Source organism: Vigna umbellata, chromosome 3 (assembly GCF_029865625.1).
Source record: "Vigna umbellata cultivar VRB3 chromosome 3, Vumbellata_1.0, whole genome shotgun sequence".
In the NCBI taxonomy this organism is placed as follows: Eukaryota; Viridiplantae; Streptophyta; class Magnoliopsida; order Fabales; family Fabaceae; genus Vigna; species Vigna umbellata.
Genome location: NC_142167.1, coordinates 25,425,966 through 25,497,560, shown reverse-complemented (window position 1 = coordinate 25,497,560; position 71,595 = coordinate 25,425,966). Strand labels below are relative to the sequence as shown.

General features: G+C 37.1%; 1 protein-coding gene, 1 long non-coding RNA gene and 3 pseudogenes across 8 annotated transcripts; 1 reads left to right on the top strand and 4 right to left on the bottom strand.

The window, feature by feature from the left end:
* Positions 1–3,020: 3,020 nt before the first annotated feature.
* On the bottom strand, positions 3,021–4,450 carry LOC148202101 (protein BOLA1, chloroplastic pseudogene; annotated as a pseudogene).
* Positions 4,451–10,989: 6,539 nt separating this feature from the next.
* On the top strand, positions 10,990–21,056 carry LOC124841702 (pentatricopeptide repeat-containing protein At2g41080 pseudogene; annotated as a pseudogene). Of its 3 annotated transcripts, none has more exons than XR_015784770.1 (4): positions 10,990–13,433; positions 19,728–19,790; positions 20,450–20,566; positions 20,655–21,056. The product of XR_015784770.1 is annotated as a pentatricopeptide repeat-containing protein At2g41080 pseudogene, transcript variant X3 (transcript). The 3 variants fall into 3 exon arrangements; XR_015784769.1 differs by having other exon boundaries at positions 19,880–20,566; positions 20,682–21,056; XR_007029130.2 differs by having other exon boundaries at positions 19,880–20,566.
* Positions 21,057–25,225: 4,169 nt separating this feature from the next.
* On the bottom strand, positions 25,226–30,204 carry LOC148202100 (uncharacterized; annotated as a pseudogene).
* Positions 30,205–38,159: 7,955 nt separating this feature from the next.
* Positions 38,160–48,655, bottom strand: LOC124837901 (uncharacterized). Of its 4 annotated transcripts, XR_015784940.1 has the most exons (8): positions 48,212–48,655; positions 47,645–48,041; positions 47,368–47,536; positions 46,815–46,939; positions 45,233–45,283; positions 44,617–44,759; positions 40,698–40,853; positions 40,603–40,617 (listed from the first exon to the last, which is right to left on the bottom strand). It is a non-coding gene; the product is annotated as an uncharacterized LOC124837901 (long non-coding RNA). The 4 variants fall into 4 exon arrangements; XR_015784939.1 differs by lacking the exons at positions 40,603–40,617; positions 40,698–40,853 and adding an exon at positions 38,160–38,874 and having other exon boundaries at positions 48,212–48,653; XR_007028782.2 differs by lacking the exons at positions 40,603–40,617; positions 40,698–40,853 and having other exon boundaries at positions 44,509–44,759; positions 48,212–48,651.
* Positions 48,656–58,015: 9,360 nt separating this feature from the next.
* LOC124837900 (cuscuta receptor 1-like) lies at positions 58,016–62,533 on the bottom strand. Its single transcript, XM_047313373.2, has 9 exons — positions 62,179–62,533; positions 61,930–62,085; positions 61,691–61,849; positions 61,443–61,592; positions 61,194–61,340; positions 60,929–61,003; positions 60,664–60,819; positions 60,430–60,579; positions 58,016–60,282 (listed from the first exon to the last, which is right to left on the bottom strand). Exons 1-9 carry the CDS (start codon positions 62,531–62,533, stop codon positions 58,130–58,132), a joined length of 3,501 nt encoding a protein of 1,166 aa, XP_047169329.2. The 3' UTR covers positions 58,016–58,129.
* Between the last annotated feature and the right edge of the window lie 9,062 nt (positions 62,534–71,595).

The window sequence follows — 71,595 nt, the reverse complement described above, 5'->3', positions numbered from 1 at the left end:
GATGCACAGTCTGGACCCCTTCAAAGGCAGCATCGCCTCTCAACTAAACACACCAGAACGACGTCGTTCCACCAAAGGAGAATTAGCCCATTCCAATGCTTGCAACAACAGCGTTTCAACAGTGGCTTCCAACAATTTCAGTGGCCCAATTCAAATGTGGCAGTAGCGGCCCAAAGCTTTTTCCAATAAACCAAATCTGCATCAACAACGTCAGCCAGCCCAAATGTTAGTGCACTCAACACTTTACAACAGCAGCAACCCAATTTATTCCATATCTGCACTAAGGAAAAAAAAACAAATCAATATCAAATTAAAGAAAAGAAAAGGAAATCTAACAATTAAGAAGAAATATTTTTATCAAAGATTTCCTAAAAAAAATAAAATTTTCTAATTATTAACAAAAACTAAAAATTATATCTAAAAACCTAATTTTAACTAAATTTATACAAAACTAAAGAATTCAAGAAAAAACCTAAAACTAGCCTAATCCTAAATAATTAAAAAGAAAATAATTCTAAGAAAAGATTTTTAATCTAAAAAAATATGCAAATCTAGAGTGTTATCACTCCGTCAACAGTAATTTTGAAGTGAGTTATTTGTTCTCATTCGCTTGCAAATCCATTCTTGTCTATTAGAATCCCAAGAACACTCAATGATCTTTCCAGAAAAATGCAAGGAGTTTGAACCTTCTACAGGTTTTAAATTTCCGTTAAGTATTAGCAATCAACTCAACTAAGATACTCAAACACACTTCAGACATAAAAACTAACCATAATCGTGCATGTAAAAAAATATTAACAAAGCATTAACCTCCAAAACTGAAACACTGCTTCCTATATATACTTTTATGGTGAGCGATAGAATTTGGTTATACGGATAAGAAAATACTAACCAACGTAAATACAAATTTGGACAAACTTCTCCATTAATACTTCTAAGAATGAAAAATAAGACATCATGTAGATATTTAAGTTTTTTTTGTTAAGATTGATTAATGAGTTGATTGTTAAATTTGCTGTTATAATAAATTTAATTTAAAATGTACTGTTGTTTTGTTTGATTGACAAATACAATTCTTTGATATAGTAAATTGTTGCTGAAGAGTTTAAGTGTATCTCAAAATTGGTAAGGAAAGTTAGTTATTTATAAATTGGTTGTGCCTTTGAGTGGAAGTGTGGTTTAATTTTGGTTTGGGTTAATTGGATTTGATGTATGATATGAATTGATTGGTTGAGAATGTTAAATTAATTTATTAATTGGGAAAATGTCATTGTGTGAAATTTGTGAATTTAAGATGGTTCTGTTTTAGAATTAGGTAACTTTAGTTTTTTTTTCTATTGACAAGGGATTCCCTACGAGACATCTGATTAATTAAATCAGTGCTTCTTGAGCTAAGATAATTAAATTGTAATTTTATAAGATCTATTTAGTAGTGAATAGCTCTAGAGAAGTCAAATTGATAAAGCAAAACTCAGAGAAATGTCAAACTTTTAGTGGACGCCTCTACAATGTTGTTGGATGCCAATCGGGCAGTGGTCACTCACTTTGCTTGGCATTGGGTGCCACCAAGAGACCATCATGCATAACTCTCGAGTGAAAATGATAAAGAATCCTTAAGAGAGGCGGATTTGAGAACAAATTCTCTTTAAGAAAGAGTGTATGATCGATGACTATTTCTTAAAACATATATAAAAGAAGTTGAGGAAGAACATTTGAAATTCAAAGAATCTATGACAAGGTCCAATATCAAAATACGTCTCCTTGAATATTATAATGTTCCATGAAGGAGGGAATTTAAAGAACAAAAACATCATAAGCACAATTGAACAATAATTTAGGAAATTAAATAATTTGTAATTTTATCTTAACTTTATAGAATGTTAAATTTATTAGGCAAGCGAGCCTTACTAGGCAAAAAGTCTCGATATGTAATTTTCATATTTTATTATTTTTGTGTTTTGAGCTTGTTTATTTAGGGTTCTAGGTTTTATTAAACTTATGTGCCTTTATCTAGAGGTACCAAAAACTAATATAGATACTTTTGAGTCATAATATATTCATTTGCATTTTTTTTAGAGTGGACTGATGAGTCAATATTTTCTTGACTTCACTTAGTTTAGTGTGTTAGAATTAATCAGGGAATTGTGCTTAAATGTCCGGTATTTTTTCGTTTTTGCTAATTGTGCTTAATTTGACCAAAAATTCTTATTTTAATTAATTGGTTTAATAGGTTCGGAGGTCCCTATATTTGCGGGTTCGTTTCAATTGGGTCCTTCAATTTTGAAAGTGATCAATTGGATCCCTAATTTAACAAAATTGAGTCAATAATACCCTTTCCGTTAAATGCAATGGACGGTGTTAACTTTTTAAACAGGTGGCATGCTGAGGCATCTTTTTATTTGCAGGTGGCACAGTTTGAGCTGAATACGTGGATTTTATATGATTATTCCCAACGTGTCGTTTGTCAAATTTAGTTTTCCTACTATTGCATTAACTTTTATTAAATTTAGTTGAAATTTGCAACAAATTTAAAAGCTAATGAAGGCACCGGAGTTGATTAGAAAATATCTTAAATTTGTGACCCATCCACAGGAAACATACCAACAAAAAGTTTCAATGAGCACACATGGTTCTTACAGCATGAGATCCAAAGCCTCCTTTGAAAATGAAGCCAAGGCCACGGTGAAAGAAAGTGGGGTAAGTCGATAAATAAAGAAAAGCATAAAAAGAGATTAAAAATAATAAAAAATATATTTTTTTGTAATTATGGTTGTTTTGAGTGTCGAGAATGTAATGATGAAAGGTTGTTGATATTGTGAAAAATTGGAAATCCAGGGAGGAGGGAGTGGAGGGAAGAGCGGGAAGACAATGTCCTCCAACAGCAAGGAGAATCTGTTCATATGTTTTCTGGTGACACTTTGGTACTCTTCAAACATTAGTGTGCAGACGAACTTGTTTTGACAATAGGAAGATAGAAGCCTCAAACTCACATCCGAAAAGTTTCAAGCTTCCGCAACGCGTCATTTAAACGAACTTGTTTCGTTGGGCGTCTTGGCGACAATGGAGGGGGCGTGCAGGCCGGACTCAAGCTCGTCGGCGAGGAGGTCATAGACGAGATGATGTCGTTTCACGAGGCTTTGATCCTCGAACTTGGACGAAACGATCTTCACGTTGAAGTGGGTCTCCTTGTCGGAACTTTCTCTCACGGCAGCATGACCCGCGTGCTGGTGCGACACGTCGTCCACCTCTAAAACGGTGGCTTCCAACGCAGACTGAAGCTTCGTCCACCTCACGATAGCACCACAGAATGCTGTAAATTTAGGGTTCTGATTTGGGAACGAAGGAGTTTGCAGACGAAAACAGGGACAAATACTGGAGAAGGATGCCTTTATTACATTTGACCCTAATTATGCTTTTATTACATTTTACCCTAATTATGCTTTTATTACATTTTACAATTTGAAATGATATAAAATCCACAAATTCAGCTTAAATTGTGCCACCTGCAAATAAAAGGATGACTTAGCATGCCATCTGTTTAAAAAGTTAACGTCGTCCATTGCATTTAACGGAAAGGGTATTATTGACTCAATTTTGTTAAATTAAGGACCCAATTGATCATTTCCAAAATTGGAGGATCCAATTGAAACGAACCCACAAATATAAGGACTTCCGAACCTATTAAACCTAATTAATTTGAATTATTTGAGCTAATTATTTTCATTATTAATTGTAGGGAAATTTTGGATAACCTTTTGGGACTTCAAGAGAAATGTGACATCAATTTTATTTTAAGCTAAAATGATAGGAGGGGTGAATTTCATTTTTTTGAAGGGAACTTCAATAGGAGTAGGTGTTGTCACGTGATGGGCTGGAATTGGAGAAGTATCTTGGCTTTTCTTTGTGCACAAAAAGGCGTTCCAACAGAAGCACCAAACAGGGGTGACATCCAACAAAAAGAAAGTGGTGTCACGGTCCAGCACAATAGCGTCTAGGAGATGCCACGGCTTGCACACGCTCTTTCAGCGTTGGAGAGGTGCACATAGGTCTTTAGCTTTTAAAAGAAATCCCACGGTCCAACTAGGATGAAGCAAGGGAGGTGCAGCCCACACTTTTTCACGTCCAGCAGAAGGAACTTTGGCAAGCAAGGGGTTGGACACGCTGGCAGCAGGGAAGGTCTGTCATGGTTGGAAGCATTGGAGGATTCATTACTAGGCTCAAAAGAAAGGAGGGCTGCCACGTGTTTGAAGGGGGGGTGTAGCAAGAATTAATTGAGGAGCATTCATCAAAGAGGACTGGTTCATTAGGGCTGCTGCACGTGGAATTTTGGGGGTTCATCTTTATTTTAATGAAAGCACTTTCATGTGAGGAGGCAGCCGCCACTTACGCTTGCTGCTGGGGCTCCAGCAGTGTTGGGTGTGTCTCGGCCTGGAGCTGGTGCAGCCACCATCCTCACGTAGTTTATTTTTTGCTGGGAACGTTTTTATTAAGGAAAAATGTGAACGTTGGTTTTCATTGCTGATTTTACACACTGCCATTTTCGTTTGGTTGCATTTCTTTCCGCCTCTTTCATTTTCGGAACAACATTTGTGATCTTTTTTTTTTAAATATAGTGCAATTAGAACAAGTAGAAGTAAAGTTGGGTATGACAGGAGAACCCAAAATCTGATCACGGACATGAGAAACATCTTTAGAGAGTCCGTATGATGCCAACAACATGAAGAACTTTGATCGTTGTTCCAATTCTTCAGCAGGAGTGGAAGCAGGAGGTAATATATCATTAAAGTCATGAAGAAGGGCATGAATTTTACCCAAATATTCTGCCATGGGACCAGGATTGCGCGGACCAATAACAGTTAATAGGTCTTGACAAACACCATAAAGATGCTGAGTGTCATTTGTGTATAACAACTTCGCTTGTGCCCATACTTCTGAACATGTTTCATAGGATCGAAACATTTGTTTCAATGAGGAGTAAATGGTGGACTTTATAACAATGCATAACTGAGCATCAATTTTCATCCAGTAGGAAGTGTCATCTATGGGAGCAGTAGTCACATTTTGAGTAAGATGATCTAAGTACCCCTGACTCTTCAACCAAAGTTTGATGTCGGACGCCCATGTTGCATAATTTGTGCCATCTAACTTGTCAATGGACAAGTGTACATTCACATAATTGGTATATATTGAGGGATCAGAAGATGAGCCATCAATAGAGGTGTTTGTAGACGAGGAAGACGCCATAGAGAGGGAGAAACCCTAAAAAATCAAAGTTCTCCGATTGACGCAACGACCACAGATCCAGAAAGAGGGCGAGGAGGCGATCACAACGGTGCTGATCGGCGGCGGAAAGCTTCGGCGACGCGCCGGCACGCGCGGCGGCAGCGGCGACTCTTGCGGCGGCGCGTGGAGGCGCGTGGGTGGTCCGTTCGCCGCGATCTTCGTACCACGGTGGTCGCCCGGCCGAGACGATTCCGATGATGTGGTCGCCGGTTGATTCTGGAACTCCGGCAACGGTGGCGACGGCGGCAGCGGCAACGGCAGTGGCGGCAACTGCGACGACATCGGCAATGATGGGTGCCGGAGACCGTGGAGTTGACTGGAACTATTCCTGTGCTCTAGATACCATATGAGAAATAGAGAAGATTGGGAGAAAATATCCCTTGTGTGTTTAGCATACACATAGGGTAGTTTATTTATATTGTAAGATATGGGCCAATGCCCTTAATACAGAATAGACTAAGCCCAAATAACAGAAACACACATCTTAACATCTAACAGACCCAAACCAGAAATTAAGGACAGAAGAAGGTGAATTATTCTCTGATCCAGAGAGGTATAAGAGGCTGGTTGGTGATAACAGTTGAAAAACTGTTATTTTCATGCTTAAAATTGACACTAAAAGCAACCTTTACACTTAGAAACTAGCTTGAAATCATGCTTTTCTGCATATTTTCATAAATAAGAGAGTCGAACAGGTTTATGCTTGATTTCAGTGTTTTTGTGCAGGTTTTAAGGTGAATTTAGTGAAAGAAGTGAAGAAGGAGAGAGATGAAATCAGAAAAGACATCAAAAAGTGCAAAAGGAGAAGCCGAAGTCACCGCTCAACGGCAGTTTACCGCTGAGCGGCACTCATGAGCTTACGGGAGATCCGCTGAGGGGCAAAATGGCCGCTGAGGGGAGAAAACAAGTCACACACTTACCGCTGAGCGATATTTTACCGCTGAGCGGCACTTTAATGGGCTTGGACCTAATTTTTTGTAATTTACGAATGGTATTTAAGCTTTAGGGTTTCCTAGGGTTAGGTATCTTTGGCTGGAACGAAGCAAACACTCTCTCTTCCACCCCTTTGAAGGAGGATCTTGGATGCTGAGGCTTCCTCTTCACCTTTTTAGGGTTTTATCTTTCATTCTTTCATTGCAATTCATCTAGGTTCACCATGAATATGGTGAACTAAACTCTGTATGTTTGTTGGGGAATCAATGTAATCTTTTGAAGCTCTCATATATGGAATCTGTTTTTACATCTTTTAATTAAGACTTATGCTTTCTTTCATCATTAGTTAGGGTTTTTCCTCTTTGCGTAATGCTTGCATTGTTTAACTCATTCGATGAATGATTATTGGTTTTGTCGATACGGGCGCGTACGGGGAAGTCTAGATCCGGGGAATTTCTCCCAATATTATATTGGTTGTCGTTAAGCTCCTGTACTTATGAACTGATCATTAGGAATGCTAGGAATTGTATGAACTCGTGATTAGGGAGAAGCCTTCTTGAAAGGTACTTTAGAGAGTGGCATTAACAATGATGATTTGAATGTTGAATTCCTAAAATATATGAGAGTGGATAAGATGAAATTGACCCCCAACATATTCATACATAAATTTCATTGAAAGTGTTTATCTTTTGCTTTTTGCCATTGATCAAAACTTCATGCATACATATTTAATTTTCGTCTTTTGCATATAAAATCCAAATATTTCTTCTTTAAGTCTTAGCTAATCAAGAAACCACACAACTAAACTAGGCCGTGAGTCCTTTGGGAAGAACGATACTTGGTCTTACCAAGTTTATTACTTGAACGATTCGGTCATACTTGCCGATTGAAAAAGAAGTTTGTGACATCATATTTTGGTGTTCATAAATTTGTCCATCAGTTGGAAAACTGATTTATCTCACTATTACAAGGCCAGATCTATCCTTTGCAGTTAGAGTGGTTAGTCAGTTCATGCAGGCTCCATGTGTTGACCATTGGAATGCTCTGATTCGCATTCTAAGGTATGTAAAGAAGGATCTCGGGCAAGGATTGTTATATGAAGATAAAGGAAACATTCAGGTCTCTGGGTATTGTGATGCAGATTGGGCAGGTTCACCTATTGATAGACGATCTACTATAGGATATTGTGTTTTTTTGGGAGGAAACATTATTTCATGGAAAAGTAAGATACAAAATGTAGTAGCTAGATCAACTGCGGAAGCCTAGTATAGGGCAATGACATCACTAACATGTGAACTTATATGGTTTAACAATTCCTTCAAGAGGTTAAATTTTGTGACATCCATACTATGAAGATGTATTGTGACAATCAAGCTGCTCTCCACATTGCATCAAATCCAGTGTTTCACGAGAGGACTAAACATATAGAAATTGATTGTCATTTTGTTTGTGAAAAGTTGTTGACTAAAGAAATATGTACTGAGTTTATTGGGTCAAACGATCAACTCGCAGATGTATTGACCAAGTCATTAAGGGGTCCTTGGATTGAGTTTATTTGTTCCAAGCTTGGTTCATACAATTTGTATGCTCCAGCTTGAGAGGGAGTGTTAGGATATTTATCCTATTTTATCATCATTATATTGTGTTAAGGGTTACCCTATTTATCATGATTATATTGTGTCTAAGATTACCCTATTTATCATGATTATATTGTGTCTAGGGTTACCCTATTTATCATGTACTTTTGTATCAATTTATTCTTATAAATAGAAGATTGTGAGAGAGATCAATCAAGCCCTCTAGAATTATTTTACAGTTTAATTCTCAAGTCATATGAATAATGTTCATTGATTGTGGATGCAAAATAAACAAAACCTTGTGGCATATTTCTTGTTGATTTATGTATCTTTTTTTTGTATAATGATAATATTAATGGTGAGGCAATGTTCTAGAAGTTATACTATTTATTATATAAAAACACATATTGTAACATCCCAAAATATAGCATAGATACTATATATGAGTCATCACATGAAGGATAAGATAGAACAGTTAAAACTATTATATAAAGTTTAACTTACAGTTATCCAAAAATAACCATAAAATTTCAGCTTTATAAACAACTATTCTATTACAAAATTATTTACAATACTACTTCTAAAACTACTAAACAGCTAGATCCTCTCCATGAAGAGCGTGCTCCACGGAGATTGTATCTCCCTCTGCTCACACAGGATGATTATTGCAAAGGAAAAAATCACACATACAAAACACAAATCAAGCAGAAGGGTAAGCTAGTTTAAATAAAAGAGTAATCATATAATCATTATCTATACTTCATACAATCATACACATTCGTTCACATCACACCACCCATTATGCGTGACACTATACTGACTTTGACAGTCCGGACCTAGAATAAATACCGAGCTTTGACGGGTTGTGCACTTGTGGTGGCCTCTACTGCTTTGCAAAGCCATTGCCATGGGTTTCACCCTACCACACACACAAGGTTAGTCCGTTACCGCGCAATAGGCCTCCAAGTAGCGCCTACACTAGGACCTCCTACTACTCTCACCACATGAATCAATCCTCTCTATGTGAGAATAAAAGATCATTAGAGTGTTAGGATAACCCCCAATACTGAGCTCCCTGTATTTATCCTAAACATACAAGTATCTCACTAAGAGATTCCACTTTGATACTCACTTACACCGCATTGAAATCATACTTTCAAGAACAAACCACTCAAGAACAAAGAAGGAAAGAACAACATAAACCTAGACCAGTTGCTCAGTGCATACACTCGCTAAGCGACCTTTGATCCTCTTGCTCTGCGAATCCACAGATAGTGGCTCCAACCTCTAACCCACTCGCTCTGCGACCCAATTCGTTGAGCGAATTAAATACCAGTGGTACCAGACCTCAACCACTCGAATAGCGCCCCAGATTCGCTATGCGAAAGCCTAGACAATGACCAAACCCCTCAAACACTCGCTGTACGCACCCCTTCGCTATTCGAATAAATCTGGCAGTGAACCCAGACCACAACCAAGCGCTCACGCACCAATTCGCTATGCAAAAACATAAGACAGAGAGCCAACTCCTACTACCATTCGCACATCACAACATCTCATTGTGCGAATGCTTTGACAGAGAGCAACCTGCCAGGACTACTCGGTGTGTGAAATTATTCGCTCAGCGAGTCTGCATAATCTGCAGCACAAAATTCTGCAGAATTATGCAACTCAAACCCCATTTACCAATTCTAACTATTTTTCCCAACTTCTAACACTCCAAAATTGTGTTATATACCTAATTAGACTTAACTAAATGTTCCTAAACCTTTCTAACATCAATCTAAAGTTTTTATGGATCAATTCCTACTTCAAAACCTCTAAAATAACCACTTATAGACCCAAAATCAAATCTACCACTTTTAACACACTTTTGACCAGTTTAAGGGTTCAAACAAGTCATATTTGACTTACCAAAGCTACCCCAACAAACCCATTTAGCATCTAACCTCTAATTCTCATTTTCACTAACTCACTTCCTCATAACTACCTTAAACTACTACAATTTGACTCTAACCACAACCAAACAACCTCCTCTGCAGATTTCTAACCTCTTATACGACCAATAACAGATCAAAATCATTCAAATCAGATCATCATATTAGTTTTAAATAATCACAATCCAAAACATCAATTATCATCATAATTATATACCACACAACATCATTTCAATTCTGTTAGAATAATTACTGTTACATATCATCATTAAGGCTAGTCTGCTAGACCAGTAATGATTCGTACCTAGTTTTGTACCTAAAGGTCTAGTGTAGACTCTTGGTGTTCCATGTACTCTTGTGTTTTCAATATATATAGAAGATAATGAGAGGGATCTGTTAAGCCCTCAAGAATATATTTTATCAGTTTTAATCTTAAGTTGGTATCAGAGCAGGTTCATCCTACTCTGGTTTTTGTCCTAGGTTGTCCACCAGCATTGTCATTGCTGTTCGCATCTGTCCGGTGCCCTTTGCCTTTGTCCGCGGTTGTCTTGTCACTATCTGCAGCTGTCAACTGCAGTTTGAAGCTCTTCATACTCAGTAATTTAAAAAGGATTTAAGAATTTCCTAGCTTCCCTTACCTCTATAAAACTGCACAGCTCAAGAATTACACCGACATTTGCTTGCACCACAAAGAAACTCTACAAAAACCTACAACTCACTGATTGGTGATAGGAAACCAACCTTAGAACCTAAATTGAGCTAGAAATTGAAGAGAAAACAACTAGATACATGCAAACAGAAATCGTTGCATGATCACGCTCCAAGAACGTACGGAGAAAGATAGGAAAGAACTTACCGGCTCAAAACAAGAAATTGATCAGTAGAGATTGTCGCCCTCGATGCCAGGATCGTCTAGGTACTCCCTAATCGTCGAACAGATACACTGAGAGTGAGAACAGGTAGAGAGAAGTGAGAGAAAGAGAAGAGAACAGTGTTTTAGAGAGATAGAAGTATTTTAGATAATGAACCGAGTTTTAGAAAGTTCTATTTATATTATAAGGTTATTTTATAATAAAATACTCAGTCTCATTATTTTAATACACCTATCTACTCTAATACTCCATTTTCTAAGTTATTACACATATTCGTTTTATCATGACTTAGTTATAATCTGAACATTTATAAAGTGACTGGATTGCACTGACATTCTGTTCATGTAACATTAATTCAAGAATTAATTCAATCAAGATTTTAGGATGTTCTTTGCTTATTTTCATTCACTGAAATCATCGAAGGACATTGGCGTGTCCTCTGGGCTTGTGTCTGTAATGTTGCATTCATACAATGAAATGCTAGCTAATTGTGTCATACGTCATGATTTGCGCCAGCAATTTGAATTTCTGAGATTCAGAATCGAATTCACTATATTCATTGCAAATTAATTGAAATTTTTACTACTGAGTGCAAAAAAATCAATCCACTTTATGTCCTTTATGTGAGATGATTTCTAGTTACCTACATTTTTTAATTTCCAATGAACCTCTTTGCAGCACTTGTTTTGATGGGCAACTTGCGGTTGAAGCTCCATGATGTGTGCAATGCAGTTGGGAGATATTTTTCAATACATTGTTAAACTCAATTTTTACAACATCAAAAACAACTAAACAATAATTATACACATCCCTTAGCCCATATTTCATGCACGGTCAAGTTTGGTTTTTCTTGTACCAGTTTTTTTTGTGGGTGCGTGTGTGTGTTCACCAGTTTTCCAAATTGCAATCTCTGGCTTCTCCACAAATCCACTTGCAAAATGACCACTTTTCGAAAGGCAAAAGAACAATTTGCCACCTTGTGTTCAAGAGGGCACGTAAGAGAGGCTTTTGAAAGCTTTGTATCAAAGATATGGGCAGAACCCCGTTTGTTCTCAAACCTCCTCCAAGCGTGCATTGGGTTGAAGTCTGTTTCTTTAGGCAAGCAGCTTCACTCTTTGATATTAACTTCTGGTTGTTCCTCAGACAAGTTCATTTCCAACCATCTCCTCAACCTCTACTCAAAATTTGGGGAGCTTAGAGCCGCTGTAGCTTTGTTTGATCGAATGCCCAGAAGGAACATCATGTCATGTAACATCATGATCAAGGCCTATCTTGAAATGGGCAACATCGAGAGTGCAAGGAACCTGTTTGATGAAATGCCTGAGAGAAATATTGCCACGTGGAATGCGATGGTAACGGGTTTGGCCAAGTTTGAAATGAATGAGGAGTCTTTAGTCTTCTTTTCTAGAATGAATGAGTTAGGGTTAATGCCAGATGAGTACTCTTTGGGTAGTGTGCTCAGGGGATGTGCTCATCTAGGAGCTTTGTTTGCTGGCCAACAGGTTCATGCCTATGTTATGAAATGTGGGTTTGAGTTAAATTTGGTTGTTGGATGCTCTTTGGCTCATATGTATATGAAAGCTAGAAGCATGGACGATGGGGAGAGAGTTATCAATTGGATGCCAGATTACAATTTGGTTGCTTGGAATACACTTATGGCTGGAAAAGCTCAAAAGGGATCCTTTGGGGGAGTTCTGGATCAATACTGTATGATGAAAAAGGCTGGTTTTAGACCAGACAAGATTACTTTTGTGAGTGTGATTAGCTCGTGTTCGGAGTTAGCTATCCTTGGTCAAGGGAAGCAAATTCATGCTGAAGCAATCAAAGCAGGAGCTAGTTATGAAGTTTCTGTAGTTAGTTCATTGGTTAGTATGTACTCTAGATGTGGATGTTTGCAAGAGTCTTTCAAATCTTTTCTGGAATGCAAAGAGCGAGATGTTGTGTTATGGAGTTCAATGATCGCTGCTTATGGGTTTCATGGTCAAGGAGAAAAAGCCATCAAACTTTTCAATCAAATGGAACAAGAAAGTATGCCAGTAAACGAGGTCACTTTCTTGAGCTTGCTTTATGCTTGTAGTCATTGTGGAATGAAGGATAAAGGACTTGATTTCTTTGATATGATGGTGAAAAAGTATGGACTCAAGGCTAGACTAGAACATTATACTTGTGTGGTTGACCTACTAGGGAGGTCTGGCCGTTTGGAGGAGGCAGAGGCAATGATACGATCCATGCCTGTAAAAGCAGACGCAGTTATATGGAAGACATTATTATCTGCGTGCAAACTCCACAAGAATGCTGAAATTGGAAGAAGAGTTGCTGCAGAAGTTCTTACGATCGATCCTCAAGATTCAGCTTCATATGTTCTACTTGCCAACATTTATTCTTCAGCTAAGAGATGGCAAAATGTTTCTGAGGTAAGGAGAGCCATGAAAGACAAGATGGTGAAGAAAGAACCAGGCGTAAGTTGGGTAGAAGTGAAGAATCAGGTTCACCAGTTTCATATGGAAGATATCTCTACTCATCTTGGAGACTTTCATAGTTGAACAATAACAAGGCATCGAAAGCATTTTCCGTAAGGGCATCCTTGGGGGAAATGCAACAATAAGGGAGAAGGGGGTTTCTGAAATTATTGCTCGGAAATGAGGGAGTTGGATTACTGTACTCTATGAATTTGAATTACTCTGAAAGAAGGAATTACAGTTGACCGCACATGCTCGTGTGACTGCACAGTTGGATTCATAGAGTTAGTAATGCTTTTGAATTACAGTACTATATGGATTTGAATTACTCTGAAAGAAGGAAGCCGTTACAGTCTGATGTTCACTTTCCTGGTGAGCCATTTTCCTTTAGTTTATCTTCTGAGATTAATTAGTTTCTAATCCCAATTATGACTTTTGTAACACACCAGTTTCGATTCTTAGTAAATAGGTATTCATTTATGCTTCCTTTTTGAGTGCGAAAATCCAATTATTCGGTTCTTGTACATTATTTGATTAATCTGTGATTCATCTTCATTGACATATGTTTTGCATCTTGCATTGATTAGTTGTCAGTAGAATATACATAATTCACGACTGTCATAACCATGAGTGTGTTGTTTGCTGCCAAACGTGGTTCTAATATGTGTTTTTTATTCTTGCATGCATTTCTTGCTATTAGATCACGTCTTTCATTCATTTTCTTCATTTTAGATTTGTTCCAATCATTGCATACACATTCTGCACATTCACTTCATTGAAACATTTTCACAAACAGTTTGGTAAAACCTGTCTTTTATTCATACATTTCGTCAAACAGATTTGGAATTCATTCATATGCATTGTTTTAGGTCATTATATCCTTGAATAGAATTATTGGTGAATGTTGGGTGCAAACGCATTGAAGGTTAACAGGTCATTTATTCTCTGGCACCATTTAATCAATTTTAGTAATTGAGGATCACAAGGACTACTTAATTCAAAATTAGTTCTTGCGTTACTTTCTAATAAATTTTTGCATCATAAAAATTATAAAATCCATACATCAATAAGGGGGACAACTTGTTACATTTGGAACATATAAAGCACCTGATTCTTTTTTTGTATAATTAGCTTTCGCTTAATGGTGCTTTTACTTACTTTTTGGTGATTCTTTTTTTGTGATTCTTTTTTTGTATAATTAGCTTTCGCTTAATGGTGCTTTTACTTACTTTTATTTTTCTTTAGGTAAATATGGTTTTATAAAGCACCTGATACAAGTTTCTTTTCAAAATTATCTCAGCTTAAGGATGATATTGAGTTTAAAATAAGAATGATTTTGTTATTTTCAGTTTTATGAATTATATTCTCCTTTTCTCTATTTGTAGCAATATCTAATCTTCTAAAATAGGAAAATAGGGAAACAATATACTAAAAAATAATCTAGAAGATCATACATCTATTTTCTCTAATTAAGAAGATGCTATAGATATTTTCTCTAATTAAGAAGATATATTTCCTCTAATTACAACACTCCCCCTCAAGTTCGTAAACAAATATCAATCATTCCCAACTTGCCTACAAGATCTTGAAATCTACCCGAAAGGAGTTCTTTTGTAAAAATATCTGCTATATGAAGTTCTCTAGGAACATGAGTTGTAATCACAAAGTTTCTGTCTAGATTATCTTTGATGAAATGTCTGTCAATCTCAATTTGTTTGGTCTTGTCATGTTGTATTGGATTATGGGCTATGTTCATGGCAGACTTATTGTCACAGTGTAGTTGCACAGGGTTATTGTTAGGGTATAAGGTGAGAGGTAATAATAAGGGTTGGAAAGTATATGAGAAGCAGAAGAAAGGTAGGAGGGAAGTGAGGCCGAACGGTATTGACCGTAAAGGCCAAACGGTGGAAGGCATGGAGAGGTTAGGCCGAACGGTGGCAAAAGGGAACGGTTAGGCCGAACGGGGGACAAGACCAGGCCGAACGGTGGACAACGGGGAGTGACCAGGCCGAACGGTAGGAGGCAGGGAGCGACCAGGCCGAACGGTGGGAGGTAGGGAGCGACCAAGCCGAACGGTGGGAGGTAGGGAGCGACTAGGCCGAACGGTGGGAAGCAGGGAAGGAACTGAGCCGAACGGTTGAAGAATCACCATCTTAACTACGCAACAGTTAGGGTGGGCGAGAGCTAATTATAGTAAAAGAAGCCACAATAGGAGAGAATATTCAATATAAGTTAATTAGAGTAAATAAATATATATCCTAGGGAAATTATTCAATATAAGATATTTATAATTAAGGATATATGCTAGGATAATATAGGGGGATATTTATATTAAATGCAGATATATTCTAGGGAAATATTTAGTAAGAGATGGGCATGAAATAATTAGTATAAATAAAGCTAGAGTCTAGGGTTAAGGGCATGCTTTTGATTATTGAGTTTTGTAAAGGAGGTTATGCTCCAAAATAGTTGATGGAGGTTATGCTCCCAATTATTAGAAATAATTGACGGAGGTTATGCTCCCAATTATTGTTTGTTTTCTATTTGATTCAGTTATTCTTATCAATAAAAGAGGTTTATTCATTCATCTTCTATTGTTCTTTGTCTGTGAGAGTGTGTGAGAGATTGTTCTAGTTACGTTCCATACTCGGATACGTAGCAATTATCCACCTTGACTTTAAGATCATCCAAAATGATTTTCATCCAGAGTCCTTCACACATTCCTTGAGCAAGAGCTCGAAATTCAGCTTCTGCAGTAGAACGAGATACTTTATCTTGCTTTTTTCTCCTCCACGTTACCGGACTATCTCCAAGAAACAAACAATACCCAAAAGTAGATTTTCTATCAATAATAGAACTTGCATAATCAGCATCAATATATATTTTCATAGTCAATGTGTCTTCCCTTTTGAATAATAGCCCCTTTCCTGGACTTGACTTCAAGTATTGAAGAATTTTGTCAATTGCTTGCATGTGTTTCTCTCTTGGATCATGTATAAATTGGCTTACTACACTAACTGCATAAGCAATGTTTGGTCTTGTGTGTGATAGATAAATCAATTTTCCTACCAATCTCTAACATTGGGCCTTTTCTACAGGAGCACTTTCCTCACTTCCAATTCTGTGATTATGTTTCTGTAGGAACTCTTGAGGTTCTACATCCCAACTTTCCTGTTTTTTTGAGGAGATCAAGTACATATTTCCTTTGGGAGATGAAAATCCCATTCTTGGAGTAAACAACCTTTATTCCAAGAAAATATTTGAGTTTTCCTAGGTCTTTCATTTCAAATTGAGCTACTAATTTGTCTTTTAATGCCAATTTTTCTGTTTCATCATCTCCTGCAATAATATCACCCACATAGGCAAACAATAGAGTGAGTTTACCTGTAGAAGAGCTTTATGAATATAGTATGATCTCCTTGGCTTTGTCTGTATCCCAAGGAAACCATTGCTTTTGTAAATCTTTCAAACCATGTTGTAGGAGATTGCTTAAGACCATACAATGCTTTCTTTAGGAGGCAAACCTTGTTTATTTCATTTTTCACTTCAAAACCTGGGGGAATCTCCATGTACACTTCCTTTTCTAGATTTCCATGAAGAAAGACATTCTTCACATCTAGCTGGTGTAAGTCCCATCAAAGCGAAAACAACTCAAATTGTATTCATCTTTGCCACTAGGGAAAATGTCTCCTCATAGTCAATCCCATAGGTTTGGGTATATCTTTTTGCCACCAATCTAGCTTTATATCTTTCTATTGTCCCATCTGCCTTATGTTTCACTGTGAATATCCATCTACTACACCCTACTGCCTTCTTGTCTCTTGGTTTATCAACAATCTCCCAAGTTGAATTTCTTTCTAATGCATTCATCTCTTCTTTCATGGCTTGATTCCAATGTTCCAGTTTCATGGCCTCCTGGATTAAGGTAGGAATTTCTGTGGTATCAATGGCAACAATTTAGCTTCTGTGTTTATCAGAGAGAGTGTTAGTGCAAACATACTGAGAAATAGGAAATTTAGCACATGATCTTCTTTCTTTTCTCAATGCAATGGGTAAATCCTCAGTAATACTTACCTCCTCACTAATATCCTCAGGGATCCTTACCTCCGGATTAGACAATTTTTCTTGCTCTAGAGTCGAAGTGGGTTGTTTTCTTCATATTTTTTGCCAAAAAAATTGTCTTCTTCCTCTTCTTTCTCACCGTGGACTATGGTAGCTTCATTGCTCAGATCTTAGGCATCCTACAAAGACAAACATGGTAATGACAAGGAGAGTTCATCCACTTCAAGTGCTTTCTCCCCTTGAAGTGATGGACTGACATAAAAGGATTGTGTTTCATGAAAGGGGACATCCATGGTGATAAAAACGTGACGACTTTGAGGATGATAGCATTTGTACCCTTTTTTATTAGAAGGATACCCAATAAAAACACATTTAAGAGCTCTAGAATCTAATTTACTACGATTAGGATGATGAGAGTGAACAAAAGCAACAGATCCAAAGACTCGACTAGGTAGACTCGTTAATAGGGGAGAAGAAGGAAGAAAAGACAATAGAGATTCTATAGGACTAAGGCCATTTAAGATACAAGTGAATAATCTGTTGATGAGATATGTGACAGTTAACACAACTTCTCCTTAGTAATGTTTTGGAACAGACATTTGAAAAAGAAGAGCTCTAATTACTTCAAGAAAATGATGATTCTTTGTTTCTACAACCCCATTTTATTGAGGGGTGTAAAACCTCAAAAATGGTATTTTAGAAGTGATGATAGTTTAAAAATAGTGCGACTCGGTTATTTTAATATTAAATAGTTTAGTTATAAATAGTTTTATTATAAACGAGTTTCACTATTTTAAAACGTACCATCTCTCTAGAAACCACTTTTCTAGAGTTCTCTACCTTCTCTCTTAGTGTTCTTGCTCCTAAGTAATCTGTTTGACGATCAAGAGGTGTCTAGACAATCATGACGTCAATGTCTACAAATCTAGCTGATCAATTTCAAGAATAGAGCAAGTAAGTTTTTACTCCTTTTTCCTCTCCCGTTCCTAATCTGTTTTTAGAAGTATTGTTGCATGCGTAATCAAGCTTCTCCTAGTCATTCTTGGTTCATCTAGAGTTCTAAAGACTCTGTCCGTTTCCAATTTGGTGTCTCATAGGTTCGTCTAGAGATTCCTTGCATTTCAAGCAATCGACGGAACGTTTCTGAGTTGGACAGTTTATTGCAAGGTAAGGGAAGCTAATTTGCTTTTCATAAGTGTAGTAAGATGGGTTAAATCGGTTAGTTTGTGTGTATTGTTTATATAAAAATTGGTGGTGTTAAATTAGGGAAAAGTGTTGAGTGATTGTAAATTTAGGATGTGTTTTGAGAATTTTGATTGTATGATTGTTGTTGTGAGTTATTGCAGGAGGAATTTAATATGTTGTTGAGATAAAATTGTATTAATAATGATGGTTGTGAATATATGAAATTATAGTTCAGATTGTAGCTTGAATTGATGTTATAAGTATGTCAATGTTGGGATAATGAGAACAATGTGAAATCTGCAATCTGGTATTTGTCTTGGAGTGTTTTGTGATTTGTTAGTATCATTAGATGGTCAAATAAAGAAGGTTAAGGAAGGGAGATAAAATGAGTTCAAATCCTACTTGTTTTGGAGTGAAAATTAGGGGTTTTGGTAAGTGAGTTTTTGAATAAGCAGTTGGTTAGGTAAAAGAGAAGTTTGGGGACTGTTTTGAACAATAGTATGTCCAAATCTTTTACCGTATGAACAATAGTTCCCATGAGTACCTTTTTCAAACAAATTTCCCCCAACATTCTCCTTTTCTCTATTTGTAACAATCTAATCTTCTAAAATAGGGAAACAATATACTAAAAAATAATCTAGAGGATCATACATCTATTTTCTCTAATTAGGAAGACTCTATAAATGTTTTCTCTAATTAAGAAGATTCAATAGATATTTCCTCCAATTACAACATATTGCATAGGCCATCTACACTCCAATCATCAAATGCAATTCATTGAATCCAAGGCACAAACATTGCATATTCATGTTCAACTCAGTCATTGGTAAGGAAAGTCCTAGAAGAAAGTTTACAAAAATTGAAGTAAGAAACCACTAGACACAGAAAATCTATTAGATGGGAGCTTGGGGCATGTTGGGTACAACATTTGCAAAATCAAGCTACTGGGAAAACTGAGCCAAAAAAGACAGAAGAGGGTAAGATTGAGCCAGCTGTTAAAGGTATTGGGAGGCAAGGTGGATTACTAAAGGAATTAAAGAAAAAAATTGATAACAAAAACTCCAAAGTTGAAGTAGGAAAGGATATTTCCCCATCTAATAATGGCAATGTCATAAACAAGCAAGAAACCACGAAACAGGAATTAGAGAGACAAGAGGAAAAAAAGGAAACTATATGGAGAAAGCTACTTTCTGATGCTGCATTTACACGTCTTAAAGAATCTAAAACTGATCTTCATCTGAAGGTTCATCTGTGCTTTTTGACTTAAATGATGCTTTATTTTTCTGACGCTGTAACTGGAATGTTATTCTCAATAGGAATATGTCAATTTTATGATTTCTAGCCAGCAATGTGCTTATTAATCTATGTACTCATATTTATTAAATATATTTTGATTTGATATCTTCTCCATTTTCCCAGTCACCTGATGAATTGATGGACATGGCACATAAATATTATGTTGATACTGCACTTCCAAAGCTGGTGAGTTTCCTAACATTGAACTTATTTGTATTTAAACTGAGTTATTTTGGAATGTGTTTATTTTAGTGATTGTTACTTCAAATTCATAGGTGGCAGATTTTGCGTCCCTTGAACTCTCACCTGTTGATGGAAGGACGTTGACTGATTTCATGCTACAAATGCACCTGCACATTGATTTCCAATAAGAAAACCATGTTATTGATTCCTTACCCATTCCCTAGGATACTAAAGAACTTTTTATTTTTTAATTATATATTTTTTTCTGCAGCATTAGGTTCATAAATTAAGTAGGGGTTTTCACAGGTCTGTTTGGACCAAATTTAGTTGAAAGTAAAATCTTAACCAATTAATTTTAATTGGTTTGAATTGTTTTAAATTTTTCGAAAAAAACAAATTCAAAATCAAAATCTAATGATAGTCTCGATTTGGTTCAGCCTATTGGATCCAATAATATATAAGTATACAAAATTTTGTTTACCAATAATTCTATGATTAACCTTGAATAGTTTTGTAAGCAAAGTGTTATAGGTCACTATATCCGGGTAACAACCCCTTGACATCATTATTTCCAAATACTCAATTGCTCTATCCATCTTTTTTCTCTTGACAAAACCCATGAAGCAATGGATTGTAACTCAAGGATAACACTCCCTCTGCAGCTGCCTGTTGAGAACCTCCATTGCCTCCTTCAATTTCCCACTGCTACACAAACTACGCAAAATGGTGTTATATGTAACAACATCAGGAGCAACACTCATTCTTTCCAAAACCGGCAGGTCTTTATCTATATCTCCTGATTTGCAAATTTTTTTAGTGTTTATTGTTTTCTTAATTATTCTCCATTACTTCTCTTTGGCTCTACAGGAAAGACTTATTATGAATTTTTGTTAGGTCATGGAGGCAATGACAGTTTGATACTTGATCAGTTAAGGATTTTGAGATTATAGTGGAGTATCCATTTATAGAGGAAATTGCAGCCTGTATTTACTTTCACAAGCAAAATGCCAGCGCGAAGATTTTAGAAACTTGTACAAAACTAGGCATAAATTATTATGTATTAGAAAGGTATTTAATTTCATTCCTTTCTTCTGGGTTTTGAGTGCAAATTCAGAGTTGTCCAGCAAAGATAATGAAGTAGATTCTATTGCTCAGTATGATTACTTTGTCCGGATAACTTTCTATTTTGTTGAAAAATCTGGTTATTTGTGGTTCAAACTCATAAAACTTGTAGAGTTACCATCTTATCCACGAATTGTTTTACTTTCACGTTCCATGTTATACTGATTATTATTTCAGTTATAAATCACATTTTTTTTCTTTTTCTATAATGTATGAAACATTGTAAAGATTGTGGCTTTTTATTATTTGTTTGCTTGTAAATATTGTTGCTTTTTATTATTTATTTGCTGGCTTTATTATTTATTATAGGCTTGCATTAGCAAATACTCCAAAAAAAACTTGGTGGAGTTCACAAATACTATTGGAAGTACTTACTAAACAGTAAAAGCATAAGAAACTTCAATAAACTCGGAATCCAACATATGTTGGTTTGAAAGTTGAAACTGAAACAAGATGATGTCTAATGATTTTGTTTAGGTTATAGTCCATGTTTTTCAATTAGTTGAGTTGCTTTCGACCATATCATATTTTTAATCAATCTTGCAATGTTTTTTTAAACATTATGTAATTTAATTTTATATTTATATTATACTTTATCTTAAATCATTTATAAAAGTATTTTTATATATATATATTACAATTTTATTTATTTTTTATTATAAAAAAATATTTTATTAAATTACGAAATTATTAGTGCAGGTGAGTAATTATAAATAAAGAAGGTTTCAGATAATAATATTATAGAAAAGGTTAACACTTTCTACAAACATTCTTCTATAATATAATTTTGATATTAGAAGTTATGAAAAACTTTCAAATCGACTACACTAACTGTGGGGTATAAAAAACTTTTGGAAATCAATTTGCAGAGGTTTGCAATAAAAGACTCCACTAAATAATATTCTTTTTTGCAGTGAATGTTGACTTTGCACATTAGAGTGCCCAAGAAGATTTAGGTTCTCTTCTGGCTAACCTGATTGGGAATCTAGCCTTTCCTTTGATCTTGATTAGAGGTTTGTTCCTTCTCTTAAGACGATAAAGAGGAATGGGAGGTCCTGGTGGACCATGATTTCCTCTTACTTTTGGCCAATCTAAAGCCAAGTTTCAAATGGAACCAAACACTGGAGTGACATTTGATGATGTTGTTGGGGTGGATGAAGCCAATCATGACTTTATAGAGGTGGTGGAGTTTCTGAAGAAGCTTGAGAGGTTCACTGCTGTCGCATACTTAAAGGAGTTTTTCTTGTTGGTCCTCTAGGAATTGGGAAGACCCTGTTGGCCAAGGCTATTGCTGGTGAAGCTGGTGTTCCATTATTTTCAATATCTGGTTCTGAGTTTGTTGAGATGTTTGTTGGTGTTGGTGCTTTTCGAGTTTGTGATTTGTTCAAAAAGGCCAAAGACAACGCCCCTTTCATTGTCTTCGTTGATTAAATTCATGCTGTTGGAAGACAAAGAGGAACTGGAATTGGTGGAGGGAATGATGAAAGAGAGCAGACCCTCAACCAACTTTTGACATAAATGGATGGTTTTGAGGGTAATATTGGCATCATTGTCATTGCAGCAATTAAAAGGGTAAACATTCTTGAGTTTTCCTTATTGAGACCAGGACGGTTTGATAGGGACTATATTATGAAATGCTTACTTTTTGTTAAAGAGTAAATTATAGAACAAAAATGCTTTTTGTGCACTCCCAATTTGGTTTCAGCACCTAAAAAAAAAAAAAGGAAGCATTATGTATAGAACTTAAGTTTATATTTTGAAGATTGACTATAAGTTATCTCTTACATGAGAGAATGATCAATAGAGTGGGAGTAGACGAAAAACTCATCCAAGAAGATGAAGTTGACGATGAAGTTGACATTGTAAGTGATGTAGTGGACTATTATCAACTACTATTATCAACTTATATACGGAAAAATCCGTATGTAACTTATATACGGAAAAATCCGTATGTAACTTATATACGGATTATTTTGTATGTAACTTACATAGAGATTTTTTCGTATGTAATTTACATATGGAGTTTTCTGTTGTAACTTACTTACGATCCTTTTATATATGGATTTTTGTTTGTATATAATCTGTATGTAACATCATTTTATATACGGATTTTGAAGGTTACATACGAATTTTGGCCGTATGTAACTGTGATTTTAGTTAATGTTGGTATTGCTTTATGTCCAATGTTAATTAACGTCAATTAACGTGGAGTTTTTTTAATCTGACGTTAATTTAATCTCTCTTGGTATGACATTGGTATTTTCTTAGAAGTTAAAGGCCAAAAAACACAGAAGTCAAAACCTTTTTGCAAACGTTTACTTAAATGTTTGCAATATATGAGACGTTAATCATGTCTATTAAACACTGTTTACTTCAAAGTGCTATATTTATAAAAACATTGTGAATGATTATTTCGTTCAACACTTTGGATAGATAATTATATTGATAAACACTTTATTCAGTATTATTCCTTAGCAAATATAATTTGTTAGACACTTCATTCTATAAACAATATCTTATTATGTATTGTATGTTAAACTTTAAAACATGTGTTGCTAGAGAGTCTAGTCTCTCTAGACGATCTTGTCTTAACAAATCTTATCCATAAAATAATTTTTTTTGTAACACAATTTCATAACATTTATAAAAAGTTATTGTGTATATAAATTTTTACATATTCAAAATGAAGAATGATAAATTTAATTGAGTTTAGTTTTTAAACTATAAATAGAAAAGAAAAATAGTTTCTTCCTTCATTTAACTTGTTTCACTGTTTCTATAAGTTGTTTCCACTTCTTTAGAAATTTTGAGTTTTTGTATTCTCCTTTGTGTTTCTTGAGTCAGGAACTGGCTTAGAACAAACAGAGATCAACTCGTTCGAACTTTGTTTAAGGTAAGTTTTTCTTTTTTTGGCTTAATTTTCAATTTTTTTTCTTCTTCTTTGCTTTCATGTGTGGTTTGATGGGAGGAAATGTGGTTGTATACGAATACGAGGATGTTGTAACGTGTGTGTTTGTTTTGATTGCTTGAAAGTTATTTAGAGGAGCCTTGAATATCTATCATATAAGTTTACGTATATTAGAAATAAAAACACGTGTATATAAGGAAAGCTAATTATATTTATAAGTTTTTATTTGGTTAAATTTAATTAAGTTAGTAAATTCAGTAAAAGTATTGCATCTATTGAATATATACGTAGACTTTTAGTTTTTTTTTCTCATCCTTATAAATATAAGTCTTTTAAATGTTTTAATTTCTTTTTATATATTAATGAGTTGTTTCTCAATTTTTTAATTTAATTTTTTCCGTCTAGATAGTAAGTAAATATGTGAAATTGATTTCTTTTTACCTTCTCCTAATATAGTTATAAAGTTACATGTTGTTTCACATCTCTCTTTGATATAAGGTTAAACCCCTTTAGTTGTTCCTATTTTTGTGCGTTCTTTCCAGTTCAATCACCGTTTTATTAGAATTTCTAATTTATTCCTAAAAAGTGCTAATTTGAATCAATTGGACCCTTGCCATTAAATTGGATTAACGAGGTTAAGTTTTTGATGAGGTGAGAGATTGACGTGACAAGTTTTTTAAATGTGGCATGCTGAAACCTTTATATGTGACATTTCTTAAAAGATTAGATTTTAATAATAGGGTTTTTGAAATGAGATTTAATAATAGAATTTTCGGTAAGTCGATTTTGCCCTCGTGGCATGCTGAAACCTTTATATGTGACATTTCTTAAAAGATTAGATTTTAATAATAGGGTTTTTGAAATAAGATTTAATAATAGAATTTTCGGTAAGTCGATTTTGCCCTCGCCAGTGCTTCTTCTTCCAGTGAATCACCACTTCCAACGGATCCTCCATGCGCCAATCATATCGCGGCCTGGTGCGATCTGGTGAAGACCCCTACTTAGAAACGCCATAGTCAGGAACTTCACCAGAGAGGCGCAACCTCAACCTGACGACGTCATTTTCTGGGACGAGGAGTTTCCACGCTCTGCACCCTCTCTGCCTACAAAGACAGTGCCTTTCACCCTTGGGAAATCGTTATCTCTCTCTTCAATGTCTGTCTCTCTTTCTCTCACTCCCTCTCTATTTAGTGTTTTTTTCTCTGCTGTAATTTTAGAATTTTAGATTAATTTTGTTTTGGGTTTTTTTTTTCATATCTCGTAAATTGATTGGAAGGACGCGTCACTGATTTGCTCATTATAGAGAGAAGTCTCTGTTGAGGATTGCGAAGGGATTTAACTATATAGAATCTATGGCAAGAAAGACCAAAAGGAAACATGAACATTACTGTTAATGGTGAAGAAGGATTCAAACTGGAACAAGACTCTCAGAATAGGTAAAGGGAACATAGAAAAACTCGTCTCTATGAGATGAGAGTTTCTTGAGTTGCTTACTGAGAGGATTGAAGAGAGCCAAAACAGTTTCAACTATTGTCAAATCATTCTCCTATCCAGACAACTCTTCCCGGCACACAATTTCATCTCCCCAAACGCTTAAAGGATACATAATCCTCAAAAATGGCCCCACAGTGTACATCTTCACCCAACTCTCCCAAGAAACATCGCATGTATTATTATGATAATGACCATGAATGACCAAAGTAAACAAATCCCTTTCGATGTCAAATGAAACCACAAATTCAGAATCGGTGTTAAAAGTAGAAGTCATGGTGGCAAGCCAAAATATAGTTCCAGTGATGGCCACAAAACTAGAGACAATACACAAAGGTTGCAACTTGGCGGCGTCGATTTCCCTCCAGGAGCCGGAGGCTAACGAATAGACCTCGACCCGATCAACCCTAACGTTGTCGAGAACGACCACTTGGTCGTCCCGGGCGAAGACGCACATGGAGATTCAGACAATCTTGTAATCGTCGGCAAAGGGGTTGAACCCGAATCTGACATAGTTGAAGGACAAAATGTTTGCGACGGGAACCTGTTTGATTTGACAAGTGGCCATGTTGAGGATGGATATGGCAGTGTTGTGGCTGAGGCAGAGGAGGCTGTTGCAGGAGGCAAGGATCTTGGTGGTGGGGGAAATGATGTGGGAGAGACGAGATTCGTGGATGAGGTCGTGGTGGGGTCCGATTATGTAGGTGGAGAAGGGTTTAAAATGTTTCTTTTATAAAATGAGACGAAAAAGGATTATTTAATAAAAAGCCACGTATAAGGTATGTGCAAGCCACGTCTCAAAAAATGTCCACATCAACCTCACATATCATAAAAACTTAACCCCGTTAAGTCAAGTTAACGGTAGGGACCCAATTGAGTCAATTTTTCAATATAAAGGATTAAATTGGAAAAACTTATAAGACGAGAATCTAAGTGGGAAAATCCCACATAAATAGGGACTTCCGAAGGGTTTAACCTTGATATAATAGACAAGAAAACCAAATATTCAAATAAATAATTAGGATACTTAATCTAGTGCATATTTGACTTGATGTTATCTTTTTTTTGTCAATTGTTTTTTTTTTAATTTTATAATTTTTTTACTTCTAATATTGTTATAAATATCTATACTCATAAAAAAATCATTAAAAAAATAATTAATACTATATATATATTGACTAATTTAGATATTAATTTATAAACAATAATTATTGATAATTAAGATAGTTTATATTATAAATAAAAAAATATAATTTATTTGTGAATTGAAATGTATATTAGTACAGTATCTAATATTAGTTATCAAATATTTTCAGACAGTGACGGTTAATCCTATGTGTCTGATATGTGTTTTATCTATGGATTCATTTGCAATTATCATCAACTACATTTTGAGAACCCCGTTTTTGTTTGAATTGCTTCTTTTCCCTCACTAATATCATCATTATCCGGTTTCAAATTTGATTCTTTGTTTACCTAATGTTTTCATAAAATTTTGATGTCAATAAATAAATGTGATCCACTTTTCTTCCCACTCTAAAATCTTCAAGGTCTCATTTCACTCATGTTCAACAACATCCAACTTACAAAAGTAATTACTAAAGCCGACTTAGAAACATAACGAGGATTTTATAAGTTAAAAAAGTAATTGCACTTTGGTGGATAGGAAAATAAAACCAAGGACGAAGTAAACTAAGATATATTACTAAGGACATCTTTGAATAACAACATGATTATTTACTCAATAAACAAACTTTGATTCCACATATAGAAACTTATGATTGAATAATCTTAGGAAACAAGACAATCCCAAGACATATAAAGATAATCTATATTAAATATTTCTACAATTTGAAAACCTCCTCCAGCTATCTTCCATCAAGTAATAACAACTTAAGATGATCATTTTCATACAGAAAAACCATGCTCGACTCCAATAAGGATTAATGTAGAGAATGACAATAATTACGGTTGATACGGGAGCAATATGAATGCTAAACTCAACTCCTTATATGGTTTTTGTTTTTGATGATGACAACACATGTAGTTGCTTTTGATGATGACAATACATATGTTTCCATGACTGCAACATATTTTGTATGAATTGGTTGATATTCATACTTATTATGATTATGCATGTGTTAACATCTATTGTATGCATACTCATACTCTGATATGTGAAAATCACTTGCACAATGTATTATCTATATGAAGTAATCGATTACAAAAGTTATGTAATCAATTAAGTTCATTAGATAGCCATTTGCTTAAACTGGTGCAAGCTACAAGTTTTAACTGATTACATTATGTCAATAATTGATTAAATCTCGTGCCTTTGCAATACATCTTTCTAGATTGTGCTGTGATGAGTTTTGTGTTGAAAATGTTTTCGAAATTCCTAAGTGTTGTATTAATCAATTACACATTTTATGTAATCAATTAAGTTTGTTATACATTGAAAATTGTTTGTTGATAAGTCTTAACTGTCTCAACGGTCATATTTTCATATGTTTTGACTTACTTGATATATGTAACCGATTACATTATTATAGTAATCGATTTGATTGCGTTTGTTATAAGAAAACTATATATTGACGCATTGCACACTTGTTAAGATATCGACAAGTGTACTGAATCGTATCAAGTAATAATAAATGGTAGACTATCATGCAATTACTTAACTAATTAAGACTTTGAAAAAAAAATTTAGGGTTTTGAATGCAAAACAATAAAGTAAACATGAATGCAAATTTGATCAATTGAAGAACACACAAAGATGAATGGATGATATTGAGTATATGAGATGATTATGTTGTTGGGGGTTTAGATTTCACCTAATTTACTCTCATGCATATATGAATTCATCTTCTTCATTAATGTTAATATCACTTTCTAAATTAGTCAAAACCCGATGTCTCGGCGAAGAAAGCCTATCCTTAATTACTAGATCACAATGTCTTGTATCACTGGTAATTAATTCTGCATTACGATTATAAGCTTAATATAACCAAAACTCCTATCCCTATGTCTATGCAATACTGCTTTTGGGAGAAAATTCTCCAGATCTAGGTTTCCCCGTATGTGTTCATATCACGAAAACCAATGATCATGTCATGACTGAGTTAAACATAACAAGCATAGAGCAAAGAAGAATAACCCTAACTATTATTGAAAGAAGCATAAATAAATTGGAATCAATTCAAATACATGAGAATTCACAAGGTTACATCATCCCCCAACAACAAATTGAATTTAGTTCCCCCTTTTCATAGGGAAACTAGATGAACAATGGAATGAGAATGAAAGATAAACCCTAAAAACTGAAGAGGAGAGCTTCCGCATCCACTTCTGCCTCTAGAGAGTTGGAAGAATATGAATTTGTGTTAATTTTATCAAAAGATACCCCCTCTAGGTCGAGTAAATCCTTAAATAGGACTGAATTGGATCATGGGCCAATGTTGACACCGCTTAGCACCCCTACTTAGGGCGCCCAGGCGTAAAACGTTACTTGAAGACTGACGCTCAGCATCCCTAAAAGGGCGCTCAGGCGTGACTGCGAGACTCCTGCGCTGAGGGCCCTAGAAAAGGGCGCCCCAGCGTCTTGTGACCTTTAGCAACCTTTTCTTCTGGTACTCTTTCTGTCCTTTCTGAGTTTCAAGTTCTTGACGTTTAAACTCCTCTTCCAATTCACCCAATTTCCTACAAAATCAAGGGAATTTAGTGATCAAATCTTCAAGTATAACCTCAACTCTCTTATTCACCAAGATAAGCTAAAAACAGGAGAATAAGAAAGTTCCTAAGTAAAAACGGATTTATTTATTATCAAAATCTAATCCCAAATAACGGTGAAATCAACTATTATCAACATTGCACAAATAGACTTTTGATCATTCTAAACTTTCATATATGATATTTCTGAATTGAGAAAAGAGTTACAAGCGTACTAAGACGCTCCAAGAAACAAGATACACAGAAGTTGATAATCTTGAAGGTTTCTTGAAGAACAAATTTGGGTTTTCATTGCTGATCAACTACTGCACTACCGAGGTGTACTCTTGACTGATCAAATTTGGTTTTTAGCAATCTTGGATTGTGTTGTTCCCTGTGCGTTGCGGCTAAGAAGAAGAATGTAGAGTTCTTAGTTCTTTGAGAGGTGTCTCAAAGGGTGACTGCAGAAGAGGATTGTTCTTGCTGCAGGGTTGTGTTGTTGGCTATAATAGATTAGTGAGTTAGAGAGGTGGTTACACTTGAGAGGTGGTCTATGTAAAGCCTTGTTGTAAAAACTCAGATCTTTATAGTGCAATTGGCTTTCAATCTCAGGTTGATTGAAAGGACACTGGATGTAGGCATTGAGGTTGTAAGACCCGTATAAATAAAATGTTATTTTATTTTAATTATTTCTATTTGGTGGTATTAAATAATAAATTGTGATGAGTAATAGTATTGAGAAATATTTTAATAAATGAATAAAATTAAAGTAATATTGATGTTTAATTTTGAAATAGCTTGAAAGAGTAGTTAAATATAAATGTTTGCATTAATGTTTCGATGGATGGAGGTTGGTTTAGGGAGATGTATGTGCATGGTCTCAAAAAGTTCAAATGTCTTCCCATGACAAAAAGACTCTTAGTTCTTTTTATTTTCTACTTTGGCATGTGCGGGTCCACCATGAGGTAAGAAAGAGGAAAATAAAATTTCCCTTGGCGGTGAGTGGTGTGTAGCCTTCCTTTCTTTTGTTTTTTTTACTCACAATTAAGATGAAAGAGAAAAGGTGTAGCGGTATATTATTTTATTGGTGTCTTTATGCATGTGTTCACTAGTAAAAAAACTTGATTTGAAATCGTACAATACACTTCGGTTGAAGCGGAACCGAAATCTATAGGAAAGCGGTGGCATTTTCGTAGTTTTAATTAACTTTTTTGACCCGGTTTAAGGGGGAACCGAGGCATATAGATAATATGACCTCGGTTCAAACCCCACTCGATGCCTAAGATCCTGATAACGCCTCAGTCCACTGGACTCGAGGCAATATACCCTTCGCGCATTTCACCCTCACATAACCCTCTCCACCACCTCCGCTTCTTCTCCTCCACCTCCGTATTTCACCCTCACATAACCCTCTCCTCATCCAACAGCACCCCCTTCTTCTCCTCCTCCCCAAACCCTAACGACTCCCACCCTTCGCCGTCGCGTCACGTCCATGGCAATGGTGTCTCCTCCACCTCCGCTTCCTCCGCCTCCTCCAGATCCCTCAAAACCCCCTCATTCCAGACCTCGGTGGAACCACGTCGTCGCCATCCTCGACGCCCTCAACCTCAAGCCCGCCGCCTTCTTTGTCGCGTGGTTCTCCGTTATCTTCACCCAGCTCGTCTTCTTCTCTCCGCCTCCTCCTCCCTCCTCGCCGCCTTCAACTCCTCCGTCGTCGTGGCTGCCATCGCCTATTTCCTTGCGCCCACACCACCTTTCTCCTCAGCGTCTGGTCCTCTCTCTAGTTCAAGTGGCTCCTGCTCGAGCGCCTGCTCTTCGCTTGCCTCCCTGTCTCCGTCGCGGCGCCTCCTCCTGCTGGTCGACACCGGTAACGACCTTGTCTGGGTTAAATGCTCCGCTGCCGTAACTGCTCCACCAAGTGACCCAGATCTGCATTCCTTCCCCGACATAGAAGCTTTCTCTTTGTTATGGTTTAATTTTGCTGCTCTTTGTTCTGGATTTTTTTTGTCTGTAGCAAAGATGGGAACTTTATGGTTTAATTTTGCACATGGTGAAGTCCTTCAAGGTGTTGCACGAAGGCACGTTGGCTTTGGTGGCAGAGGCTCTTGCGAGCATAGGCGCGTCAAAATATGCTGCAAGGTGATGCAGTACCCCATTTCTCTTTGTGTTATGATTTACTTTGATGTTGATATGAAAGCCCTTCGGCTGTTTGGTGTGCAATTTTGAGTCTTTGGTGCAATTTCAGGGGTTCACTTGTGCCACAAGTTCCAATTAAATTTTCTCGGGAGAAATCGTTCATTGATGTTGAAGGGTTTCTTATCTCTCTGCCAGTGAAGATTCTTGATGATAAAGCACTGGCTTTCACTCCTGTTATTTTGCTTTTCTTTTTGCTTGATTATGCTGCTTGTAGAAGATCACTCCTGTGATTGCTAGAACAAACACTATTCCTCCTATGGAAACAACCACTGCCCGAAACAAGAGTTCATAACAGAAAAATTATAAAGGGTTTAATGTTATATCTTGCAAAATTGTATTGGACGTGATCAGAAGAACTGTTAAATGTTGACATATACCAGAAGAAAACTAAAGAGGCTGATACACACATAAGACCCCCTCTGCATAAGACCCCCTCTGACGCATGACCTCTATTGCCTCGGTTGCATTTGGACCGAGGCAAAAGTATATATTTTTTTTACTCGGTTCAGACCCGAGGTAAAACGTGATAGACTTTTTAACTCGCCTGTATATGCCTCGGTTATAGAACCGGTGCAGATGGATAAAAGTAACCGCTGTCTTTTCCCTTTATTGTACTAGTTGTTGGAAAGAGAAAGTGGAGGAGAGAGTCTTATTTTTAGGATAATGATACTCTGACAACGTTTTTTTAACAATATTTTAATACTATCTACGTGTCATTCTGTGATTGGTCCATGTTGATGTTTATGATTATTATTATTGATTATGAAATAATTTTGGACCAATCACATAATGACACGTAGATGATATTAAAATGTTGTGAAAAAATGTTGTCAAACTATAACTATCCTTATTTTTACGTGAAGGGTAAGTGATCATTTGCATTGTTTTGTTTTGTTTATTTTATGTTAGCATTTGCATGTTTGGAGAGAGAAAAATTAAAGGGAGGCTTGACTTATTGTGTGCGCATGGGAAACGTTCCAAGAGGAAGTTTTACTTCTCATTTACTCTGTTTTCTCACTTACATTTCAATGCTTGGGTCTCAACGTTTTATCTACTTTGCATGGATTGGGCACATTTGTTTTCTTAGTCTTAGAAAGCTTTTAAGAGATTTTTGGATCCTTGGGACGTTACCCATTCCATTAGAATTGTAGGCTACATAAATGAGTACGATGAGGGCACTTTAACACACTTTAAAACTACTATTTACAACCATTAAAGTGAGTTTTATTGGAGCTAATGTGGAGTTAGGAATGGAGAAACTAAAGGTAGTTTGGTATGGTGAATTTCATATATCCTTGGAAGTTTGCTTGGAATTAGAGGTAATGGGTTTAACTTGGGATATAACATAGTGTATAATAGGTAGAAGATAACATTATAATGTTGTTGCATGTTTTCTTTCTTGTGGGTTGAGATTAAAGTTAACATGTTGATGCATGCACTCTCTTCTCTTTTCGTGTTTAGTTTCATATATTGTTGTATGGAGAATTATTATTTTCATGCATTTTCGAAATTGGGTTGTGAAGGGGTATACCTTGGGTTGTATATATATTGATATTTCATTTTTTTTGTTGTTATGGGTATACCTTAAATTATACATGTTGGCTTTTCAAAAAGTGTTGTTAAAAATGCTTTGGACACTTTGGGGTGATGTATGTGTATGAAAAAGTTTTATGGATACACTTAAAATCATGTTACATTGTGTACATCTTGTTTCCTTGTTACCATGTATGAATTATAATATATTGAGGGATGCTTATCTACACTCTTTGACCAAGAGTGTGGGTAGGAGGGGAATGAGAGTTCTCTTTCATTGTTGGAAGAGAAAGGATTGGCTTATTAAAAAAAAAATGTAAATGAGGGTTGGAGTGTGGTGTATGTGTGGTTGGTTTCATTTAAGGGTGATATTAGGAGGCACTGTTTTTACAAAAACACTAAAGGAGGAGGAAGCTTGGTGCCTTGGGATGAGAAGGGTGAAAGATGATGAGATCAATAAAAGAAGGAAATGTAGGATGGGGTATGTAAATGTGCTGGAATGGAAAAGAAAGAAATGGTGAAGGTGTGTGCATGTGTTGACGTGAAAATAAGAAGAGAGAAAGGGTGGGTTTGGGTGTTTGAAAAAGTAAAATGAAAGAGTAGAAAGGAATGAATGTTTCACGTGCAGTTGGTGTGTTACGTAAGTTAAGAGTTAAGGTGTGAGAGTTTTAAATGAAAAGTTGTAAAAATAAAAGTGAAAGAGAGAGAAGAGTGTATGCGTGAGTGGTGTTTTACGTAGTGAGAAGAAAATGGGTATTTGAATGGTGTTGAAAAGTAAAAGGAAAATAAGGAGATAGAAAATGTGTATGAGTACGTAAATTGTGGCGGAGAGAGTGAGGAAAGAAAAATAAAATAAAATAAAATAAAATAAAAGAGTATGAAGTGTGGTGGGGCCGTGAGTGTTGGTAGCATGAGAGAGAAGATTAAATTGTAAAAGTGGTAATGTGAAAATGTGTGGAGAGAGGAGTTACGTAAAAAGTAGAAAAGTGGAAGAGAGGGAAAGAAGTTGGTTTTTAAAGTAAAAGGAGGAAAGAAGAATTAAGTGTGGTTTTGATTTGTTTTAAAAAAAATGAAGAAGATGGGGGAGAGAAAAGTTGGCTACGTAAAAGTGAAAGAAAGGAGAGAGAAAATGAGTTGAAATTTAGGTTTCGAGGGGACTCGCGTAGGGTCCACCTGGGTAAGAGAAAATATGTTTTATTTTAATTAAGGTTTAATACGTATATTGGTTTTCTTTTCGTAGGGTCTGTTTAAAGTAGTCTTTTTTTTTTTCAAAAGTTCACTAACATCCTACTTCTCGCAAAAACGATGCAAGTTAGTCCTTTTTTGTTACGGCGTTAAAAAGACTAACGGCACAACTGCCCAGTTGGCACAAAACTGATGAGTTATACAGTTATGGTTGAGGTGGCACTGTGAATTGTTGATTCATCTTGAAATACAATAATTTAAAATGATTTAAAATAATTTAAAATGATTTAAAATATATTAAAATGACTTAAATTAATTTAAAAGATAGGGTTAAAAATAATTTTAGGGTTACAAATAATTTTAGGATTAATTACATTTGGGGTAAAATCTCTTGGCGATTTCGGGGCGATTTAGGGTTCAACAATCACCTTTCGAAGAGTGCAGATTTTGATTTTTGGTGAAATCAAGTTCGTGGTTCGTCCAAGAGCGTCATTCGTTCGTCAGTGCTAGTGAGGTTAGTGATCGCATTACTGTTTTTATGTTGTTCTATATTTGTCAGTGCAGATTTGTATTTAATGGGTGGATTCTATATTTGTTGTGTTTAAAATATGATTATATTTGTGGCGTGGTGGGGGGTTTATGGAAAAAGTATTGGCGTTGGGTGTTGAAATTGGTCCCATGGTGTGTTAATTTAAGTTAATGAGTGGTCCCTCTTTTCCATTTGCAGTGTAGGGATGTCTAACGATAGGTTTGAGGTAGTGGTCCACCACGGTGGGACCTTGATAAAGGAAGTGCCCTTTAATTATATAGGTGGGGAGATATGTTATTGGGACATTGACCCCGATACATGGAGCTATTTTGGAGTAGTAGGTTCACTTAAAGATTTAGGTTACATTGAAGTATATGAGTTATATTACGATATTGAACATGTTTTATATAAGCTATATGACGATAAAGGAGCTTTGAACATGATGAATGTGGGAAAATTGTTGGGGAAAGTCAACTTGTATGTTGTACATAAAGTGAGCGAAGCAGTGGTTGTAGAAAATGAGGATGAAATTCTTTACCTTTGCCAAGGGCTTGCAGAGAGTGGTGAGGGTAGTGGTGTTGAGGTTGGTGTAGAAGGTCCTGTTGAAGTGCAACAGGAGGTTGAGGAAGGTCCTCTTCACTGTGGTGGTGACTTGGAGAGAGATGATGGAGTGCAGGTTGACATAGAGGAACTGGGTGGAGTGGAGGAAGAAGTAGAAGTGCATAGTGAGGAAGAAGTAGAAGTGCATAGTGAGGAAGATGTACAAGTGCAGAGTGAGGAAGAGGTACAAGTGCACAATGAGGAAGAGGTACAACTGCACACTGAGGAAGAAGTACAACTGCACACTGAGGAAGAAGTGGAAGTGGACAGTAAGGAAGAAGTGGAAGTGGACAGTGAGGAAGAAGTGGAAGTGGATACTGAGGATGAAGCACATTTTATGTTGAAGAGAACTTGGAGGAGGTAGGTGATTTGGGTATTGCTTTGGACAATAGTGATTCAGAATACAAGATGAAAGACAGTGAAAACGAAGCACAAGGACATGGTAGGGGGTTGTCAGATGATGAATGGGAGTCAGATTTGCTGTTAACTCCAGATAATAGTGGAAGTGAGGAGGATGAAACTGAGGACAGACCAAGTAGAGGTCCCTTTCCTACATTTGGGAAAAAGAAGTCAATGTCAGATTACAAATGGGAACTTGGTACTATATTTACCAATAAGGATGAGTTTAAGGAAGCCATTAGAAGCTATGTTATTCATGTTGGGAGGGCTCTTAAGTTTGTAAAAAATGATAACTGTAGGGTAAGGGTGAGATGCATGGGTGGGCAAAAAAAGTGTCCATGGGTAGCTTACTGTGGGTATTTGCCATCACGCAAGATTTGGCAGTTAAGGAAGATTGTTGATGTTCATTCTTGCAGCAGGCAACTGAACATTAAAATGATGAATAGTAACTGGTTGAGCCATGAAATAGATAAGTCTTTACATGACAATCCTAGTATAAGGGTCCAAGACATACGTACCAAAGCATTAAGGAAATGGAACATCAATGTATCAATTTCTAAAGCAAGAAGGGCGAAGTTAATGGCATCAAGTCAATGTGAAGGGGATTTTAAAGAACAATTTTGAAGGATTTATGACTATGCACATGAGGTATTGAGAAGTAACCCAGGGTCAACGGTTAAGGTTAAAGTGAACAGTGATAATGGTCAGTCCATATTCGAGAGATGTTATGTTTGTCTTAAAGCATGTAAGGACAGTTTTATTAGTTGTAGGCCCATCATCTGTTTAGATGGGTGTTTTTTGAAAGGTCTTTATAAGGGAGAGCTTCTTACTACTGTTGGGAGGGATCCAGAGCAAATGCTACCACTTGCATATGCAGTAGTTGAAGTCGAAAATAAAGATAGTTGGTCCTGGTTTTTGCAATTATTGGTTGAAGACCTTGGGAGCAATGAAGTTTGTAGGGCGTACACGTGGATGTCTGACCAGCAAAAGGTACATGCAGTACTTAAATTATTTTATTATGCATACTTTATTAATCATGTGTGTTTGATTAAAAAATTGATGTTGGCAGGGGTTGGTGCCAGCTATCAAAGAGCTTTTGCCTAGGGCAGAACAAAGATTTTGCATCAGGCACCTTTATGCTAACTTTAGGAAAAGATTTTCTGGTCAGATATTGAAGAATTTGATGTGGAGGGCTGCCACAAGCATATACCCCCAAGCTTGGGAGAGAGAGATGTTGAATATCAGAGCAGTGAATGAAGAAGCATATAAATACCTCATAGCCATTCCCCCAAGGTACATTCTTTCCATTACATGCACAAAGATTCTGCATTACTGATGTTTGGTAACCCATTTTCTTCATTCTCGTGCAATAGGTATTGGTCAAGAAGTAGGTTCAGAACTCAAGCAATGTGTGATACTCTGGATAACAACATCAGTGAAGGATTCAACTGTCTTCTTGTTCAGTCCAAAGGAAAACCCATTATAACCATGTGATGAGAGGGTCGCACCTCCCACAAAAGTTGATTGCAAAATTAATGCAGTATAAACTAGGAAGTGACTCCTAGGTCGTCTCTCAAGGACCAAATGTGGTTCAGTCTCAGATCAAACACATAGTGGGGGGATTTTGAAAGATTTTTTTTTTGTGAATGCAACTGAACTTAAATAAGACACTAATGCAAACGGAAATGTAAAAACGGTCTCAATTACAAAATTAAAGCGGTTGGTCACTAAAGCTAACATTACTTTTAAATTAAAGGAGTGAAAATTAACCAATTTAAAGGAGTGAAAATTAACTTTGTGATGATTAGCATTGAAAGGAGAACAAGATAATCAAGCAAAGATCACTTAAAAATTAGCAAGCATTCGAACCTAAATGTATGCAATATTAAAATCGTAACAAAAAGAAAAACTTGAGAATAGAATCAAAGCATGTAAATTAATTCAAAAGAAAACCCATGGAGTATCTCTCTTTTGGACGCGGCAGCTGTTCCCGTGTGAAGCCCTGCGTGTTGTTTCCAAAACGTAACACCAAATGCTTCATTCTCCAAGAAAATAAATCAATGCCTCTCCTTTCTTTCTCCAACTCCACATACGCGTGCAGCTGCTCCCCAAGATGTGACAGCGTTCTCTCCACTCTCTCCTTGCTTCCAGCCTTGATGTGGTGTGCCTCTCCCAGCCAAGCCGTGACACCTACATCTCAACTTCATGTGCTTCTATTTAAAAGAAAGAAAAAGAAAAAGAAATCCTGCGTGCTGCTCTCTGGATGTGACAACACCTACTACCACATAATCTACTTCTCATTCCATCTCCGTGCACAAGTGTTTCTCTTTCCCCTAATGAATCACCGCATCTCAAATTGAAGAGAAAGAACGCTCATTCACGAAAGGAGCACTCCAAGGACAGTGCTTCCAGCTCAGACGTGACCGTGACCGTGCTTCTCTTCTCCATCATCTCTTCACACTCTGAATCATCACTTTCTCCCTGCTTCCAAGCATAAAGCTTCTCCAGCAAAAATGAAAAGGGCCGTGTGCATCCACACACTTCACCTACCAGCTTGCTTCATTCTCAAAATAAAGTGGCCATGAGTAAATCAGCAAATAAAAGTAAAAATCAGCTCTTAATTCATCATCCAAAAACAGCGTTCCAGTCAAGAAATGAAAGACTTCAATCGAAGTGCATAAAAACTGAAAAACCCAGAGTGTTGTTCTTCCATTCTATAAATTGTAATAGCGTGAATACACCTCCCAGTTTTTACATTTTTTCAGAAACGTTCCAAGCACAAGCCTAAGAAAAACATAAAACTGAGAGAATGGCCAGTGGCGGCTCCCACGCACGTCCCCCCTCACTCACTGTCCTACACTACCCTACTGGAACTCTCTAAGAAACGTGAACAGCCCTCCCTTTCTCAAGGTTGCGGCTGGACTTGCTTGCTGGACCGTGGATGGATTTCCGTGTGCACCTCCTAGCTTGCTGGACCGGTTCCCATTCTCTCTACGCGGCTGTGTGCTTATTTCTTCAAAACTCTTGACCGCTTCTTCTTTTGCCACCTAAGAAAGCTGCCCCTCACACCCTTGCTTACTGGACCAAGGCCGCGTGTGCTTGTGTGGTGTATCGAGAGCTGCTGGAATGATTTTCTTCTTCAATGCTCATTGGGCTCCGCTGGACATTTCTTAATGTCACGGCCGCACACCCTTCAAGCACCTCCTCACGTGAAGGCTCGCTGAACCGTGTGCTGCTGCTTGGACGTGTCGAGACGCCACTTCTTCATTTTAAAAGAAACATTTCCAATCAAGCCTATTTCTGTGTGCACCCCCAAAAATAAATCCATACCTCCTTTCTCTTTTTAGCTTAAAATAAAATTGATGTGGCATTTTCTTTTCACCTCCAAATGTCCCAAATATTGTCCAATAATTTCCCTACAATTAATAATAAAAATAATTAGCTCAAATAATTCAAATTAATTAAAATAAGAATTTCTGATCAAATTAAGCACAATTAAGAAAAATGGGAAAATACTGGACATTTAAGCACAATTCCCTGATTAAATTCGGTACAATAAGCTAAGTGAAATTGAGAAAATATTGACTCATCACCATGCTGGAGGATATTAGACTGTATTTGATGAAAAGATGGGCCACGAACAGAACCAAGGTGGCATCTATGGATTTCAATGTCTATCCAAAGATAAAAAAGAGACTGATGAAGGAATGTAATTTGTCAAGATATTGGATCCCAAGGTAATATTGTTCTTGTGCCTTATTTATGTTCATATGCAGTTGTTCTTATGCCTTATTGATGTTCATATCCAATTGTTGATATGCCTTATTTATGTTCATTTATTTAGCTGGTCTGCAAGAAAGATTTTTTAGGTTAGGCATGTTTCAGTCATTGGGAACAAGTTCATAGTGGACCTGGATAATGAAGAATGTAGCTGCAGGAAGTGGATGATCAGTGGCATCCCATGTTGTCATGCAGTTGCATCAATGAACTATTCAAATGTAGATCCAGAAACTTTTATTCCAATTTGGTTTAGGAAATCCACATATGAAGAGGCATATGCGTCCATCATCTATCATGTGAATGGCCACCTCCTATGGGAAAAAACTAGTTTTCTTGATGTACTGCCACCACTTAAGAGGAACATGCTTGGGAGATCAAAGAAAAAAAGAAGAATGGAGCCATGGGAGCTAACGAAAGATGGGACCCAAATGAGTGTTGGTAGGCAGCGAAAGAAATGTAGCATCTGCCGTGAACTAGGGCACAACAAAAAACTGTGCCCTTTACGTCCAGCCATCATCGAACCAACAGAACCAGCACAAGCACAAAGTTCACAACCCCTTGCACCTTCACAACCATCAAGTCCCCAATCTCCTCACCCACCACAACCAAGTCAAGATTCCATCCGAGATTTAAGTCAACCACAACGAAGGAAAAAGTTAAATATTAGAAGAATTGATCCATAGATTTAAATGAAAATTTGGATGTATTTGGATGTATTTTGTACTCTTATTAAGTACTTTAATTGTGTATGTTGAATTCTTATTAAGCACTTTAATTGTGTATGTTGAATTCTTATTAAGCATTTTAATTAAATATGTTATTATAGTTGTATTGATATTATGTTGTCATATTTGGAAGTAGTGATATTATGTAATTATATCTGTTTTTTGCAAGGTATCCTTAATATGTATTACAGTCATATACGTAAGGGACCACCTTGAACAATTTTTAAAGGAAAGAGGGATCACCGTGAACAATTTTTAAAGCAAAGCGGGACCACATTTAACATGTTTAAAGCAAAGGGGGACTAACACGAACTTTATTGCACGAACTCAGATTGTTCACTCATATTACAACAACTCATATTACATCAACAAAACATGATGCTAAACACCTAAGCCATTACATGAACAAAACATAAATTGCACATTGCACACCTAAGATCAAGCTAAACACAGCCACAATGTCATGATGTTCAACACAATAACAACAAACACAACTCCAAGTAAGAACTTTATCCTTCTCTGCAACTCTTTCACATTATTTTCCAGATCAAATATCCTGTTGCTTTGTCTCACAATTGTACCATATCTATCATCAGCGTTGTCCTCAAAACACCACTTAAAAAAATTACATGACATCCTAGTTGAAAATCCACCCTATTATTCACCAAGAAAACAAAAATGTTAAAACACATAAAATCCAATACACATAAAAGTCACTACGGTATTCAAAACACCTTGTAATGACGACATCCCCAAAATTTCCTCCCAGCATTCCTTGAAGTTCTGGCAACTTTCATTACAACAATATCACCATAGTGGCAAATAGGGGTTATGCCAACTCCCCTCGAAACAACACCGTGTGAGGATTGCGAAAATCCTTTGGACGTTGCCTTCGAACAGGAAGAACAACTTTGTGATGAAGTCATCCCTAACCCTAACCCTTTGCTTTTAAATTTCAGAACAACAGTAGCACGAATCTGCAACAACCCTAACCTTTGCTTTTAGATTTGAGAACAAATGTAGCACGAATCACCAACAACCCTAACATTGCTTTTTAATTTGGGAAAAACAACCATGAATCTCTTTGCTTTCAAGATGAATCAGCAATTAACAGTGCCACCTCAACCATAACTATACAACTCATCAGTTTTGTGCCAGCTGGGCAGCTGTGTCGTTAGTCTTTTTAACATCGTAACCAAAAAGGACTAACTTGCATCGTTTTTGCGAGAAGTAGGATGTTAGTGAACTTTTGAAAAAAAGGAGGACTACTTTAAATAGACCCTACGAAAAGAGGGACCAAAATACGTATTAAACCTTTAATTAAAATGGTACAATGGTTTCCACTTGGACAAGTTGTTGGAAAGGAAGTGTGTTTTAGAAGAAAAAGGGATATATTGGAAATATGTGTCTTCCTTGATGTTATGTTATTAGTAAAAAGTGGGATGCACTAGAAATGTTGTTCTAGCTGATGGAAGTGTGAAATTAGTAATTTCACGGGAGTGCATTAGTAGAAAAAAATAATTAAATTAAGTTATTTGATTATTTGTGATTTTTTTTATTAATTGTTGGTCAATGAATTTTGGTTGACTTTGTATATGATGGTGATTTGTGTATGGTTGTGATGGTGAAGTTGTTAGAGCAAGCGTTCTGTTATTTCTATAGAATTTTTGTCGAATCGTTGGTGTTCGTATTGCGATACGATAGTGTGTTAAGTCTCTACGGAGACTGAGATTCGAGTGTCACCCTTTCCTCGTGCGCAAGGACTAGAGAGGGTTGGATGTGTGGCCCAATGACTTCGACTCGTGTGAGTATAGTGCTCGGTGGGTGCGTCTAACCGAAGTTTTTACTCATAATTCCTTGAGGAGTCAGGGAGATAGGTATGAAGTTGTGATGGAAGACGACTCGAATCACCCTATTTTGCGAAACAGGTTTCTTACGAAAAAATTCAAGGAAACAACAGAAGCTTGTGAGAATGATCTGAGTCATTGTTTCGAATACCGTGATGTAATGTGATGTTATGACTATGATAGTCTGGGTAGTGATGATCTGGGTTAGGAGTTGAATAATGTGATGTATTGTAAGGTTATGACTAGGATAGTCGATGTTATGATGTTAAATTATATGTTTTGTTATTTTCTTAGTTATTCACCCTTTACTTTTGTGGTTGTGGTTCCACCTGCAATGATCGTACTTGTATGGGAGTAGATGGCGTTGCGGATAAGGCAGGGTAGGAGTAGCGCGACAAGAGATATGAGATTAGCTGTTGGGAATTTTATTATATTTAAAGTATTTTATATTTTTGAAAAATGGATTTTACTAATTGTAAGATTTGAATTTTATATTGTAATATGTTCGGACGTCTCATGTTTTGTTTGCTTCCGTGATTTTATATAAACGTTTATAAGCGACAGTACTTAAATGAAAAAAGAATTTGGCGTAAATTTCGAATCTTGTTATTTACAAGTGGCACTCCGTTTGGGGTGTTACATTTGGTATTAGAGCCTGGTTTTCGAAAAATTCTTTTCGGACTTTTGGGGAGTGAGCTCGACTAAGTCGTTGTGTAACTCTTATGTTTGTATGAATTGTTGTTGAGTTTCTTGTGAAGAAGAGAAGATCAGGCCATGTTCTCCAAGTCTAGATGCCAGAATTGAGTATCTAACTCGAAGTATTAAGAACAGAGAACGTCTTCATGTGAGTAGTGAAGGTGCACACTCATGACCCGATATCAGAGATGATTTTCATTTCTTAATTCTGAAGGTTAATGTTTGTGTAGTTGGTTTATTTGCTTATCTTTTGTGTTATAAATGATAAGAATGTTGAGACGGGCAAGAACCCTAATTCCTATCAACGCTACTATAGAGCTCGTAGAGACTCTTTGACGGTTGGTCGGGAAGTGGTCGTCAATTGGGAGGACTTTAGAACTAAGTGGTATTGAGATGTCAATGTCTGGAGGAGTATTGCAATATCTGAAGAGTGGAGTTGCTTGTTTGGTGGTGAAGGTGAAAGAGTAGAAGAAGAGCATCAATGAACTGATATGTGGGGTGATAACGGTTAAAAAACCGTTATTTTTATACTTAATTTTGACATCAAAAATACCCTTTATGACTTAGAAACTATCTTGAAATCATGCTTTTGCTTAAGTTGTGGAAATAAGAGAGTTGGATGGGTTTTATGCTTGTTTTTCCTTGTTTTGACAGGAATTAAGATGAATTGGATGAAGAAGTTGAAATAGTAAGGAGTTGGACTTAGGAAAGGAAGAAAACTTACACAAAAGAAGAATCGCAGCCACCGCTCAACGTCATTTCACCACTGAGCGCCAAGCTTGCTGTTGAGTTCTCTGTCTGACGCCTAAGCGCCATCGCTGAGGGCTAATCCAAGTATCGCAGTCACTATTGAGCGACATTTCTACCGCTTAGCGCCAGAGTCTGTTGTTGAGTACACTGTTTCACGCCTGGGCGCCGTCGCTGAGCATCATTCTGAGTGTCGCACTTACCGCTAAGCGCAATTCCTACCGCTGAACGCTGTAAACTTGGGCCTGAGCCAGTTTTCTATTATTTTTATAAACTATAGAAGGGTTTAGTCGACCTAAGGTTGACATCTTTGGATAGAAAGAGGCGAAATTACACTCCTTTCACCCCTCGGATGCGGATTTTGGATGCGGAAGCTCCGATCTTCAACTTTTAGGGTTTTATCTTCATTATTTTCATCTAGTTTCACCATGTTTATGGTGAACTAAACCTCCATTGTTGTTGGGGAAACGATGTAATCCTTTGAAACTCTCATGTATTGAATTGATTCTTGATTATATATGCTTTACTTCATTAATTGTTAGGGTTTTCCCTCTATACTCTATGCATGCTTTGTTTAACTCATTCAATTGCATGATCATTGATGTCATCGATATGGACACATATAGGTAAATCTAGTACTAGGGAAATTCTCTCGGAAGCAACATTACCTAGACATAAGAATAGGAGGATCGGTTGCCTTTAAGCTTCTATGCGAATGTAATGCATGATTAATTGCTAGGGATACAAGACATTGTGAACTAAAATTAGGATTATGCTTTCTTCACCGAGATATCGGGTTTAAGGTAAATTAGAAAGTGGCATTAACATTAATGAAGAAGATGAATTCACACTACAAGAAAAAATTGAATTACATACAACCAAAATCCGTATATAAGGCCCAAAATCCGTATATAAGACTTGATTACATACGACTTACATACGGACAAAAATCCGTATATAAAACTGTCGTAGCTACTTTATATACGGATTTATCCGTATGTAATTTATATACGGATATATCCGTATGTAAATTATATACGGAAAAATCCGTATATAAAATCCGTATATAAATTATATACGGATATATCCGTATATAAATTACATACGGATAAATCCGTATATAAAATTCGTATGTAAATTACATACGGATAAATCCGTATATAACTAATTTTATAAAAAAAAAATTAAATGATCTCACATTTATACCCAATAACTAGTAGTTTCATACTGATAAAAATAAAATAAAACTGCCAAATTGTAAAAAAATAATACCAAAGATCTGTCATTTATCATCAAGGCAATGGCTCTAAACCCCAAATAAAGAAAATCTTCAATTCTTAGTATTGTTGAGTACAAGATTTACCAAGTGTATAGAAAAGTCTTGATGATGATGCATTTGATTGTAAAGGCCTTGTGGCAATGCCTGCCATTGTTGCAAAAATGTGAAGCCAAGTTCGAAAACTTTTACTGAGGAACACTTCTCATTCTTTCCACCATGCTCTTCTCCTGATAGTAACACATCATTTAACACTATTAGAAATGTTTACACTACTCATTAATAATAAAATTTTATCTAGTTATTGTACTTGGTAGACTTAGTAAGAGTTTTTAAACTTATAGGAAAAAAAATATAACCGTTAATCTTATCTATGCTTTGCTCATACCTTAAAAAAATTGTGTTTATCAGAACAACTAGAATTAATTATATATATTGATAGATATAGATTGAAAAACCTTGGCCCTGTTACAAAGCAGGTTTAACCACAAGCTTGATTAACACAAACTATTAACCATATAATTAGTCTACCAACTTTGTTTAAAAGAAGATGATGTTGTGACAAAGAATTCAATGTACCAGTTAAACATTGATCAAATTACACAAGCAAGATTTGAGAATGTATACAAATTAGAGAAACATGTAAGCTTTTGTATCCATGCTCATAATATATTATCATAGGATAAAAAAAGAAATAACTTACCAAAAGATTATGCACTAGGACACTTTTAAGATCTTGCATATTCAATTCTGCCTGTGAAATGTCAAGAAAACGTATTATTTCTAATTCCATGTTGCCCAGCATGTCTATTCATTCCCGCAACATTCTTACCCTTGCTAGTCATCCTATCTTGTCAAAATATTTAAAGAATGACAATACAATATATGTTTTGGCAAATTTTTTATGGCATTGGTTCATCTTTTCTTTTGTACATAGTAAATAATAACCACAAATTAGTAACCTGACTTGATACCGATAAGACTGGAATACTCAATAAAAACTTTTAATTAACAAACACAAATGGACTAGAAATATATAGAATCATAGATAATCAAGGTACATAAATAGAAATAACACTTTTAAATGGAAATTAGTAAACATTTAATGAGGTTATGCACAGGGGTGGAGTTATTGAAGTCATTTTTGCCTATATGCCATGACTTGTAAATTTATTAAAAACAATAATAGATAAAAGTGGGAGCCATGGAATGCCTAGAAAAATGGAATGAGATGGGGATTGATAAAGTAAAACCGTGTGTAGAAAATATCTTGACAAGGAATCCTTTCACTTGTAAGGACACTAATTAACATTATCAAAGTATTAGCCAAGCATCCTTCCAAATGGTGAAATCATTACTGTAAAAAAGTAATTGAATAAAATTATTATTCTTTACTGAACGTTCTATTGGAATGGCCCACATGAAAATGGTTTAAAAACTAGTAATTACTACCTAGTATGCAATTCATGTCTTGAATGACTATTAGTATAAATTATTATTTATCTTTTGCTAGTAATGAATTATATCCTGTCACACCATAAGAGAAAATAAATTTTCAAATTAAGTATTTATAAGTCACAATTTTATAATATAGTAATGCGTGATATAATAACAAAAATAGCAAAAATTTATAAAGTAGTTAAAGTTATTAACATCATAATCAATTTAGTATTTATCAGAGGAGCAAATTGTCATTTTAATATTCATTAAAATAAAAATTGCAAGAGTTTATTAACACCAGAACCCCATTCATTTATCCTTCTATTAGACCAAAAATAAATACAATCATACCTTATCCAATTATACCAGATATACAATCATACCTTATCCAATTATACCAGATATACAATCATACTAACCTTGTTTCACTTTGAGGCACTACTGTTAAATTCAGGTTTACTTTAAATGTCTGAACTATTTGTGTTGTTTACAAATAAAAAGTTTTATACCCATAACTGCAAGCATACAAAGTTAAGTATCAAGTGCTATAGATCACTAAACTATAACTTGTTTCAGGATGTTTGGATCATCTGCCTAATTAGAAAATTAACGTGTCCATTCCCACCTATCTTATGAGTGCAGATATAAGTTGCATCTTCGCACCACTTCATACATCTCCAACCTCATGTGGAAATGTTGTTTATTATTATCACATATAATGATCACATTAAATAGTAACGCTAGTGATATAAAAATGGAAGCAGAGACAACAAATATACAAGATGAGAACAAAACTAAAGGGATACAATTTGGTAAGAGAAAAATAAGATTCCATGGTTGTGTACCTTAACAAATAGAGAGGAAGGAGAACCCAAAAAGAGACTAAGCACGGAGGAAGGAGAACCCAAAAAGAGACTAAGCACGGAGGAAGGAGAACCCGAAAGGTCCATGCCATGTTCGGTGCAGCTACCTATTCCCATGCCAAGCAGAGTGTTGAAAGAACCAACATCAGAGTGAAGTTATACAAGCCATAAAGTTCTCTTATGAGGATGTCTTAGAACTAATAATGTAATGTATACAAAAAACTTAAACATGATAAGCAAGATGAAATTAAAAAATGATCTGTTTTACATAAAAGTTTATCTGAACCATGTAATACTCCTATTAAAACGAACAAGATTGTTGAAAGGCATCACATAACCATGCGTACTGATTATGCAGAAATATAACAAGAATGATTTAGAGACAGTGGCAGTGATTGTAAACATCCAAGAACTAAATTAAATGTCGACTAGATGGCATATGTTATAGTCAAAGTTTTCTCTCAAGCATACTACACCTACACTTACAAATGAATCTTAATCCTCAAAAAGAAGAAAATTGAAGGAACTCAATTACCCAAGTTATCAAGGAAACTCTGTAATTCCTTCAAACCATAAGTAGAGAAGCTCCGGTGCACTCTAGAGCGAGGGGCCACTAAGTTGCAAGGAAGTTGCTGCTGGAAGCAAATCACAACTGCAAACAAATTGTCTCCACTCTTTCTCTTTAAAGCCTCATTAACCTAATCCTTACATCACAAGGTTCAGTCATTATGGTCCTGAAGCCTATGCTGGGCGATATAAAGAAAGAGAGATTTAAAAACTATATAAAGGAGATAATAGGACAAGTTTTGTACCACATTCAATGAGACTAGTCAAAATCTGTCTTGCAAATTCACTATCGAAATCCATGTGAACTCCTCTGTAAAATTCTTTAAGCTCATTCTGCCTCTTAAACATCAAATGTTTCATCTTACTGACTTTGCAACATTTAATCGCTGGACCTCACCTTCAACCTGCAAATATATATATGATCAAACCACAAATACTTAAGTATTGAAGTGAACATCTGTATTCTAAGTTCAAATCAACAAAAGGGGTTTGGAGCTCCAAGAGGGGTTTGGTCTTGGCATCAACGGCGACCCACTCTCCGGTCTCTCTCTTCTTCTTTTGCACTCTCACTTCCATGGTTTGGCCTAGGAATAATTCCATCACCGTCTTTCACATTTCAGAAGCTCTATGCATCAAAATCAACTACATATTCAAGAACAAAAGAATATATTCGGTGAATCTTTGCGCAAACCCCACAACAGACCATTTTGCATCAATCTCAACAGAGAAGATAGGGATTTATGGACTTAAGATTTAGGGATTTAGGGATTTAGGGGACGAGCAAAGAAGAAGGTTTGAACGAAGAAACTTACCGATTGAAAGAATAACTCTCCGAAGAAGGTGAGTGAACACGAGAAGAATGGACGAACTTCTTCTCTTTGAGTGAGCGTGAGCGAGACTTCGACGCTACCATTCCAGTCGTCTCCACGTGAGTCTAAGAATGAGTTAGGGTTCCAAGGGGAGAGCCAACGAGGAGGCATGACTGGTGGAGCGGTCTCCAGTCCCCTCAACCTTGTAATGGAGCACGGGGTAGCGGCTAGGGTTCGAGGAGAGAGTAACACGAAAGAGGCGTTTGCAGTGGAGGTTAGGATTTCAATGGAGACTAGAGAAGAAGGGATGGATAAAAATGGTTCGATGAGAGGGAAGAACAAGAGCTCGTGAGGAAGAAGAGGGGCTCGATGGCTCGACGAGAGGGAAGAAGGAGTCGAAGAGAAATTTGGAGTATTGATTCTGACTCTTACGTTTTCTAGGTTTAGTTTTTTAATTTTTTTTTATTATTTATTCTAAAATCCGTATATAACTAGAGAATCTAATTAGGTACTGATTTTATACATGGATTTATTTTGGTAAAATTTTCGCCAAAAAATGGTATCATTACGTACCAATTTTATATACAAAAAATTCGTATATAAATATTTTTATCATTATATACGAAAAAATCCGTATCTAATTTATCCGTATATAAAATTCGTATATAATGAAATTTTTATCTACGGATTAAAATCCGTATATAATAATCTGTATGTAAATAACATTTTTCTTGTAGTGTCATAAATTCATGAGAGTGGACAGGATAAGTTGGAAACCCCAACAACATAATCATTCCATATTTTACATCAATCACTTTTGCATGTTTCAATCCAATTGATCAACAATTGCATTCATGTTTACTTTCCGTAATATAAACACTATGATTTCGTTTACAAGTCTTATTTAATCAAGAAATCACATAACTGTTTAGGCCTTGAGTCTCTTGGGAAACGATACTTGGTCTTACCATTTATTATTACTTGATACGATTCGGTACACTTGTCGAAGTGTTAACATGGGGTACCGGTGGTCGAAGATTATGCTGATGTTTTTCCTGAGGAGGTGTCGGGTTTCCCGTCAAGCCGTGAAGTGGACTTTACAATAGATCAGATGTTGGGTGCATGACCAGCTTCAGTGGCTCCGTATTGTGTGACTCTAGCAGAGTTGGCTGACTTGTTGAAGCAGACCGAAGATTGGTAGAGAAGAAGTTCATCACACCTAGTGTGTCTTCATGGGATGTGCCGCTATTGCTAATGAAAAAGAATGATAGAAGCTAAAGGTTATGTGTGGATTACCGACAGCTTAACAAACTCATTATCAAGAACCGGTACTCGTTGCCAAGAATTGATTATTTGTTAGGCTAGCTGAAGGTATTGGGGTGTTTTCAAAGATTGATTTAAGGTCAAGATATCATCAATTTCTCGTCAGGCCAAAGGTTCTGTAGAAGACAACATTTCGCTCATGCTATGAGCACTAGAAATATGTTGTTATGCTTGTCGGTGTGACAAATGCTCCAACTATATTCATGGATTACATAAATCTTATCTTCCATTGACAAATTCTTATCTACTCGAAGAATTGAGAGGAGCATGCTGAACATATGTCGATAGCGTTGGAGATTCTGAGGGAGCGTCAATTATATGGCGAGCTGTCAAAGTGTGAACTTTGGTTGGATGAAGTCCAGTTCCTTGGTCATGATATCTACTCAAGGCATATCTGTCGATCTAGCCAAGGTTGAAGTTGTGTTCAAGGGGGGAACGTTCTACATCGGTGGCGGAGGTAAGGAGTTTTGTTGGGCTAACAGGTTACTATCAAAGATTTGTGGAGGGTTTCTCCAAGATAGTGGGTCCTCTGACTTAGTTGATTCGGAAGGACCAGCCGTTTGTTTGGACTGATCAGTGCAAATCGAGTTTCGAAGATAAGAGTTAAATATGTTTTTCGTTCCTTAAGTATCACACGATTTTGGGTTTAGTCCCTACTCGAAACATTGATGGCTTTTAGTCCTCATAGTTTTGAAACTCTTACTATTAGTCCTTAAAAGTGAACGAAGTTAACTTTTGTGTGATGTGGCAAACGACAAGGACACTCTTATGCTAGCTTCCATCTTCACTCTCTGCCACATTGGTTGTTTAATTTTTGAAATGAGATTAAGTATGTTTAATTTGGTTGAACCTTACTTCGTCATGTCTTATAAATGAAATTTTAAGAAGTTGGGTTCTTCTTCATCATTGCAGTTGGGGGCAAAGAAAGTTGAGGAGATACATCTGAAGGTTGTCTTCTTGAGGATGTAAGTTGATAGGTTTTGTTTTGCTCTTCTTCGTGTCAATATAAAGATTGGGGATATAGGGTTTGGGTGTTGCGGAATCAGTCTCGAAAAATTTCATCCATGAATTCTCGGTCAAGGTAGAGGCGATACTCATAATCTCAACATCAGAAAACCCTTATTTTTTTATTATTTCATTTTGGAAACAATTATGGAAACGTGAACCTCACCACCCTCCCAGATCTCCTTTCCCCTTATTTCCTAAACCTTGATAAACAACATTAATAGTGAATGATTGCTTTCGTTTGTTGGGATTCTAAATTTGAAGCGTCAAAATCCGTTGGAATGGAGGGAAGTGGCGATGGCGATGGCGCTGCTCCGTCGTCTGCGCCGGTGAAGCAATATTTGTAGGAGTTCTCTAAGCTGTTTCAGTACTATCTCGACAAATCTAGCCCCCATTCCGCTTGGGACATTGGTCATGGCATCCATCTACGTCTTGCGTATTATTTACGTGCAGGGGTTTATGTTGTCTCTTACGGCCTCAGAATCTACCTCCTCAATCTCTTGATTGGTTTTCTCTCCTCTTTGGTTGATCCAGAGCTCGATCCCTCCAAATTAAACATACTTAATCTCATTTCAAAAATTAAACAACCAACGTGGCAGAGAGTGAAGATGGAAGTTGGCATAAGAGTGTCCTCGTCGTTTGCCACATCACATAAAAGTTAACTCCGTTCATTTTTAAGTACTAATAGTAAGAGTTTAAAAACTGTGAGGACTAAAAGCCATCAAAGTTTCGAGTAGGGACTAAACCCAAAATCGTGTGATACTTAAGGGACGGAAAACATATTTAAACCAAGAAAGAGGTTGACTACCACTCTAGTGTTAATTATTCTAGATAAAGATAAGGCATTTGAGGGATTCTACGATGATTCATATCAAGGGTTGGGTTGTGTATTCATGCAAAATAGAAGACCGATGCTTATGCTTCTCGTCAGTTGAAGATATATGAGAGGAATTATCTGACAGATGACTTTAAGTTAGTAGCCGCAGTGTTTGCTCTGAAGACTTGGCGACACCTTTTGTATGCATCAAGGTTTTAGGTTCTCAGTGACCAAAAAAGTCTGAAATACATGTTTGATCAGAAGGAGTTGAACATGTGGCAATGGAGGTGGATGGAATATTTGAAGGACTACGACTTAGAGTTACTATTTTAGTCGGGAAAGGCAAATGTCATGGAGGATGCTTTGAGCATAAAGTGGGTACAACTGTTTGCTTTGTTGATCAAAGAGTTAGAGTTAGTATTGAAGTTGCGGGACATGGATCTCGGTGTACAGTTCCATCTTTAAGTAGTCAGAGTTGGAAGGGAATGATTTGTGCCTTGCAGGGAATTTACGATAAGCAATCAGCATTGCGTGACATAAGAACATTAACAGCTTTTGAAGATGGAAACTCATTCACTAATATCTTGTGGTGGATTCATGATGCGCATAACTTGTGGAATGGACACTTCCATCTTTAAGTAGTCAGAGTTGGAAGGGAATGATTTGTGCCTTGCAGGGAATTTACGATAAGCAATCATCATTGCGTGACATAAGAACACTGACAGCTTTTGAAGATGGAAACTCATTCACTAATCTCTTGTGGTGGATTCGTGATGCGCATAACTTTGAACAAATAATGTTTCAACTCAATAATCTAGGTTGAAGCAACATGTGCGACCTTGAATCTCATCTCAGTTTTGTTAGTTTTTGATTATGGATATCAATTTAATAAAATATTTTATGGAAGGAGCTTGTGGAATGGACATTTCCATCTTTAAGTAGTCAGAGTTGGAAGGGAATGATCTGTGCCTTGTAGGGAATTTACGATAAGCAATCAGCATTGCGTGACATAAGAACATTGACAGCTTTTGAAGATGGAAACTCATTCACTACTCTTGTGGTGGATCGTGATGCGCATAACTTTGAACAAATAATGTTTCAACTCAATAATCTAGGTTGAAGCAACATGTGCAACCTCGAATCTCATCTCAGTTTTGTTAGTTTTTGATTATGGATATCAATTTAATAAAATATTTTATGGACTTTGTTCCTTATTACAATGAAGTTCAACTTTTTGTTACAATTATATCTTTAGGTTATTACTCTATGACAAAAGATAAATAGATTATGTTGAAGACAAAAACAATCTAAAAGTAATTTTATCACAATCCCATTTTATTACAATCAAAAACTAAAAGAAGGTATGTACACATTTATGGCGGTTTTAGAACTCCAGTTAGGTTTTATCGGCGGTTTTATATAATCCCGGTTAGTTCCGGTAGTTACAACAAAACCCTCACTAATTCTGGTGGTTCCAGCAAAACTCCCGCTAATTTCAGCGGTTCCAGCAAAACCACTGCTAATTCCGGCAGTTTTAGCAAAACCTCTGTTAATTCCGACGCGGTTTTCTCAAAACTCCTGAAAATTGTAGCGGTTTCTCCAAAAACTTCCAGTTATTATTTAGCGACGCAACTTTTTTCAGAGATTTTCCTAATCTCGGGTAACGTAATTTCCGGGAGTGTAAACTGTCGGAAACGAAAAAAATAACCCTAATAAAAATCTAATTTTTTTGAAGTGTCTCTTGGTTAAAAATACTAATAATAGACAAGAAACCCAAATATTCAAATATTTCAAGATATAATCAAGACACCTAATCTTGTGCATATTTTACTTTATGTTATCGTAATTTTGTTTAAATTTTTGTTTCAATTTTATAGTTGCTTTTTCACTTCTGTTATAAATATCTATACTCACTTTAAAAAATATTAAATAATAATTAATTTGAGAGAAAAAAATAATTAATCATTATACATAGTGACTAATTTAAATATAATATAAACTGATAATTATTTTGATAAGTAAAATAATCTATATTATAAATAAAAAAATATAATTGATGAGTAAATTGAAATATATATTACTCTCTAAATATTCGGATTCATATTTTGCAAATATCTTTAGCTACATTTTGAAAACCCTGCTTTCATTTGAATTGCTCAAGTATTGAAAGTTTGTCTCTTCTATCTCTCTAACTTCATTACCCGGTTCCAATTTTTTTTGTTTACCCAATGTTTTCATAAAATTTTGATGTCAATATATAAATCTTGTTTCGGTGTAAATGTTGTCCGGTGTGTCTTCGTTGCTTATGGCTGTCTGGGACGCTTGTTCTTCTCCAATTGTTATTGTTCATACTCGCCAAAGGAGGGGGAGGTACCTGCAAAGATACTCCGACGCTCAAGTCAGATGTGAGTTATGGAGCCTCAGCTCTCAAGAGAATGATTATGATACTGCTCTGAAATATTATTTAGGGTCTCTAGACATAGAGAGAACGTCCCTGGACCTTTGCCCTGTTACTGTATTTATAAGCAAAATAAGAATAACCACCTTACCTAAAAATGTGGTTAGTTACTTATAAATATCTTAACTGTTTAAAATATCTAAGATATTTTATGTAATAAATATAATATTTAAGATAAAATATCTTACTACATAACATGCCCCCAAGTCCGAGTTAACCGTTCCGTTTTACGGACGTGGTAACTATAGGACATATGAGTTTGATGGAGGCTGTATTCGCTGTATTAGAGAGCGTGAACCAAGGATGACCGAGCGGTAGAGGCTGTATAGCCGAAGGTCATAGAAGCTGAATGCTTGAGGTCACGGACGGTAGAGGTCGAGTGGCATGTGAGGCCGAATGATTGAAGCCAAGCGGACGAACGTCATTGAGGCCGAATGGACATTAATGGCGTCGAACGGCCGAATACTTGAGCGCTCGTGGCCATGGATTGACGAGCGGTTGAAGCCAAGGGGACGACTACCTTTGAGGTCGAACGGCCGAATGTTTGAACGCTCGTGATTATGTATGGTCGAGCGGTTCAAATCAACGTGCGAATACCTTTGAGGCCGAACCACCGACTGTTTGAACGCTCGTACACATGGGTTGTCGAGCGGGTTAAAGGAAAGGTCAGACACCTTTGAGGCCGAACGACCGACTTCTTGAACGCTCGTACACAGGGATTGTCGAGCGGTTGAAACCAAAAGGAGGCCGAACGGCCGACTGTTTGAACGCTCGTACACAGGGATTGTCGAGCGGTTGATGTTCTGGGTGTTCTAGGGCGAACAACGACCAGAGGGAGTGTATCCCTTAGAACGCTCGTGGACATGGTTTGTCGAGCGGTTGATGTTCTGGGTGTTCTAGGGCGAACAACGACCAGAGGGAGTGTATCCCTTAGAACGCTCGTGCACATGGTTTGTCGAGCGGTTGATGTTCTGGGTGTTCTAGGGCGAACAACTACCAGGTCTAGGAGTGTTTTTCCCGGTTTTGAGTGCTTTAGCATGGACGAATCTCTGGTGTCCGCCTATGCATGTAAGATGTGCTTATCTGTGCTGTAACATTTAGAGAAAAACAAACCAATGCATTTACAAGGTTTGGAAAGTTTAACATAAAAAAAAAAAAACAGATATTGTAAGGCCGTTCGGTTTAGATAGTAGAACGCTCGGTTTTCGATTGACCGTCTACGGTGACCTGCATAAGATATATATAAAATATATATAGGTGAGATCGTTCGATCGAGTTGTAAACCTGGCGGCCGAACGTAAGGCCAAATGCTGGATGCTCGAGACCGAGCGTCAGAGAGATCGAATGGCCGAACGGTCGTGTCGATGGATGGTCGAGCCGTAGAGGCCGAGTTGACGAACGTCAGTGATGCTGAGTGCTGGACGTTGGTGAAAACGAATGTTGGATTGCTTGAGACGTAAATCGCCGAACGACTGAGGCGAAAGCGTGGAGGCCAAGCGACCGAACGTCATTGAGACCTGCAGCTGAACGACTGAGGCAAGCGGACGAACGTTATTGAGTCCGACTGGCTGATCATCAGTGGGGTCGAATGGCCCAATGCTTGAGTGCTCGTGTAGACGTATGGTCGAGCGGTAGAGGCCGAAAGACCGAGAGTCAATGAGGCTGAGTGGCCGAAAGCAGGAACGTTCGAGGTTGAATGTTTGAACACATGAGACCGAATGGCCGAAAGGTTGAATGTTTGAACACATGAGACCATGTGTGGCCGAGCGCTAGAGACCGAACGTCAATGATGAGCGAAGTGCCGAACACGTTAGGCCAAACGGCCGCGAGAACGAATGCTGGAATGTTTGAGATCAAGGAGACTGAATGCTGGACGCTGCCGAACGTCAGTGAGATCGAGGTGCCGAACGTCAGGAGGCTGAACCAGAGTATGGCCGAATGCTGGAGCGCTCGTGTCAATGTATGTTCGAGCGGTAGAGGCCGAGAGACATGTGAGGCCGAACGCGAGGACTGTTTGCACGCTCGACATATACGTTGTCGAGCGGCCGAGTGGCACGTGAGGCCGAACGTCAGGACTGTTTGAACGCTCGACACATAGGTTGTCGAGCGGCCGAGTGGCACGTGAGGCCGAGCGCTAGGGAGCGAACGTCAATGATGAGCGAAGTGCCGAACGCTCTAGGCCGAACGGCCGCGAGAAGGAATGCTCGAACGTGTGAGACGCAAATGGCCGAACGATTGAAGCAAAGAGACGGGTGGCCGAACGGTTGAGTCGAAGCGTTCGAACGTCATTGACACGGGTGGCCGAACGGTTGAGGCCAAGCGTTCGAACGTCATTGAGATGGGTGACCGAACGGTTGGCGAACGAGGTACCGAACGTTAGTGGCAGATGGTCGACAGTTGAGTCCAAGTGTTCGAACGTCATTGAGACGGGTGGCCGAACGGTTGAGGCCAAACGGCCGAACATCAGGGAGGCTCAGTGACCGAGCATCTGTTTTGGTCGAATGACCGAACGCTGGTGGAGCCGAGTGTCCGCATGCTGGAGTATTTGAGGATGAAGAACCGACAATGGAGTCCGACTCGTTCTTGGTGGTCGACCAGGAAATGGTCGTACGGCAATGAGGAAGGTTTTGCCGATCGGTCACGATATACACTCGGTTTTGTCGATCGGCCAAGATGGACGACCTTGGAGTGCGACTCATTCTTGGTGGTCGACCCGGATATGGCCGAAGGTCGTTCGGAGTTTGAAGTTTGGGGAATAGAAATTGGGTTGGATGACGTGGAGGCAGAACCGAACGACGCGTGGATTGCGCGAGGGTTGCGGAAGACGTGGAGAATGGGTCTGACAAAACGCCGAAAGGGTTTATCCCTGGGTGAGAACCGTCTTCTTCTCGCCTCTCTGTCAAATCCCTTTTTACCCCAAAAAACCCTAGAATCAGCCACACTGCGGAACGGCCGATCCTGAGGTTGTCGTCGACGGAAGCCGCGATCCAAGGTGATCGAAGACCATGGAGTCCCCAGGCTTGGGATGGACTGGCGGATTTGTGGTGGCACTCCTCCTGCCGCCCAGCTGCAGAAGTGGCAGCCCGGACCCTCTCTTTGGAGGAGGGTTGGAAACGCAGCCGCGGAGGACGGGGGGTTGAGGTTGGGCGGAATGGGGACGGAGGAGAAGCCGCAATGGGGAGGTCCTCCTGGTTAAGCTTCTTGGCGGAGGGCTCCCCGGAGAAAGAATACAAGTGCGGCGATCAGTGCTTCATGGGGTTGTTCTTGTTGAGATGCATCGTGGACAGGAGTTCGGTGGTCTCCACCACTGTCGTAGGATCAGCGTGACCGTGTTTGGGAGGCGATGGGGATGAATTAATGGTTCCCCTGTGACAGCGGTGTCTGGTGGCGCGACGGAGGCTGATGGACGGACCTGATTTGGAGGCGGTCTCTGCGCTAGGTCTGACCCGCAAAGAGGCACGATTTCGCAAAGGTTTTTACAGTGGCATTAATGGCTCACGGGGGAGAATCCTTGCGATGATGCGGCAGTAGCTTTATCCGAAGAAGGGATTCGTAGAGGCCGAGGCTCCTCTCGTGGCTTCTGTGGGATGGCCCTCGGCCCCACGGTGGGCGCCAAAATGTTTCGGTGTAAATGTTGTCCGGTGTGTCTTCGTTGCTTCTGGCTGTCTGGGACGCTTGCTCTTCTCCAATTGTTGTTGTTCATACTCGCCAAAGGAGGGAGAGGTACCTGCAAAGATACTCCGACGCTCAAGTCAGATGTGAGTTATGGAGCCTCAGCTCTCAAGAGAATGATTATGATACTGCTCTGAAATATTATTTAGGGTCTCTAGACATAGAGAGAACGTCCCTGGACCTTTGTCCTGTTACTGTATTTATAAGCAAAATAAGAATAACCACCTTACCTAAAAATGTGGTTAGTTACTTATAAATATCTTAACTGTTTAAAATATCTAAGATATTTTATGTAATAAATATAATATTTAAGATAAAATATCTTACTACATAACAAATCTTATCCACTTTTCTTCTCTCTCTGCAATCCCCAAGGTCTTATTCCACTCATGTTCAACATGCAACTTACAAAAATAATTACTAAAGTCGACTTTAGAAAGAAAATGAGGATTTTAGAACACGTACTTGCAGTTTGGTGGATAGGAAAATAAAACTAAGCAAGTAAACTAAGATATATTACTAAGGACATCTTTGAATAACAACGTGATTATTTACTCAATAGACAAACTTTGATTCCATACATATGTAATAAACTTATGATTGAATTAATCTTAGGAAACAAGACAATCCAATGCATAAAGATAAACTATATTATATTTCTAGAATTTGAAAACCTCCTCCAACTATCTTGCATAAAATAATAACAAGTTAAGAAGATAAATTCCATATAGGAAAACCATGCTCGTCTCCAATAAGGATTGATGTAGAGAGTGGCAACAATTACTAGCAATACCGATGTGTATGCCACAACAAAACTTACACCAAAAGCAAGCATGTCAATCGGACTGTCATTGTCTTCATCATTTGCAGAAATGGTTGGTGATTGTGCATAAGGATGACAACTTTTTAGCAATGGAGGTCCACAAAGAAGAGAATTTCCTTCATAGCTACTTTCATCAAAGGTAATAAATTGGCCTTTTTGCTCGGGTGTATCGCCTGATAAGTTGTTATGTGCAACACTAAATACAGCAAGAGAATTCAACTGATTTAGTTGATGAGGAATTTGACCACTCAACATGTTGAAAGAAAGATCCAAACTCTCTACTTGTACTAAATTAGAGAATGTAGTTGGAATTTTTCCAATCAAATCATTGTGAGACAAGTTCAATGCTCGAAGGCTTGTCAAGTTTCCAAGCTCATATGGAATACTTCCGTTTAGTTTATTTTTGGATAAATCAATTCCGGACATATAAGCAAGGATGCTTGCTGTATATGTGTAGGATCTTTTCTTCGTAGTGAAGTTTGCTTTCTCTTTTATATTGGGTATTTGATCAAACCAACTGCTATTCTTCATACGAACAACGCCTTCATATGAGTCAGGGTCATCATTCACAAAAGGCATTTTACCCAAGCAATTGGGTATTGGACCAAAGAAGTTGTTATAAGAAAGATCTAATATACTCAAATCTTCCAATTGGCATAGCTGCTCTGGTAAATGCCCTGTAAAGCGGTTACCTTTCAAAATGAGTATGTTCAACCTTGTATAAGCAAGATCTTGTATCATATGTTGAATGCTACCAGTTATTTCATTGTAACCAAGGTCTAGCATCACTAAGAAAGATGTTTCGCTGAACATTCTTTTGGATAAACCACTTAACTTGTTGTTGCTCAAATGGATATAATTCACTGAGCCATTAATAAAAGATGGCACATAACCCGTCAAATTGTTGTTTGAGAGATCTAGATACGATAGATATTCAAGTTCCACTAGATTTGTCGGAATAGACCCTTCAAGATTATTGTTGGACAATGAAAGCGTCTTCAAATTTGACAAATTTCCTATCGCACTTGATAGTTTCCCCACTAAATTATTATAGCTCAGATCCAACCGTTGGAGAGATGAGTTAAAAAAGTTACTTGGTATGCTTCCATAAAGGCTATTGTCATCTAAATACAACTGTTCCAAGTATTTCAAAGATGGAAATATAGGTCCATCTAGCTCATTGTGTGAAAGTTTCAAGTATTTGAGAAGTGACCCAGCTCCGGATATGTTCTTGGGAATCTCTCCTGATAAAAGATTATCTGAGAGATCCAAAGTATCCATTAAGCTCATTTGCCCAAACTCAATAGGAATTGAACCTTGGATGAGGTTTCTAGAGAGGTTTAGAAACTGCAAATTTGGTAAAATTGAACTAATATTGTTATTGGGGATTTGGCCGGTTATGTTATTGTCAGATACATCAATTCTCCTCATGTTAGTAAGGGGATGTGCTGGTAACCGCAGAACACCTGTGAAAGAGCAATTTCTAACAAGAAGCTCGGTCAATTTTGTGTTGTTTTCAAACAACCAGTTTGGAAACACTCCTTCCAATCTACAACTACTGAGATCTAATCTAGTCAAGTTTCTTTGATGTAGAAGAAACCTGGGGAGCGGAAGAGAATCATTCTCAGTTGTCGAAGGCAAATTAAGCACTTGTAATTGAAATTTAGGAATCCAAGTTTGCATACTAGGTTGTAAGTCCAAAATGACTTTGTTCCCTTCACCATATATGAACTTAAGGTTTGAAAGATTGGCAAATGGTGTAAAAGAAAGAGGAACTTCAAATTGGTTTTCTGTAAAACCAAAATATTCAAGTGATGTAAGACTAGCAATGTTTGAATCAAGTTGTCCGCTGAATTGATTTTGTGAAAGTTCCAACTTTCGAAGAGATGTCATGTTTAAGAAAGATGAAGGAAGCGATCCCACAAATAAATTTTGGCTTAGATCTAACTCTTCAAGTTTCTTGAGCTTAAACCAATCTGAAATATGAAATTTTGAAAAAAAGATCATCTTACTGATGACACAATGGAAAGGATATAAATTTTCACATAAAAAAGGTGTAGAATAAATATGTGATGATTAACGATAAAAGGAAATCTAAAAACTACAATGATAAATTGAGTTACCAGCTGAAGGGAGGGTGCCATTAATTTTACAAGTAGAAGCAGATAAATTTTTCAAAGAAGTCAATTCCCCAATACTTTTGAAAAACTCATTGTCAAGGTCAGAATTAGAGTCCAGTGCCAAGTGTTCAAGGTTTTTTAAATCACGAAAATCTGCACAATAGAAAGAGAAGTTATAGAAACTTAATTTAATAGTGAAACTAATTTTGTTTAGAGTAAAATAAAAAGTATTTCCACCTCCAGCAGTAATTGTTCCGGTAATCTCATTACTTTTCATAGAAAACACTCTAATAGATGAGAAAGATTGTAGTGATTCCCTCAGTCTGCTTCCATTTATCATATTGTTATCTAAACGAAGGGCTTCCAATTTTCTTAGACCTTTTGAGCCTGAAACTGAAACGTGGAAATAATATTTAATTTGCCAACGCATAACAAAACAAATACAACAACTATATTCTGAAGAAACCAATTAATACTGCTTTATATCAGTTGCTTTAAATACCTTGATGGACAACAAAACTGTTAATTTTGTTATCACTTAGATCAAGAATCTCCAAACTGGTTAAAGCCAATAATCCTGTTAGAGACAAACAGAGAATGGAATGTTGTAGTCATTCATAGAATAATAATACTACTCTTTCTTCACCCATACAATAGAGGTGATACATTAAAAAGAATTCTTTCTTTCACAGTTCAAGTCCAACCACCATAAAAAATCTGAGCCAACGTGATGAACCAGTAGAATACATCAAGTTAACTATACTCACCACTTGTATCGAGCGATCCTCTTAATTGATTGCTGCTTAAATCAAGGGATTTGAGACGTGGAAGCCCACTTAGAGATGAAAGAAATTCATTGGAGAAACTGTTTCCCGCTATGTCAAGAATCTCCAGAGACCTAATCTTTGATATATCTAGCAAGTAATATCAACCAACAATCTCCAGGGATCACCCTCACATATCTTTTTAAACAAAAAACAATATTGAAGATTTGAAATATAGGAAGTGTGACATACTAAGAATTGATCTTGGAGTCAATTCACTGTATCCTAAATTTAAAGACTTGAGAGAAGAAAGTTGACTAAGAGCATATGCAATATCACTGTCATTGAAGTTGTTGCCAGACAAGTCAAGGACCTCAAGATTCTTCAACATAGAGCATAAACCTGCAAGGTAAAGTGTCTTACGTTACATAGGCATATTTTATACTAAAGCTATTATCCGTATCCTTAGCCTTACAAATGAAATGGGAAAGTTATTCCACCTTGAATATGCATATCTGAGTCCAATTCATTGTGAGACAAATAGAGTTCCTTCAGAGATGTGAATCCGCCGAGAGATGGCAACATTTCATTAGTCAAAGAGTTCTCACTTACGTCAAGGATTTCTAATCTAAGCAACTTTGATGGCAGAGTTTCAAAAACTAAAGGCATACACATGTGTCAGTGATCATAGTAATTATAGAGATGCTTATCACATCATCATAAGAATACATATACTTACCGTTGAATGTTGTATTGAACCCGTTGTACGTTGGATCGAAGCCGTTGGATGATAGATATAGAGCCTTAAGAGATGGAAGGCCATTCAAACAAACTAGAATGTCGCTGACACTCATACCATTCTCACTCAAGTCAAGGACTTCCAGATTTTTCAACCCTGCAAGTATTCAAATTAAATGGAAATAATTATTTCATGTTTCACTTTCAGTGAATAAATAATGATCAAGATTAGAATGTGTAAGAGAATAACCTTCACTGTCCGCACAGTCTAATATCCCATAAATACCCCTTAAGTTGAGACTCTTCAATTCTTTGAAGACAACAAGATCGGCGTAACTTAAATACCAACCTCCACCTGAAGGAATAGCATTCCACAGGCTTTGAAGATCAAGTTTGGCCACTCTCCCTGTGGAGGAGTTGCACTCCACTCCTTCCCAGTCACAACAATCTGTTCCTTCCCACCGCAAGGACAAAAGGAAGCCAAAACGGGGATTTAGACCCCAAAGAGCTTCTCGCTCTTCCGTCCAACACCCTTCACACCATATCACTTCCATCAGAACAAAAATCAATATAGTCACGCCAACATTCTTCATTTTCGTCTTCATATTTTATAACAAAGGATTTGGCCGTTTAAATAAGAATGCAGAAATTAAAGTAAACTAGTTTTATGGCTGAGTCAAAGTTGGTGGCGACCGCGGTTTCCTACTATTCTTTCTCTCCTCATCAACATTTTTAAACAGTATATATTAGTATATCTATATATATCCTTTATTTGTGAATTGGAAGTTGAAAAAGAAAAGAACACGAGATTTTCTAGAAATCACACTAGTTGCTGTGATACTTCAACGGTTTTGTATATATACATAGATAAATTCTATTATTCAGCTTTTTTCTTGACAAAGTATTATTTTAGTATACCTAAATGAACACGCAAAAGGTCCATAAAGGTAGGTAAGTGTGAATGATGAGTGGAGCTCAACCCAAATGCCGTGAGTACTAGCAAGTAATTCGTCAAACAAGTTGTCTTCTGCCATGCTTGTAATGGCCTCAATCATTTTTGGATCTAATGGTAGTGGGAATTCATTAATACCTTTTGAGATCACTTTTGTGTACGCGTATGGGAGATTGCTATGTCATTCATACCCAAAATGGAAGTTTTTTATTTCCTCATCTATTTCTAAAGACAAACATTTGAATTAGACCAATGATGTGTTCGAAAGCAAAACGATAAGTGGTCACTAAAATAGGAGAGAAGGAAAATAAAAGAAGGAATTCGTGAAGAAATAATAGAGGAAAAAAAAAAAACTTCACCACACAAGTATAACATTTCTCTGTATAATCTCAGGAAAAATCTCACTCTTAATTTTCCTCTAAATAACATGGGAAATATAAACAAAAAGGAAGAAGGAATTTTGAAAAGACTCCACCAAGGTTTTCTTTCATAGAGAAATGGTATACTAGTAGTAGGTTAAGATTGTTTTAATCTTTTTCAGTCACATGTATTCACTTAGAATATGAAGATTTTTTTTAGTCTCTTATAAAATGATAAAAATAGCATGTAATTCAATCAGAAACTAATTTAAAACGTAATAGTAATAAGAAGTTAAAATTTTAATAATTAGTTTTAGATGTCAATTTAGATTATGATCTATAAACCAATTTAGTGATCATTATATAAAGGCTTAATACCTCTTTTGTTCCCTCTTTAGGGGGCAATGTTCAAGTCCGTCCTACCTTTTTTAAAAAGTTCAATGTGGTCTCAACTTGTGAAAAAAGTGTACAATTAAATCCTTTTTTGTCACGACGTTAAATATTTAACGATCCAGCTGACAGCGTGGAGTGATCTATGCAACGTGGCTGTTTAGGTTTATAACGTGGCTGCATAAGGGGTAAACTTGTGATTTTCATTAAAGTCCACATCAGGTTCATCTTCCACCTCCACCAACTGTGAATTTAGGGTTTCTTCCCTCCACTCCTTTGTCCACCACGAAACTCAGAGTCATGTGTCGCCTTCTCCTTCTTCCTCCCCCTCTCCCTCTCCTCCCCACAAAACCTACCAGCTTCCAAGCACGCCTCTCCCTCCCACTCCGATTCCGCCGGCTCCCACCTCCATTTCCACTCCAACTCCGATGATCTCTCTCCAAAATCTTATTTCCCTGGTTATTCCATAGCAAGATCAGATTAAATGATAAAGATTAGTGTTTTGTGTTTAATGGAATGGAGATAAAGCATTTTCTTTCATGGAATTGATTAAACTTGGGATTGTAGTTGGTAAATGAATCTTATCTGATATGTTAACTCTGTTTTGTTTCTGTTCTTTTTTCGATTTTGTTTCACCGGTCTTTATCCCCGTTAAAGACCTTGCCAACTACAACGATCTCTCCATTGAGGCGTGGCTCTAAGAACGTAGATCCTGATGCTGTATCAATTTGTTGCCCGCAATGTATGCAAAACTGCGAGTGAGAAGTAGCACAAATGTTGAAAGAAACTGAGAAGTCAGATATTGAACTCAAATCAGAGGCAAGAAGAAAATCAGGTACTGTTTGTGGGTCCTGACAGAATTGGCAAGAAGAAAATCCTCACTGCAAATGGTTTGCCAGAGGACCTTAGGTATCTCTCCAAGGATGTGAGAGAAGAAACCCTAAATTCAGGATTGGTGGAGGTGGAAGAAGAAGATGATGTGTCAAGCAATTTTTTTTTAAATTCAAAATTGACATGTCACCATGCCACGTAAGAGAAAAAATGAACAGCTCATCAAGTTTAGTCCAGAGGAGCAATTTCATCGTTAAATATTTAACGCCGTGACCAAAAATGATTTAATTGTACACTTTTTTTCACAAGTTGGGACCACATTGAACTTTTTAAAAAAGGTAGGACGGACTTGAACAATGCCCCTTAAAGAGGGACCAAAAGAGGTATTAAGCCTTATATAAAAACTAATTTAGTGATCAATTGTCTAGAAACTAATTTAATTACTATATATTATATGAAAACCATTTATTAACCAAACTATATATAGAAATTAATTTAATTTCATAAGCAATTTAGTGATGACATTATATATACATAGAAAATAACTCAATGAACAAATTATATAGAAACTCATTTGTTTACCATATTTTAAAGAAAACAAACTTAAATAATGATAATTCCTTTTTATATATTATTTACTTCCTTATTTATCTACTTAATCTTTCAAATGTTAGATTTATTTCTAAATTTAATTTCAATAAAATTTTAAAATAAATTATGGATAATCAAAATTTACTTGATGCTATAATTTAACTTATTCATTAAAAATCTAAAGTATAATTTATTACTAATTTTAAATATAATTTATTTTTAATATATTTAAAAATTTTAAATTTTAGTTAAATAACATAAACATTTTATCATACATAAACATTAGAATATTAATCTTACGTAATCGTAATGTCATACCAAACATATATAAAAAGGAGATATGATAATTTATGCATTCAACATACATCAACATAGAATTTATGTAATTTGTTCATTCATATTATGTTCAAGATATGCAAGAATTACTAATAAAGTATTTTGTGAGTGCTCTGGATTCGTCAGTTCACTAGTAAAAAAAAGGCTTTCTAACGCGCCTAATAGGTCTCGGTTTGGACAGACCCGAAGCAAATATAAATGCGATGGCAGAATTGCAATTTGTGCGAACTTATAGGCCTCGGTTCAACAGGAACCGAGGCATAATAAACATATTAAATCGGTTAAAAACTGCCCGGAGCGTATAATCTGCGTATAGGCACCGGTTGGAGGAAGAATCGAGGCAATAAAAGTAAATTACTTCGGTTAAAGAAACAACCGAGTCAATTTACCCTACCTACCTGCTCTTCTCTCTGCTTCTCTTATCTGTGCTTCTCTTCTCTCTGCTGCCATCGAAGAAATTCTTCACTCGCGGCTGCCATCCAATCACTGCTCGCGCTTCCCCGCTGCTGCTCCTTCACCGTCGCGGCCTCCCCATTGCTGCGTCGCCGTCGCGTGGTCAACCATTGCCTCGTCGTCGAGCTCTCGTTCGTCTACCCGCTCTTCTCTCTGCTGCCATCCAATCGCGCCTCCCCGCTGCTGCTCCCTCACCGCCGCGGCCTCCCGTTGCTGCCTCGTCGTCGTGTGGTCAACCACTGCCTCGTCGTCGAGCTCCCTGTCATCACCAGCTTCGTCCAGATCTGCTCCAGATCCACTACAGATCCGCTCCAGATCCGCTCTCAGATGCAACGACTTTCATCTTGGTTGAGGCTGTCTTTGCCACTGAGTTCGCCATGCTGATATTTTTGTTTTTCCGGCAGCCGCCGCCGATGGGAACGTTGCGGAGAGCGCCACCTTTGGTCCAGTAGCGGCGGCACGTCTTGCAAAAGTGGCGGGGCTGAGTGAGGTTGTAGTTGTTGTAGTAGCAGAACTTGGTGTTGGATGAATCGCATCGCGGGCACCTGAGGTTTTGATTTTCCGATGTGGGAGTAGTGGTGGTGGTGGTAGGAGTAGTTGTTGTGGTGGTGGATGTGAGGGTAACATTATTAGTTGAGGAAGAAGGAAGAGAAGAGGGAGATGGTGGTGTTTGGCAGCAGGTGGTCTGTGAGAAAGACGGTGGTGATTGGCGGCGTGTGGTGTTTGGCGACGTGTGGTGTGGTGTTTGACAGCGAGAGAAAGACGACGACGGCGGCCTGATGGGGAAACCAGGAAGAGGATACTGCCTCGGTTCCCTTTGAACCGAGTTCTAATCGTATATTGTTTTGCCTTGGTTCACAGCCAACCGAGGTATAAAAATGCACATCTTTAACCTCGTCTAGATATGCTTCGGGTCAATAACCAGTGTCTATAGACTAAAATAACCGGTGCCATAACCTCTGACTGCACTAGTGGTTTTTGAACTACACTCAAATAGCTAAGGCTTCAAAATTTGTCAGAAAACATTCTCCATATAAAAGAAATTATTCAAATCAAATACGACCCGATTGGTTCATCTTAAATTATTATTTGAAATCTATCATCTATGAAGAAAACACTATAGAAAAGCATAAGTATGAAATATGTGTCAATGACACAACAAAAACTATTGCCAATATTACGACTCATATATTGTCAAGTTTATCATAAAAACCTTCAAAACAATAAGGACTAAATGTTAGTAAAAATATTGGGCTCAAATCAACAATAATAATAAAACATACTAATACTTTGCCTCTGATCTGGACAACATGTTTTTCTTTAGCAAATCAAATAACTTCAATACACTACTGCATTAAAAGGATATAGCCTCGGTTATTTTGGGTTATAGACACCGGTTCGGTAACCGGTGCATATCCAGATGAGGTAAAAAGGTTACCTCTTTTTGCCTCGGTTGTGACCCGAATCAAAAAATGATAGAATTTTGCCTCGGTTTCTGCTGAACCGAGTCAATATCTTGGATTCTACTGCCTCATTTGAGACCTGAACCGAGGTAGTATAGTGAGTATAGTGTTTTTCGATTTTCCAATGTTCCAGGCCTTCCATCACATTAACTTATTATCATTTTCTCTGTTGCATCTTTCAATCTCAAACACTGTAAAACCACAACCAGAAAAAGAAAGCAAAATCTCACAACCAGAGAGGAAAATATCCAGAGAGGCTAAAATCATATTCAGATTCTTTCATAAATATAACAGAATCGTACAATATAAAAAAAAACACAAAAAAGAAAACACAAAAAAGAAAACACAAAAATGGAGCCAACAACGGCGACTTTGTTGAGCAACGGCGGTCCGACGACTGGCCTCGGCTCCAACGTGAGGTTGCGAACGGCACTTCCCCAGACGCGAATCCGCGAAGAGGCATCAGATCTGTAGATCTGAGATTGGAACGAGAGTCGATTGGGACGTTGGGGATCTCTGTTGCGGGTGAGCCGGGCCTTCAGATCTGTAGATCTGAGATTTTTCACCGCCAAAAGCCACCACCAACAGCAACCGCTAACAGCCACCGCCAACAGCAACCGCCAACAGCCACCGCCAACAGCCACCGCTTCACTCCAGAGACGGGGCCGCTTGCTCTTCACTCCAGAGATGGGGCCGCTTGCACAGGCGAGGTGGTGGTGGCTCCTTGTAGCAGTGAGGCAACGCCGGGGCAGCGCCGGGGCCGCTTGCTCTTCGCTCCAGAGACGCAATGGCAGGTGAGGTGGAAGCTGCACTCGAGCCGTCGCCCAGGACGAGGTGGTGGTGGCTCCCGGCAGTGGCGGGGCAGCAGCGGGGCAGCGGCAGCGACACTTACAACAGCAGAAGCGAGATTGGAAGAGAGAAAAGCGAGCTTGGAACGAGAGAAGCGAGATTGGAACGAGAGAGAAGCTTCTAGGGAACGAGAAAAATAAAAGGAAAGTGAGAGAGCTTCTAGGGAACGAGAGAGAAGCGAGAAAAATAAAAGGAAGAAGAGAGAGCTCCTAGGTTTTCTCGTGCTTCAGTCCAAGTCCAAGCCCATATGCCTCGGTCCATTTGGTAACCGAGGCAGTAACTTTTTCACCTGAGGTATATACCTCGGTCTATTCTGTCAACCGAGTCAATATATCTTTTAGACACCGGTTATTTAATAACCGAAGCATATAATGATTTGAAAATTACAACTCTGCCACCGCGTCTGATACGCTTCGGATCCAAATAAACCGAGGCATAATGTACGAGTTAAAAATGAAATTTTGTACTAGTGATAATATTAGAATCGACCAAACAACATATTTAGACTTCTCCATTTGTTCTTTCTTACTAGATGATAAATCTCATTATATATGAACTTTTCAATTTTGATTATATTGTACCTACATTATCGGTTGTAACTATATTCGTTATTTGTTTTGTTTTTATATTCTTTTAAATAGATGTACATATATGAAAGTGTAACAATTCAATTTTTTTTATCGGATTTAATAATAAACCGGAAGGGGAAACAATTAACGTTATTTTACTAATTGTGGTAGAACCAAACACAGGGTATTATTAAACATGGCTTTCCAACCCGGGTTGTAAATTCGAAAAGGAAAGACAAATTCTGCTAACAGCTACATCTATTAATAAGCAACTAGTTTATCCAATTCTAATATTCAGATTTCTCAAGAACAGTAATGGCTTTGATTCAACAATCAACTTCTCAAACCCCAACGTCGAATAATTTTAGTACTTCTCATATTAATTCAGTCAAATCATGTAAAGTTTATAGTCACTGGGTATTAGACACAGCGACTATGGATATATGCTACAAGAAAAACCTTTTTTTTTCTCCATCCATAGATTTTCCCTGTATAGTCTCTTTACCTAATGGAAAATCAATTTAGTGTTAACTGGTCTGCTACCGTCCAAATCTCTCCTTTACTAACTTTGATTGATGTTTTATATGCACCTTCATTTCACGTCAATTTGATTTATGTTTCAAAATTGACCATAAATAATAATAGTTGTTTAACCATTTTTCAACATTCTATTTGTTTCGTTGTTCAAATGCAGCATGGAAAGTGATTGCTACACTAGTGCATTAAGGAGAAATAGCACCAGTTAGTTTTGGTTATATGCACCGGTTCTGCAACCGAGGCGTATACGAACGGGGTAAAAAGTGGGTGGCTTTATGCCTCGGTTCTGAACCGGGTTAAAACGAAATCAGATTATGCCTCGGTTCTTAGATAACCGAGGCAATAGCGTGTTTTTTTTTTGTTTGCACAGTTCATTCCTCCCTCTTTGTTTTACAGTCCACTTCTCCCTCTTCCTTGCACAGTCCACTTCTCCCTCTTCACACAGTCCACTTCTCCCTCTTCACACAGTCCACTTCTCCCTCTTCACACAGTCCACTTCTCGTTCAAGTGAGCATCACTGGTTCGTTTACGAAGTCAAAGAACACCTGAGGTCAGTTTTATGTTATTTAACTTAAATGTATTTTGTTTTCGAAGTCCTGTTTATAGTTTTGTTTGTGTTTTTGTATTCATTTATAGATTTGTAAGTTAGATTTATTTTTTTGATGTGATTTTTTGCCTTTTTGTTGTTTATAAACCTTTTAAGAGTAGTATGGACCAAAAGTTGGATGAATGAATGTTGTATTAGTGAAGAGTATGAAATTGAAGTTTTTGAGTTCTTAGAATATGTTAAAGAACACGCAAAACTAATGAACACTACATATTTTTGTTCTTGTGTTCGTTGTCTTAATCAAATATTGGAAGCTTTGGACAATATTCATGATCATCTGTTCATCTAAGGAATAATGGGAAGTTATACTGTTTGGACTTAGCATAGAGAAGTATTATACCACCCAACAACATCAAGAGGCTCAAATTATGTATACGAATGAGTGAGACAAGAAAATTTTGGATGAGCTCATTAATACGAAAGTCTTAAAAATGATTAAGAGCAAGAGTTGTATCCAGTATGCATCAACTTTACACAGTTGTCGGAAACTTTAAAATTGTTTGTTCAAAAGCAAGGAATTGATGGACTAATATAAGTTTTACGAAATTGTTAGAGTTGCCGAAGGAGATGCTTCAAGAAAATAACACATTACCTACTCGTAATTAAGAAGCGACGAAAATTCTATGTCCAATAGATTTGGAATACCAAAAGATACATGCATGTCCCAATGATTGTGTATTGTATAGAGATGAGTATGTTTCACTGAAGGTGTGTCCAACATGTGATTTATCACGGTTTAAGAAGAAAGTTTATGCAAATAATGATGAAGACAATGATGGTCCACCTACTAAGGTCATGTGGTACTTGTCTGTAATACCTAGGTTGAAACGATTATTTTTCAATTAAAGATGCGGAGAATCTTAAATGGCATGTTGATGGAAGAAAGTGTGACAATCTTCTTTGACACCCAACTGATTCCTCACAATGGAAGAATATTGATGAAACATTTCCAGAATTTGGTGCAGAGCTAAGAAACTTAAGACTTGCATTTGCTACCGATGGTATGAGTTCTTAATACTATTGATGATTTACAATCTATCTCCTATGTTGTACATAAAGAGAAAATATATGATGTTGTCTATGATATCATATCCTAGACAACCTGGAAATGTCATTGATGTCTATTGATGGACAAATTTATGAACACCAAAATATGATGTCACAAACTTGTTTTACAATCGGCAAGTATGACCGAATCGTTTCAAGTAATAAACTCGGTAAGACCAAGTATCGTTCTCCCAAAGGACTCACGGCCTAGTTTAGTTATGTGATTTGTTGATTAGCTAAGACTTAAGAACGAAATAATTGGATTTTAATATGCAAAAGACGAAAATAAACATGTATGCATGAGTGTGATCAATGGCTAAAGCAAAATACAAACACTTTCAATGGAATATATGAATGAGTATGTTGTTAGGGTTTATCAAATTCATCTTATCCACTCTCATATATTTTAGGAATTCAACATTCAATTCATCATTGTTAATGCCACTCTCTAAATTACCTTTCAAGAAGGCTTCTCCCTAATTACGAGTTCATACGATTCCTAGCATTCCTAATAATTAGTTTATTTAGCACAGGAGCTTAAGGCAACCAATATACTTATTGGGAGAAATTCCCCGGATCTAGACTTCCCCGTACGTTCCCGTATCGACAAAATCAATAATCATGCATTGAATGAGTTAAACAAAGCAAGCATTAGGCAAAGAGGAAAAACCCTAACTAATGAT

Coding starts and splice junctions, on each gene's coding strand:
- LOC124837900 (XM_047313373.2), bottom strand. CDS start 62,533: ATGAAGACGAAAATGAAGAATGTTGGCGTGACTATATTGATTTTTGTT. Junction 62,086..62,178: donor AGACTGTGCGGACAGTGAAG/GTTATTCTCTTA, acceptor GAATACTTGCAG/GGTTGAAAAATCTGGAAGTC. Junction 60,820..60,928: donor CAGTTTTGTTGTCCATCAAG/GTATTTAAAGCA, acceptor TCCACGTTTCAG/TTTCAGGCTCAAAAGGTCTA.